At 43.9% G+C, this 72,089-nt stretch overlaps 3 protein-coding genes and 3 pseudogenes across 6 annotated transcripts in view; 3 read left to right on the forward strand and 3 right to left on the reverse strand.

The window, feature by feature from the left end:
* Positions 1-18,493: 18,493 nt before the first annotated feature.
* Positions 18,494-22,594, reverse strand: LOC307229946 (annotated as a pseudogene). The gene is made up of 5 exons: positions 22,390-22,594; positions 20,091-20,339; positions 19,570-19,860; positions 18,642-18,667; positions 18,494-18,511 (listed from the first exon to the last, which is right to left on the reverse strand). The product of its transcript is annotated as an uncharacterized misc_RNA (transcript).
* Positions 22,595-31,470: 8,876 nt separating this feature from the next.
* Positions 31,471-39,840, forward strand: LOC307232163 (major histocompatibility complex class I-related gene protein-like). The gene is made up of 8 exons (XM_080003065.1): positions 31,471-31,621; positions 32,566-32,832; positions 33,347-33,625; positions 36,145-36,447; positions 36,982-37,098; positions 37,991-38,008; positions 39,085-39,159; positions 39,306-39,840. The coding sequence occupies exons 1-7, from the start codon at positions 31,570-31,572 to the stop codon at positions 39,150-39,152; spliced, it is 1,104 nt and encodes a 367-aa protein (XP_079859191.1). The 5' UTR covers positions 31,471-31,569; the 3' UTR covers positions 39,153-39,159; positions 39,306-39,840.
* Positions 39,841-41,978: 2,138 nt separating this feature from the next.
* LOC307230028 (proteasome subunit beta type-8-like) lies at positions 41,979-45,993 on the reverse strand (the record flags this gene model as incomplete). Its single annotated transcript, XM_080000205.1, is given in 6 exon segments — positions 41,979-42,067; positions 43,012-43,213; positions 43,632-43,720; positions 43,723-43,739; positions 43,925-44,036; positions 45,933-45,993. Coding segments are annotated over 6 exon segments (570 nt in total).
* A 1,031-nt stretch (positions 45,994-47,024) lies between these two features.
* On the reverse strand, positions 47,025-54,262 carry LOC307230111 (proteasome subunit beta type-7-like; annotated as a pseudogene). The gene is made up of 8 exons: positions 54,201-54,262; positions 53,823-53,906; positions 51,885-51,982; positions 48,999-49,138; positions 48,549-48,677; positions 48,207-48,265; positions 47,915-48,066; positions 47,025-47,137 (listed from the first exon to the last, which is right to left on the reverse strand). The product of its transcript is annotated as a proteasome subunit beta type-7-like (transcript).
* Positions 54,263-54,785: 523 nt separating this feature from the next.
* On the forward strand, positions 54,786-60,598 carry LOC307230203 (antigen peptide transporter 2-like; annotated as a pseudogene). The gene is made up of 9 exons (XR_013844780.1): positions 54,786-54,887; positions 55,535-55,669; positions 56,903-57,086; positions 57,244-57,372; positions 57,827-58,016; positions 58,425-58,650; positions 59,048-59,203; positions 59,821-59,957; positions 60,180-60,598. The product of XR_013844780.1 is annotated as an antigen peptide transporter 2-like (transcript).
* A 10,815-nt stretch (positions 60,599-71,413) lies between these two features.
* Positions 71,414-72,089, forward strand: part of LOC307230288 (uncharacterized protein) — a gene marked incomplete at its 5' end in the record, with an annotated part of 7,452 nt that continues 6,776 nt past the window's right edge. The window contains one exon of the mRNA XM_080000560.1: positions 71,414-71,693. Within this exon, the coding sequence (XP_079856686.1) occupies positions 71,414-71,693 (280 nt within the window). The remainder of the gene's footprint in view (positions 71,694-72,089) is intronic.

A 72,089-nucleotide genomic window follows, 5' to 3' on the forward strand; every position in this document is an offset into this window, starting at 1 on the left:
GCACGGGGAGAACATGCAAACTCCACACAGAAAGGCTCCTATTTGGGAGATAACCCACTGGAGCACGGTGCCAACAGCGCCACCGTGCCAAATAGTCTTAAAAAGAGTCTTAAAGACCTGGTTGTAGGAACGGAACTCGTCGTTAAGTGAGGAGTAACTGTAGTTATAATGAACATTCCTAATATTAAGTAAGCATTTACATTTTCTTCTCATTCTAGAGCAAGGAGAAGCTCCCAGCAGCGCTCTTTGACCCGGAAGTGGATCACACCTCTCACTTTGCCGCCGCCTCCAAAACAGACACGTGACCAGAAGCTCCACGATGACAACAACAATGACAGAGCAGCCTCAACTCTTCACCTTTTCTGTACGAGAGCGAATATCTGCGGCGGTGGGAGAGCTTCTGTTCCTGTGCGACAAGGTGAAGGTGGGAGAAGAAGTGAGAGACGCGCTGAGCGACAAGGTGATAGCGGCAGGAGGAGACGTTTACAGAGAGTTTGAACGCTCTGTGGTGAACTGGGAGAGCAGACGGAGGCGCTCGGAGCAGGAGATCCGGAGGCTGTACAGAGTGCTGGCTTCCATCCTGAGACCCGGAGTCCAGCTGAGCAGAGCAGGTCTGGACCCTGATTATATATTTTAAAAGGCTTATATCATATCTATCATATGGCACTTAAAAATAAATATGGAGCCATACAAACAGTCTTTCCTCAATGGCCGCCATCTTAGTGCTATGTACACACCGCACTCTGAAAGCATCGTGGCTAGACTTGGGCCCCGCCCAAATATCCGATAGGCGATTTTATCGTCGTTCATCATTGTGTCCTCGTTGACGAAGGGGGCAGTTACTGAGACAGTGTCCCCATTATGCACAGTTTAATTATATAAGGAGACATACAGTAAAATAACCTGCATCTAAAAACACACTGATCGCAGGGGTGCACATCATTAGGGTGCGCATCGTATTTTTTATTTTATTTTTTACTAGAAATAAAATAGATACATAGGTGGTATTGGCACAGGCTGTATCCTCTACCTTTCCAATATGTAATAAACAGGAAGCTGTCTTGAATGTCACCTTCAAATTATGACAATTGTGAGTGTAACTCATTGTTAGTGTAAGTAATTATAATTTAAAATTTCATGCATCATATTATTGTAAACTGTGATTGGGTTGCAATCAGAATTTCTGAACATTTTGATTCAATTAGAGGATTAGGAAACTCAATTCAAAGTGGATATAGTCGAACGCACCAATCTTGAGGTTTCACCAAACCTGCCAACCTGCATGCATTTTGTGTACCAACCATGCAATTCTTAAAAAAAAAAAAAAAAATGAATGAAAGTATATATATTGTAATTTAATTACGGAAATCAATCAATAGAAAACAACACTGTACATTTATTGGGTATTTATACTCCATCCCCGGGGTTGGACAAGGTGAGACGACCTGTTGTTCTGTAACCCCCTCCCCCTTCTCTCACTCGCTCAACATCCACTGATGGGCAGCAGTACTTTATTATCCATCGACGTTGCATTGCTGAGGTAAAATGGGAAATGTGAATAATGTTTACATTTAAAACCTGGGTAATAGAGATGCACCAATCGATCATCAGTCACTCAGTAAAACGAGTCATTAGATTTGATTGAGTTGGTTTAATGCAACGTGAAGGAAGGACCTCCAGTGAACGAGAGTGAGAAGAGTCGGTCTATCATTATTTTTTTGTTGCAATGATTGCAATTCATTTTAGAATGCAAGTACCATATAAATATAATAGAAGGGTATATTTGCACTTAAAAGTGAGCGAGACTTTCATTTGATGTTTAAACTGGACATTTCCATGTTAGTCATATGTTGTGTCCAGTTACAGGTTGCATTATACTGAAACTTGGTGACCGTCCCATTTTATTGGAACTCGGTGCCCGTTCCATGTAGTAATTTATTTTATTAGAACTCAGTGACAGTTTCATGTTTTATTATTGTTCAGTGGTGAATAATAAACACAGTGTCCACATGGGCAATCTCACTATTGTGGTAACCGAAATATATATACTGATATACATAATGAGACCAAATTAAGAATAAAGAAAATTCATTTCTCCGATCACGGATTGAGGAAGAAGATTCTTTATCACACGGCACACACCACAACACATGCACTCATGTTGCGACCAACAGCAGTGAGCAGCATATAGCGACACGCCCGGGGACCAATTACAAGTGTCCATCGCTGGTCAGACGACAATGTTCTGCATGTTTTGGTGGGGGTCCTTACTGATGTTACAAAAAGGAAACCCCATGTGAGCATAAGGAGAACATGCCGACTCCACACAGAAAGGCCCCTAATCAGGAGATAACCCACCGGAGCACGGTGCCAACAGCGCCCAAGACATAAAATTGAACCCAGGACCTTCTTGCTGTGAGGCAGCAGTGCAATGCAATACCCGCTTGAACTCAAAATGATCAGAAGACAATGTAAATGTTTTCTAATTGGCTGTGTTTGTCGTGGAGAAAACCCCACTCTTAGGTTCTTACAATAAATAGGCAGCACTTGAGGTAAGTTGGATATACAGTAAGACTTATTATTAAGAAATAACCAGTCTGAGTGAGGTCTGCAGAATACACTCAAAAACTCTTTGGTTTACAATGTTATGTGTTCTTCTCAAAGCATTCACTCCTCCTTGCCTTCCTATTTTTCTGAGATTAACTCCATCTGGAGATAACTACTTAGCACCCCACTCTTCCCCTGAGAGAGGTCAGAGGTCACTCAAAGTTCGCCCCTCACTCTGCTTTACAGAGGCCTCTCTGTTGAGACATGCATTCACTCTTATTTATATTGTCTGAATACATTGTTCATATGTCTAAATAAGTCATATCTTACTCATATTATATCTTAACATGTTGTATCTTGTCTTCATACAAACATATATTTCATGAGGTTGATTTGATTCCCCAAACCTCTGCAACATAAAGACATGTTTACTTATTCATTAATTCCCTTAAAAATAAGCTTAAAATTATACTACATGTTTTATTATGAACAAACAATTGAATGAAAATCGCAATCGCCCAAAATCTGAAACAGCAGGTCAGAGCCACGGAGATTTGTGTTACGCTTTTGTGCTACTCCAGATATTTTCCCAAGGTTGGCAGGTCTGTTTCACTCATCTTTCTGTGTCTGTTTGTCAGTGTTGCCTCCAGAGCTCCAGCAGCTCTCTGTCTGAAAAGAGGAGCTTCTCCCTGAGCAGCAGGAGTGGAGCCCCAGTCTGGGCCAGGTGGAGCCAGGGCCCCCACACATTAAAAAGGAAGAGGAGGAGTTCCCTGTGAAGACTGAACATGATGTAGAGTGTGCACAGTGGTCCCAGCTTCATCAAAACCAAACTGAGGTGAAGAGAGAGGCAGAACCTGTTGCCTGCACCTCAACTGAACAGATGGAAACAGAAGCTGATGGAGAGGACTGTGGAGTGTCAGAAGCAGCCAGTAGCTCAGATCCAGCTGCTGCTTCAGAACCAGCTGGTGCTGAGCAGCTCTTCTCTGCACACTCTTCTGAATCTGACACTGACGACAGTGATGAAGATTGGAAGGAGACCAGTCAACCTCAGTCAGGTAATTTTTTTGTTTTCGTTTTGTTTTTTTCTACCAAGCTGTTAACTGTATGAATGTTAACAGGTAATAACTTCATCAATTGTTTATTTACCATTCAATAAAAATAACCAAAATAGTATGAACACTACAGATACTCACAATACTCACAATTCTGTCGATAGGGTGAGCAGCTTCAGATATCTGGGAGTCCACATCACAGAGGACTTAACATGGACTGTTCACACAGACACTCTGGTGAGAAAGGCGAGGCAGCGTCTCTACCACCTCAGGCAGCTGAGGAAATTCCGGGTCTCGGTGAGGATCCTCAAGTCCTTCTACTCTGGAGCAGTGGAGAGCATCCTGACAGGCAACATCACTGCCTGCTTTGGGAACTGTACTGCCCAGGACAGGCGGGCCCTGCAGAGGGTGGTGCGTTCAGCTGAACGTACCACTGGAACTACCCTCCCCCCCTTGCAGGAGTTATACACCAGGAGGTGTAGTAGCAGAGCTGCAGGATCATGAAGGATCCTCATCACCCCAACAACGGACTGTTTCAGCTGCTGCGGTCAGGCAAGCGCCTCCGCAGACACGCAGCGAGAACAGAGAGACTGAGACGGAGTTTCTTCCCTCAAGCCATCAGAACTGTCAACGCTGACCTCACCAGGGGTCCTAACTGAGCCATGCACTAGGCTCCACTACCTACTGTACTGTATGTAGCATACTGTATCGCATACTGTATCACTGTTCAGGGTTGTTCGTGATGCCGTATTGCTGCGCCGTACTGTTGTATACTGTGCTGTATTATCCCAAACACTACCTCACACTATTCACATTCACATGCCACTTTAATTCACATGCCACTTTAAATGCACATATCTGTATATACATAGGCATATTCCTTCTATCTATTCCATTTTATTTCAATTCATTTTTATTGTATTTTATTCTATATATTTTTTATCTTATTCTATAAGTATTCAACTTACTGTATTACGTTTTAGGAGTCAGTTAGTCGGTCTATTAGAAAGGAATTTTTTACTTTTATTTCTTTTTTCCTAGGACATATTGTGTGCTATCACCGGGTGCGTTGCATTACATTTCACTGCATATATGTATGGAAGTATGTATATGTATGTGACAAATAAAAATCTTGAATCTTGAATCTTGAATACTTTTTAAACATTATTGACATTAATAGTTTGTTCAAATCATTTAGTGTTTATTAAAGCCTTGTGGTGGTTCAGTCGCTGCCTCCTTGAGCAAGACACTTAACCCCGAAGTGTCTGTCCAGCTACAAACCCAGGTTACACTCCTCACACAGAGAAACATGAAGATTATGGGAGTGAGGCAACAACCCATTGTTCAGGCTGTTTTTTATCAGACAGGCACAGAAAATAATTTCAGACCCAACACATTGTCCTCCACTCTGAGTAGCAGCTCCTCCCTTCAGGCCGTTCTTTTGCATGGCTCAGTTGGCAAGACAAAGCGGGTTCACAGGTCCCACCACAGCACGGTGGTACAGCACGACAACAACAGTCGGCCATCTTTCTGCCATGACCTACCTTCTTTGTAATCTGCTCTTTTCTTTCTCTCCCTCTGTTCTTCCAGCAGTGAAGACTCATGGTTTTTCCTGTCCTAAGCACATTAGGAGGAGTCACAGCGAGCTTGGTGTCAGACAGCTGAGAAGTGGAGAGATCAGAGCAGAGAGTCTCCTCCCCTCTGCAGCCTCTCAGCCAATAGGAACCTCTGGAACCACTGGGAAACAGAAGGACACACCAAGGCATTGTTGTAACCAGTGTGACAAAAGTTTCCTTAACTTGGGTTGTCTCAAAAGACATGAACGTATTGACACAGGAGAGAAACCGTACGGCTGTGAACTGTGTGGGAAGAAGTTTATTACAAGTGGTTATCTCAAAAGACATCAACGTATTCACACAGATGATAAACCGTACCACTGTGACCAGTGTGGGAAGAAGTGGGGTACAAGACATAATCTCAAAGTACATCAACGTATTCACACAGGTGATAAATCGCTTCCTCATCTTAAATGAAGGGACATTGTTGTCTTCAAACTGTTAACTCTCAAGTGCTGAGGTCTCCACAGTAGATCAGGGCCTGTACTCAAACATCTAAGAACCTCTCCTAGGAATTGCATTAAACGATCAACTCGGAGTAACAATACTACTTCAATGTAGGGCCCAAGTTAGTTGAGAAGCTTCCTACTCATGTTCACAGGTGTAGGACTTGCAGTTGCAGCGTTACAACAGTCTGAGATGCAAAATGGAAACACTAGTCCATTTTAAATGCTTTTTGTAATATTTTTTTAATGTATTCTGATGTACTGCATTATATTTGTATGTATGTAACCTTATATGCTGCCAGCTATGACATCTACAACTCCAGGGAAATTGAATTGCATCCAGCGAATTGCCTTATTGTGTTTTATTTTTTGTATTACTTACCAGGTAGTTTAACACATAATGTTAAGTGAAAATATTTTTTTTTCTGAGTTTCTCACACCACCTAAAATGTGTTAATAACCACTCAGCCAGATTTGACAGATTTTTGCCAAGTACATAAAATTCGGTTTCATCCCTCCATTTTCCTCCGCTTATCCGGGGCCGGGTTCGCGGTGGCAGCAGGCTGAGCATGGATCTCCAGGCCCCCTTCTCCCCCGCAACCTTTTCCAGTTCCTCCTGGGGGACCCCGAGGCGTTTCCAGGCCAGCTGGGATATGTTATCCCTTCAAGGTTCAAGATTCAAGAGCTTTATTCGTCACATACATATACATACTTTCATACATATATGCGGTGAAATGTAATGCAACGCACCCGGTGATTACACACAATATGTCCTAGACAGAACACAGTAGCTACCTCAGAAAATTTCTTTCTACTAACTAACTGATTCCTAAAACGTAATACAGTAAGTGGAGTACTTATAGAATAAAATAAAAATATATATAGAATAAAATAAATTTAAAAGAGGTAACTGCCGATGCTTTTTTGGTGGACATTATGATAAAAAAACGGAAAAAAATACTAAAATGTGCAAATGTCGACCGGAGCACCGGAGCAGGCGACCGCAAGGGGCGGCGCCACTATCGCTCCAGCGTGTTCTGGGTCTACCCCGTGGTCTCCTACCAGTTGGACGTGCCCGGAAAACCTCCAAAGGAAGGCGCACAGGAGGCAACCTGATCAGATGCCCGAACCACCTCAACTAGCTCCTTTGGAAGCGAAGGAGCAGCGCCTCTACTCCAAGCTCCCTCCGGATGTCCACGCTCCTCTCCCTATCTCTAAGGCTGAGCCCAGCCACCCTACGGAGGCAACTCATGTCGGCCGCTTGTCTTTCCGATCTCGTTCTTTCGGTCTCTACCCAGAGCTCATAACCATAGGTCACGTGTCAAACTCAAGGACCGGCCTGCGATGGAATAATCTTTGGCCCGCATGATCATTTTTAACTATTTTACGGTTTTCCGATCAATTTCAGAACTCTACCGACCAACTCCAGAAAAATCCTTAAATATTTAAAGTTGATTAAAATCTGTTTTAAAAAATAGTGTTATTGAAACAATTTTACTTTAAAGATAAGTGCTGGAGGTACGTAAGTTCAGGTCAGTTTCATTTAGGAGGATTTAAATGTATATTTAATAGAACACAGTCAATTAATTCTATTATATAATTATATAACCCAGAATAGCAATTGTGGCGCCTCCCCTTGCGGCCCGCTGCGCGAGCACCTTGTGTCGATTACGTACATTTTTGTATTTTTTTGTATTTTTAGAGCTTATAGAGCTTATTGTGCGTAATCACTGGGTGTCATGACATTTCACTGCATATACAGTGGGGCAAAAAAGTATTTAGTCAGCCACCAATTGTGCAGGTTCTCCCACTTAAAAAGATGAGAGGCCTGTTATTTTCATCATAGCTACACCTCAACTATGAGAGACAAAGTAAGAAAAAAAAATCCAGAAAATCACATTATCTGATTTTTAAAGAATTTATTTGCAAATTGTGGTGGAAAATAAGTATTTGGTCAATAACAAAAGTTCATCTCAATACTTTGTTATTTACCCTTTGTTTGCAATGACAGAGGTCAAACGTTTTCTGCAAGTCTTCACAAGGTTTTCACACACTGTTGCTGGTATTTTGACTCATTCCTCCATGCAGATCTCTTCTAGAGCAGTGATGTTTTGGGGCTGTCGCTGGGCAACACGGACCTTCAACTCCCTCCAAAGATTTTCTATGGGGTTGAGATCTGGAGACTGGCTAGGCCACTCCAGGACCTTGAAATGCTTCTTACAAAGCCACTCCTTCGTTGCCCGGGCGGTGTGTTTGGGATCATTGTCATGCTGAAAGACCCAGCCACGTTTCATCTTCAATGCCCTTGCTGATGGAAGGAGGTTTTCACTCAAAATCTCACGATACATGGCCCCATTCATTCTTTCCTTTACACGGATCAGTCGTCCTGGTCCCTTTGCAGAAAAACAGCCCCAAAGCATGATGTTTCCACCCCCATGCTTCACAGTAGGTATGGTGTTCTTTGGATGCAACTCAGCTTTCCTTCTCCTCCAAACACGACAAGTTGAGTTTTTACCAAAAAGTTATATTTTGGTTTCATCTGACCATATGACATTCTCCCAATCCTCTTCTGGATCATCCAAATGCTCTCTAGCAAACTTCAGACGGGCCTGGACATGTACTGGCTTAAGCCGGGGGACACGTCTGGCACTGCAGGATTTGAGTCCCTGGCGGCGTAGTTTGTTACTGATGGTAGCCTTTGTTACTTTGGTCCCAGCTCTCTGCAGGTCATTCACTAGGTCCCCCCGTGTGGTTCTGGGATGTTTGCTCAGCGTTCTTGTGATCATTTTGACCCCACGGGGTGAGATCTTGCGTGGAGCCCCAGATGGAGGGAGATTATCAGTGGTCTTGTATGTCTTCCATTTTACTAATAATTGCTCCCACAGTTGATTTCTTCACACCAAGCTGCTGACCTATTGCAGATTCAGTCTTCCCAGCCTGGTGCAGGTCAACAATTTTGTTTCTGGTGTCCTTTGACAGCTCCTTGGTCTTGGCCATAGTGGAGTTTGGAGTGTGACTGTTTGAGGTTGTGGACAGGTGTCTTTTATACTGATAACGAGTTCAAACAGGTGCCATTAATACAGGTAACGAGTGGAGGACAGAGGAGCCTCTTAAAGGAAAAGTTACAGGTCTGTGAAGCCAGAAATCTTCCTTGTTTGTAGGTGACCAAATACTTATTTTACCAAGGAATTTACCAATTAATCCATTAAAAATCCTACAATGTGATTTACTGGATTCTTTCCCCCCATTCTGTCTCTCATAGTTGAGGTATACCTATGATGAAAATTACAGGCCTCTCTCATCTTTTTAAGTGGGAGAACTTGCACAATTGGTGGCTGACTAAATACTTTTTTTCCCCACTGTATGTATGTATGTAACCTAATATGCTGCCAACTATGACATCTATAACTCCAGGGAAATTGAATTCAGGGAATTGCCTTAATGTGTTTTATCTTTTGTATTACTTAACATTAAGTGTTAAAATACCTGTAAAGTGAAAATAATTTGTTCTGAGTTTGTCACAATACAGAAAATTGTGTTATTAACCACCCAGCCAGATTTGAATGATTCAAAATAATTAGCCAAATATATAAAATTTAGTTTCAGAATCGTGAAGAAAAGGCAGTACTCTGCTCTGGATGCTGGGGCGTGTCCGCTTGGAATGAGTTCACCGTCTCCCTGAAGACGCCTTTTACTCCAGGTGTTTATTCCTAAAACAGCGTTTGATCCCAAACTCTGTAAGCTGTTAACATATCTTATCACCACTTATGCTCCATTTCTGAGGGTCCGCCCTGGTGTTTATATCATGATAGGGGGAGGGGCCAGGCAGGGTATGACCCATCCAACCCCGTCATCGGGTCGTGATTTAGCACCGCCAAAAAAACATCAGCACCACAAAAATGGTGAGAAACAGTTTAACTGCCTCCACAACTCAGTCCTACATTGTTCAGTATTTTCACATGTTTTCAGCATTTACTTTCTAACATGCATCATGTGTTTAGAACCAAATCATTACATTCACTTGACAGGGACTTTACAGACTAATCTAAAAATTGTCTTTTAGTCTGTTTTTAGATTTTCATTACAAATTGGGTTAATCACTGTTTCTGACCTAAAATGCAGAATGGGATGTTGAATGTGTTCAGGGTTGATCTCACCTGTTTTCTCAGCGATATTATTGTGCCTTATCTTTTTGTTTCTATTCTTGCTTTAATATATAACATTGTTCTGAGTTCGTCTTCCATCACTGATCCTCTCAAAATCTACCCTGGGGGCTACTGAACAAGACCCATTGAAGAGAATTTTACATTTTCCAATCCCCACATGGGAAAACACTGATAACACCATTTATTTTATTTTCTAATTCAAACCCCAATTCCAATGAAGTTGGGACGTTGCGTAAAATGTAAATAAAAACAATACAATGATTTGGAAATCCTTTCAATCTATATTCAATTGAATAAACTACAAAGACAATAAATATATTTAATGTTCAAACTGATTTACTTTATTGAGTTGTTTTTTTTTTTTGCAAATATTCACTCATTTTGAAAATTGGGACAGGGCCAACAAAAGACTGGGGGAAGTTGAGGAATGTTCAAAAAAACAGCTGTTTGGAAAGTTCTACAGTTGAACGGGTTAATTGGAAACAGGCGAGTGTCATGATTGGGTATAAAAGGAGCCTCCCAGAAAGGCTCAGTCGTTCACAAGCAAGGATGGGGCGAGGTTCACCACTTTGTGAACAACTGTATGAGCAAATCGTCCAACAGTTTAAGAACAACGTTTCTCAACGTACAACTGCAGGTAATTTAGGGATTTCATCATCTACAGTCCTTCATCAAAAGATTGTAAGAATCTGGAGAAATCTCTGCACGTAACGGGAAGGCTGAAAACCAACATTGAATGCCTGTGACCTTCGATCCCTAAACACTGCATTAAAAACTGACATTCTGTAAAGGATATTACCACGTGGGCTCAGGAACACTTCGGAAAACCATTGTCAGTGAACACAGTTTATCTACAAGTGCAAGTTAAAACTCTACCAAGCGAAACGAAAGCCATATATCAACAACACCCAGAAACGCTACTGGCTTCTCTGGTCCCGAGCTCATCTGAGATGGACTGACGCAAAGTGGAAAGGTGTGCTGTGGTCTGACGAGTCCACATTTCAAACTGTTTTTGGAAATCATGGACGTGGTGTCCTCCGGGCCAAAGAGGAAAAGGACCGTCCAGATTGTTATCAGCGCAAAGTTCAAAAGCCAGCATCTGTGATGGTATGGGGGTGTGTTAGTGCCCATGGCATGGCTCACTTGCACTTCTGTGAAGGCACTGTTAATGCTGAAAGGTACATAGAGGTTTTGGAGCAACATATGCTGCCATCCAAGCAACTTCATTTCAGGGATATCAGTGCTTATTTCACCAAGACAATGCCAAGCCACATTCCGCATGTGTTACAACAGCGTGGCTTCAATGTTAAAAGACTGCGGGTACTAGACTGGCCTACTTGCAGTCCAGACCCATCTCCCATTGAAAATGTGTGGCGCATTATTAAGCGCAAAATACGACAACGGAGACCCCGGACTGTTGAGCAACTGAAGTCATCCATTAAGCAAGAATGGAAAAGAATTCCACCTACAAAGCTTCAACAATTAGTGTCCTCAGTTCCCAAACGCTTATTGAGTGTTGTTAAAAGGAAAGGTGATGTAGCTCAGTGGTAAACGTGCCCCTGTCCCAGCTTTTTGAACATTTAATATCTTGTCTTTGTAGTGTATTCAATTGAATATAGGTTGAAAAGGATTTGCAAATCATTGTATTCTGTTTTTATTTAGATTTTACACAACGTCCCAACTTCATTGGAACTGGGGTTTGTACTTCTGTAGATGCATAATCAAGTCTTTTGTACAGTACAAGAATAAAATAAAAACTTTCCTTTTGCTTGTATTGTGTATTAGTCACAGTCGTATTTATATATTTGTGTGTGTGTGTGTGTGTGTGTGTGTGTGTATATATGTGTGTATATATATATATTAATCTGGAGATGGCTTATAGATCCTTCTCATTGCAAAATGGTCAAAAAAGGCATTTGAAATAAAATCTTAACATTGAGGTGATTCCAACGGTCTCTCTGTTGTGACTATATTGGTCCATTGGAAAGGCCTGCATCGTGGGTCACTGTTTTGGGCTACGTTTTGAGAATAGCCCCTTGCTCAGCTCCTTGCTTCCTTCATGCAATGTGACAAATGAGTGGTCAAATCACATATACTCATTGACACCAATAATACGGTGCCAGGCACGTCCCTCTCTGACAAAGGGGCTTAAATAAGTCCAAACCACTTTTAACATTTGACCTTTGCGGGCCTTCACTGCGATGTTGGGTGACAAACAAGAGCTTAGATGACATGTTCTCATAGAAACAAGCTCGCGCTCAAAACACCTACACCTAACGGTTCAGGGTGGAGGTGCCTAAACCTGGTTTCATCAAGGCACTGAGGCCTTGAGGTTGTGGGGTCCATGCCGGTGGAGTCAGACATGAAATTACATTACTCGTCAAGACCAATCCAACTGTGCCAGGCACGTCCCTCTCCAACAAAGAGGCGCCGTTTACCTCGGACCTAACCCACACCTCTTCCTCTTCTCTCCTCTCTTCTCTCCTCCACACATCATTTCCTTGTCTCCTTTCCTCTTTCTCTTCCTCTCTCTATCTGTTCCTCCCTCTCCTCTCAGATCGTATGCTGTTGTCCATTCAGAGGGACATCCCGGTTGTTGAGGTCATTGTCTCCCCGCTGTGTACTCTAGATTGCAGGAACTGGTGTTTCAGGTGTTCAAAATAACCCAAATTTTCTCAGCTACCAGAGGAAGCCTCCACCCGAGCTTCCACCAGTGGAAACAGTGCCCTTTTTTAACCCACACAAAAAAAACATCTAAAAAGGGAAAGAGCTGTTGTGAGACTGACTATGCAAATAGATTAAACAAAAAAATCTGAGCTATCGTTTTACACAAAAATTAAAGAAAGAGATGCCAATGGATCGCTGCAATTTACTAACATGGAAATGTCCAGTTCAAACTTCAAATGAAAGTCTCTTTCACTTACAGTGCAAATATACCTTTCTATTATATTTATAGGGTACTTGCTTTCCAAAATAAATTGCAATTATTGCAATAAAAAAGTAAAAATAATATATGACAGACTCTTCTCACTCTCGTTCACTGGAACTCATGGTGGATTAAACCAAGTGAATCGAACTTGTTTTACTGAGTGACTCGTCTAGAACCCAGTCTCAAAAAAGAGTCAAACTTCTCATCACGATTGGAGCTCGTGCACCATGAGACGCTCCGCTGTAGTGACAGAGATTGGAATTGAATATCGATTCGAATATTGTCAGGCGATTAATAAATTATTGATCTAATGTTCTTCCTTTACCTTGATGTACCTCCAAACAGTGACATTCTTTCTCGCTCTCTTTTTGGATTGTCCACTATGTTACATTACGTTGGTATCGGGTTTGAGTATCGGAACATTTTTACCAGCACAGTAGATGAGAACTGTATCAGGCACAGAATCTGAAATATCTGATATCTGATCACTGATCGGCGGGTCACCGGTCATGGCCGATTCCGGTCACTGGCCGATCAATTGGTGCATCTAACGTTTTATATTCGAACATTACGGTCACATTTGTGTGCTTAATTATTACTCCTCCACTTCCCATTGGACCTGACAATGCAGCGTGACACCTCGGTGGATAATAAAGGGAGAAGGAGGGGTTACACGAACATAAATGCCCAACAAACGTACGCTATTGATTTGTATTGATTGTTGATTCTATTCTATAAATACACATATATACATATATTAATTTAATTTTAATTGTGATTATGATGATGATGATGATTATTATTATTATTATTATTATTATTATTATTATTATTATGATTATTTTGAGCAATAATTGCGTGGTTGGAACACACAACGCGTGCATGTTGTCAGGTCTGTTATTTACATTTACATTTACATTTAGTCATTTGGCAGACGCTTTTATCCAAAGCGACTTACAAGGGAGAATAACATTCAGCTACATTGCGACAGAGATGTTATTATAACGTCGTCCAGCTTTGACAACTACTGTGTTTCTACAAGTCAAGACGTTTTTGAGCAGCACCTCGTTTGTGGTTGTCCGTGTGTCATTTAAATTCCGAGGGCAGTGAACGCACCGTGAAAGAGGCCGCTGCTGATTGGCTGCCGCCTCCAGCCTCCTCCTTCCGTGTGTCAGTGTTGACGTTTCACCTCCGTCCTGCGTCGTCACAGTTTGAGCAGCGCACTCTGAGACGCACGTACCCGATTTATACACGACCCCTGTGAAAGGTGAACTTAAAAACATGTCTTTTCATATCAAAACACAGGCAAGACAACACGGCTCGGTTGGTGTGTGTTTATTTAGAGATCCGTTTGAAACGAGAGGGAGTTTGAAGGAGGCTGCACAGCGCCCTCTAGTGCAGCAGCTTGGTATGTAGCTGCTGACGTACTGATCCACCTTGAGAATCAGAATCAGAATCAGAATCATAAATACTTGAATAATTCCAGCTTCGTTACAGCTCCAGTCTACATACAACATATTAACATACTATATTATATATATCCATAAATATATAAACATATCTTGGTTTTAGAAGAACAACCACGGCACTAAAACACCAACTATATTTATATTCTTTATTTTATAAACACTTACACCAACTATACTTATTCATTAAGAATTATAAAGGGATCGTGCCGTGTATTTGTTGTTGACCTTTTTCTTCTTTGTATTGCTGTCCTTATATGTGAGGGACTATCTTTTGTAATATATCTAATAAAGAACAATAAATACAAATCAAACGCTTGTAGCACTTGACATATGATGTGGAAGGAGCAACTAAACTACACAACTAAATGTGTTTGACAACCAAAGTGTTGATCCATCAATGAAATGCAGGAAGGAAGCTCAAATGAGATGAACCTCTGTGATGAACGTCAACCTTGACAGGAGTCCTGCGGAGGCCTCCGTCATGGTTTTTGTTGTTGTCCTTCAGGTTTCGTCCACTAGATGGCGACGTTGTAGAGCTTGTCCTGACCTCTTGTCCATACAACCACTGTCCACGAGAGGGCGTGTTTCACTCGTTTCACTCACTTCACTTTCACAACCTTTTTGTTTGTGGAACTTTAAATAGTTTGTATGAAGGCAGCATATGTCTTAGAAAGAAATATTAAAATAATCATGTAGTTATGAGCGACAGAGGATCAATTAAATACATTTGGTTCACTTGCTATAAGTTACGATAAGAAAAAAATCATTTCCAGGATTTTCATTTATTTTCAATAATTTAGACGAAAAGATATGATTCCATTTGATTGATTAATACATTGTGAATTATGTGATAATTACACATGGAGCTGCCTCCTTCTCTCTGCAAGTTTCTTTTCAAGTACAAACATGTGTTGTCTCCCAGCACAGCAGCACCTTACAGTGCTCCGGACTCGCCCTCCTTCTAACACCTGAACATTTGTAGCCTGCAAGGCATTGCAACGACACAGGATCCTAAAAATACTCCGGCTGCTTGTCCACAACATTGGTCCAGCTGCTGTGTACGTCCTGAAGCCTCCTGTTGCGGCTTCGCTACATCCCATAATGACCTACAACAGGATGAAGGGGGGGGGGGGGGGGCTAATGTCACATTTGTATATTTGTTTTTCTTACAGTTTGTTTTGTATTTTTCAGCTTTTTGTTTACGTTTGGTAATTTTTCATTTAATTCTTTATTATTCTATTTGATTTCAATTCAGACTGATGAGCTTTATTGATGCTTCATCTTCATCATCATCATCATCATTTTCATCATCAGCTTCATCATCATCTTCTTCGTCATCATCTTCATCATCATCTTCATCTTCATCATCTTCGTCATCATCATCAGCTGTAGAATCCTGATCTTTCTACTGTTTGAACAACTGCTGCTGAATGAATTATTACATCTTTAATCTACTGACTTCACAGTGAAGTTTATATTTAATACAACACAGACAATTAATCCTATTATATAATTATAGAACCAGAATCGCGATTGTGGCGCCGCCCCTTGCGGCCGCCTGCGTGAGCACCGCGTGTCCATTACGCACATCTGAGTATTTTTCGAGCTTATAGAGCTTGTGCGTCATCACCGGGTGTCGTGACATTTCACTGCATATAAGTACGACCGTATGTGTATGTATGTGACAAATAATCTCTTGAACTTGAACTTCAACTTGAAGTTCACTCTTAACAAGAGACGTTGTGCTTTGTGAGAAAAAATAAATATATATATATACTTATAATATATACATATACTATAACTATTACATACTACGTATAACTATACTACTATAACTATAACATTACAGATTGAACTAATCCTCGATAGCAAAACTATATGTGTATACTACAGTATACATTACATTGATTTATTTATGTACAATACTATCATTCATATTGTGGATAATTATGAAATACAGTTTCCTTGATCAGTCAGAGCCAAAATTAAAACATGTATAAAGACACTGAAACCGGCACTGAAACGGTTCATCTGGCGCCCACACAGCGGGGAGTCTGAAACTAGATACTCGGGGGAGGGGAAATAACAAAGGAGGGACCGCCCCGCAAAGGAGGGTGTGTCGCTTGTACAAAGTAACGAGGAAACTGGAGGATGACAGGATAACCTGACCTCCTGTGGTGGAGTTGTTGGGAATAAAGCTGCTAAAAGGATTCACGCCGTCTGGTCAATATTAGATAAGCTACAGTATCTACAGAACCTGTGAAGCTTATTACAGAAACAACAATTCGGCTCCGAGGTGAAATGTCTCCTCGATGAGACGCAGCTCAGGACTCACTACGTCGACGTATTAAGTTTTTATTTCTCGTTATCTTCTCAAACCGTCCAATAAACTCTCCGTGAAAACGACGATGATGACCGGGCGGAAACGCCAACTTAATGTTGCAGACATGACTCTGTCTCTTCCACGTGGCAACTTTTATTCACCTCAGTTCTTGGTTGTAACAGTTTAACACAAAGAAGACTGTCGTGACCTTCAGTACCATGAATGTAAATACAAGGTGACTCCATTCTCTCCCTCGCTCTACTGCGCATATCGATGACGTCACTCGCTCACGTTAATACTGAACTCTGACCTCTACTAAGTTACATTAATCAGAATCATATTTGGCACATTAACAATATCAAAATACAATGAAAAGGAAGAATATCTTCTGCGTGAACAAATTAAATCTATTTCAGCTTATTTTAGTTTAAATAATCAATATGCAAATTCCCAAATAATTAGAGGTCGCAACACCTGTGCAGAGCTTTAATTTGTGTAATTAATCAAAACAGTGTATTTAGTATTTTGGGAGACATGATGCACATTGCACCATGTAATGCAATACAATCACCACTGAAGTATTTACAGATACATTATGTTATACTGTATATGTGCTGTATCATATTTAACGGGGATGGTAGCTCAGGAGGTAGAGCTGGTGGTCTAGTGATCTAAAGGTTGCTGGTTGGATCCCAGGCTCCTCCTGCTAGCATGCTGTAGTGTCCTTGAGCAAGACACTTAACCCCTAATTGCTCCTGATGGCTGCGTCCGTCTGTGTTTGAACAATTGTAAGTCGCTTTGGATAAAAGCGTCTGCTAAATGACTAAATGTAATGTAAAAATGTAATTTAATAAACACATTTTCACATCATAGCCTTGTAAAAAAAACAATTGAATATCAATGATTTATAAGTTTCACCAAACCAGTAAATATTTTTCTTGAAATACAAGTAACAATATAATTGTTATTCTGGCTGTAACATTTTCGAAAATAGAAAAGTTTCCCTCACAAAACAAATCTTTCAATAAAGTCAAGACATCATGGTTTTAGAAATGAAAGGCCCTCTAGTGTCTGCAGTGCACAGATCATCCACCAGAGGGCAGAAGACAAGTCTCTGATCTGGGTTTTTCAAGCACTGCAGCACAGAAGGGGATATTTTCAAGGTATTACAGTACTTACATCTCTGAGGACGACATGTACACACCCCAAGGAACATTATCAGACAGGCATTAAATTGAAGGCCTCTTCCCAATCATATTTACCCGACACATGACATGATTCATTCCCTTCTCTATGTTGAGGATTCATCTTTTTGAGTTTCTATCGAGAGTAAAATGTCAAATATAAATACTTTGCTCTTCATTGAATATGATAATTGTCAGACTTCTCTTGGAGGTTGACGTTGCCCTTGATCGCAGATATGATTTGATAATGACGGTGGAGATCTGAGATTGAAGGGACAAAGCTCCATTAAAATATTCAATGTATTCAACATATTTACACATTGTTTGCAGAGTCAAATGGAATTCTACCCAAATGTACAGGTGATGTCATCATTCAAATAAATACATATATATATAAATACATATATATATATATATATACACAACATATACAGTCATTGTGGTATTTAACATATGTATTAAAATAAACAGAGAGAGACATTTTCTTTACGGCTGGTTTCACAGCGTCTTGATAAAAGAATGAGATAAAATAACTCAGTTAATTGTTTAATTTGACCCAAAATACATGAACTCATGTCATTCATCCATGAGTGAGCACCTGCAGCCCTCTAGTGGCGGAGACATGTCACTGCACCAATATAATACACACAAAATAATATCATTTCAAATGTTTTCAGCTCCAGATGAAACAAACATGAAATCACCACGACGACAGGGGAAGAACAGAGGTTTCCACGGTGGAGGGCTCCCTCTGGTCATTCTCACTTCTCTTTCTGTAACTGGAAGATGTTGAGGGCAAGTTACAAGAGGAGTGAGAGCTCCTCGTCAACACAAACAAGACGCTACAAAAACACTGCACCACCACTGGATATTCACACCACAGGACCAGCACAGATACGATGAAATTACCTTCTGTTGTTTGACGCCGTCCGAGCCTGAATCAAAGCAAACACACACACAAAGTTAGATCCAGGACGGCTTGAGAAAGAAGCTTCTCATCCACTGCAGACAGCGCTCACCGCGACATCCCATCGGCTTCAAAACGCCTTTATTTGGTAACTGAGCTGGTGCACTTCCAAAAGGTAAGTTTGAGAAATGCACACAGCAGCAGCGCTACTGCAACCATCGCCATGGAGTCCTCCATAGAAGGTGCACTGAGCCCTGAAAGGGTTAAAAACACATTCAATCAATTATCTTTTCTTACCTGAACCAATGTCTTCGTTGTGGTACTGCCACCTAGTGGACATTTAATGTAACATCCTCTGATTCAGACCAGATGCTGCTCTAAAGTGAGATAACAAAGTTGTTTAAGCTTGCATGAGGTATTATTATGATAAACCACCACCTTTAAAACGTTATTGTTTAAATACATTTGACAAAGGGAATATATTATATAATATATTAGGTTATGTCATTATATTTACAGTGAGGCGGTGGAGGTTTAAAAACAATTCTATTTCCTTTTAGCTCATCTCAGTCTCACACGGTTTGTTCATTGTTGCCAAAAGCCAGAACTGAACGTTCCTTGTTGTGTCAAGTTATAATAATAATCTCAAGTTCATTGTGTCAAGTTCATGATCTGAATTTTACTCCTTGTCTTTTATTTCCTATTATTCAGAGCCTTGTTCATCAATAATCAAATGCAGGACATATTAGGATTAAACAATTATCAGCTTCAGGTCCCTTTCTGTAGCTGTGTTTTACATGGGGCTGCGTGTGTGTGTGTGTGTGTGTGTGTGTGTGTGTGTGTGTGTGTGTGTGTGTGTGTGTGTGTGTGTGTGTGTTGCCTACACACAAAACGCTCCGTCCCATTTTGCCCAACCACACCCTGAATCACGTGTCTTCCCCATGAGATTGAAGGTGACCCCAGCTCGCCTGCTGCCTCCAGGATGAGCAGCGATGCAGCTGAGCTCCCCTCCTCCTCCCAGGTTGGTTGGCTCCAGCTCCAGCCTGGTGCTCTGGCTGTAGGTGCCGGCGACCGGGCGCTCCCGTCGGCCCCTCGGAACTCCCGGCTCGGCTCCGGGGAGAGGGGGGGGGGCGAAGCCGGACGCCTCACACCGGACGGTGATGACCTGACCTGGGACGGTCAGCGGCAGAGGGGAGGGGTAGATGGAGAGAGATGGAGGCTCTGGAGAAGTGGAGAGATGAGGGAAAAAGCAAGCGTCTGATGTCTGAACCGTCTCAACACTTTCACATGTATCTTCTGCTGTATCCCACCAATGAGCAGTGAATATGATGGACATGTACTAGTGGCTGGAAGGACGGGGCTGAGTGTGCTCTGAAATGAGTAATATGTCACATGACCCGTGTGCCAAAGATCATTGTTTTTCTAAATTCCGGCGCGAGGAAAAGCGTCACCATTGGGCTCCTTCGTTCCCGTGGGAGCACGCGTGACACCGGATCAGGCCAGCTTCCTGTCGAGCCCTCGCACGGCGGAGGACAGCCAGGTAGCCCCCAGGTGGATGGGGCTGAGGGCGGAGTCTGTGAGCGAAGCCGCCCATCGGACGGTGGAGGGGTGAGGCTGGAAGGGGTTGATCTCACACTGCGGCTTCCTGAGGGAACCTCTGGGAGGGTGAAGAGAGGGGTGGCACAGGGAGCCGGAGAGGTCTGGAGGGGAAAAGCACAACGTGTGAAAATGAGAATGTTGTGAACGTTGATGATGGATTTCAATGACCACTTGAATATTTGAGCTGCAACACACTTTTAAGTACTCCAGAGCTAATAAAATGGAAATAAAAACACAAATACTACACGACACAATCTCTAAACCAGCTGTACATGTAGCAGAGAAATATAGTCTTAATTTTAGGAAAACCAACCTATGAAAAAAGGCTGAAATCTGCCTGAAGGAAGGTTGTTTTCAAAAGCAGCGATAACAAAATACACTTCTCTCACCTTTCATGACATGAAATCCCCTTTTTGAGTCGTCCCATGAGACGGGCGCCATTTGGCCTATTTTTCATTTTGACAATCCATCGTTTAATATACATGTTGAACTTAACAGAAAACACCTCGGACACAAAAGCATTATGTTTATCCTACATTACGCATGCGTCACTACTTTAAATGTCGCCACACAAAAAATATACTCTATTATAGTTAATAATTAGAACTAAATAACATTATTTTTCAAAAATATCACAAAGAATTTATTTTAAAACTCTTTCCTCTATTTTCAGTGACGGGGTGGAAAGGTTATGCTTGACAGACCTCATCAAATATTATAAAACATTAAATTATGGGTAATAAATAATATCTTAATTGGCTTCTCAGTTATTTTCTCTTACACCCCCCCTCGGAAGAAGTAAACATTTCGCGCCCCCCAACTCTCCACCGCGACTGTAAATAGTATCATTTGTCTATAAAATGGTTATAAGTCACCTCTGCATAACATTGTACCCTTATTAACATGAAAGAAAACAAAAAAGAAAAAAGAAAGAAATATGGATCAACTGACAACAAAAAATAACTTTATTAACATTGTTTTTTAGTCTGTAAAAAGTGCATCAATTTGCCTGAAATTTAAAAAAAAAATTCAATCCTTATTTAAACTGTAAACATTTTTTGACCATTTGATACTGAAAAATAAAATGAAATATAATCAATAAATAATTATTAATTCAAATTGATCAGCAACATTAGCTCAGGAGCACAATATATAAAACACTTTGACCTATAAAACAAAAATGAATAAAACAATTTGTGCAGATTTTTTTTTTTCAAAATGAGGAAGTCAGGATTAATGGCTCCAATGAGCACGTTTTGCAGTGCACAGCTTTTGGAAGCGGGTTTGAAGCATGATACTGCAACTCTCAGCTCCGGCTCAATGTTTGGCTGGGACCTGTACTTGGTCTTCAGTGCAGCAACAGCAGAGAAGCCAGTCTCACAAAGATAAGATGTTGCAAAAGGAAGAAGAATGCCCACGGCCCTCTGCCCTGAGAGTGGATACTGCCTCTCTACACTCAGTGTCTGTGACGTGAACCTCAGTCTCAATGTGGAGCCAGACGTCATGTCGATGAACTGGTCCTCCTCTGCAGAGCTGAAACCAGTTGGAGCTGATGCATTGAAAGGCTCTCTCACCCAGTCATATTGGGAACTGTTTTCAGGGAAGTACTTTTTAAAGAATCCCATCAGTGATGAAATATGCTCCTCAATATATGGAATCACTGAGGTGGCATCATAGTCAGTAGTGTCAACAAATTCAAGCAGGTTCTGGAATGAATCAGTATTTCCTTCATCAAGTCGCCTGCCCCACACTGCAAGCTTTCCAGTGAAAGAGCTGATCTTGTCTGTGACCTGAGGGAGGTGTTTATCTTTCCCTTGAAGCTGTAGATTTAGTTCATTTAGCTTTCCAGATATGTCACTCAGGTAGTGTCACTTTTGCCAGGAAGTTCTCGTCACTAGATTTTTCTGTGAGCTCTTACTTGTGCTCCTGCTCCAAAAACATTCTTATCTGCTCTCTGAGCTCAGAAACCCGGGACAAGACTTTTCCTGGTGACAGCCGCCTCGCTTCACTGTGAAACAGCACAGCTTGATGTTCAGCTCCATCTCCTCACAGATCGCAGAGAAGACTCTTGTTTTTAGTGGCCTGGTCTTTACAAAATTGACTACACCTACAATGTCAGTCATAACCTCACTTCATTCAGAGGAAAGGTGCCTTGATGCCAGTGCTTCTCCGTGTATAACTCAGCGTTAGGTGAGGCCTTCTTGATGAGCGCCCCGAGTGCTTTTCTCATCCCTGCCATGGTCTGTGCACCATCACTGCAAACACCGACGCAGTTCTCCCACTTCAGCCTGTTCTCTGTCAGGAAGCAGGTCCAGCATTTTGAACAGCTCTTCAGCTGTGGCTCCATCTCTGTCATCTCTGTTCTTTAAGATCGTTAGCCATGTCATTCATACGTCTGGCGACAGTGTCATTGGACGGAGGATGGTTTTTATTTTTGCAGCACTTGCGTGGTCCAGCATGACAGAGGCCATGTCTAATGCTGCAGGCGGTACCAGCTCCTCTGCTGTGCAGTGGGGTTTTTAGCACTGAGCAGTTTGTTTCGCCACCTTACATGATGCTAACAGTGCTCGCTGCTTCACTGAAGTAGCGTTCACAAGGCGGGAGGATTGTTGGCAATATTCGACACGTAAACGCTGAAAAAACTCGAGCGGCTTATCAGCGTGATTGGGGTGTAATGTCTTTAAGTGACGCCTTCATTTATTTGGCTTCATGTTGTCCGCTGCCAACTTTTTTAGACACAGTAAACATTCCGCTCTTTCCTCGTCTCCACCGTAGTCGCAGTGAAGCTAAGCGCTACGTAGGCTTCGTCATATTTCCTCGTCTTAGCTTTGGGGAGAATTACGTTTGTCTCGTTATCTCTGTCTCTCTCCGCCTTTCTTTTCATCCCTGTTAAATATCTTTCCATGGTGTTTCTTAAGGGTTTGTTTTCCGCACTTCATATCTCCTGCTCTGTGCTGTGTGCTCTTGTTCGGTGAATAAAAGCATGTTCCCCGGGGTCACAGCGCGCCCCCTGGCATCGCTCCGAGCCCCCCCAGGGCGGCGCGCCCCACTATTTGAGAAACACTGGAGCAGCTTCCTCAAACTGTTTAAGAGTTTGATTGTTTTGGAGGGAAAGTCAGTTGGTGTGACGGGGGAAGCAAAACTGAGGGACACAAATAAATGATGATATTTTAATTGTATTAATATGTGGTGTGAGGACCAGGAAACGTCTGTTTTACTTCTGAAAATAACAAAGTTTTGACGGTTACTACATAATACTTTTATTCTGTAATATTTGCGATGCAACTTCCACGACGATGTACGGACATGAAAATAAACAGTAGTAGTCCTTTAAAAAGTTATAAATAAATAAACATATTACTATCGACTTTAAATAAAGTTTTCTCATGTAGTATGTTCATAAGGAAGGTTTAATGAATAGTTTGGAGCTTGGCAGACATGATGGCAGATGACGGTGTTTTATAGAGCGTTAAATGTGGAGCAGCCAAACGGCCCTGGCGTCATGGAATGACTCTTTTCCCAGACTGAGCGCTGATGAGGTAAACGTTCTCTGGGTGTATGTCTGAGGAAGCTGCTCCAGTGGCTCTCTGTGCGGCCTGTGTGCGTCCGTCCTGACGTGCAGCAGGGATCTCTCCTGCTTCATGGCCGCGGCGAAGCCTCCGCCCGTATTCTCCGGGAGGAAGCAGGACTCCAGCACCGGGCAGCTGCTGCTGGAGGTGGGAGGAGGCAGGGGAGGGATGAGGTGTGGAAAAGTAACTGCAATACAGAGCAATGTGCAGTGTATAGTGTGTAGAGAGCAGTGCTGAATATATTACAAACAAAATCTAGTCTGACATCACAATCTATTCTATTGATATTGCTCTGATACAGACACAGGATAGGAATGAACCTAGACGGTCATATCTTATGTGACTTCAAATAATAACATTATCCAGGTGCACATTCAAAATAATGCACACGAGGGCGATATAGTATAATGTTGATATTGTGATATGACACTAGATTTCATCTGGGATTTGGGCTGCAGTGATAAATACACTGATCAACAACAACATTAAAACCAGTGACAGGTGAAGTGAATAACATGGATCATCTGGTTCCAATGGCACCTGTCAAGGGGGGAAGAGATGGAACGAGGATGCATTATGTTTATGTATATATATATGTGTGTGTGTGTGTGTGTGTGTGTGTGTGTGTGTGTGTGTGTGTGTGTGTGTGTGTGTGTGTGTGTGTGTGTGTGTGTGTGTGTGTGTGTGTGTGTGTGTGTGTGTGTGTGGTTTTTGGTATTTGTTGACTGCTGTACATAGATGTTTAATAGGATTCAAACCTTTTTATAGCTCCTTAGATTTGTATTTTTATTTTATTGTAATTATATTCATTCTCTGGAGTTTGCCAAAAAGCGTTTCCCTCCATGCAGTACAGCACAATATGTACGTGACAAATAAATGTTTAGAATCTTTGACAAATCCCTGATGACACAGAGTCTCAGAACAACACAAGGTATTACATCCACACAGCTACGTCATCAGAGTGCTGCGTCAGGGCTACGAGCTCTGACGCCAAAGAAAAGGAACTGAACGATCCTAAATTGTTATTGTGTCACATTAAAAACACATGATCCCTGCACACATTGTAAATAATGTGCAGTCTCCCCACTCTCAGGCTGTATCTCCCACTGAGTTCACCGGGGTCACGCATCTTTTGTATGTTTTCATACTTATATTCGGGCTGTTTGACGCCAGTGTTGTGCTAAAAAGTGATCATCATGTCGTGCGCCGGGTGTGTTATAATCTGTAAAATATAACCCTCATCAATGAAACAGTCGTTTTTTAGCCTTAGAAACATTTGGTTTCCCGCGTTTTCCCACTTGGACTCAAACAGCAGCAAATTTCCTTCGACGGCTGAGAGCCGCTGCGTGGAACACACTCCACGCAGTGTTTCCGTGCAGGTGCAGTCGCCCTTTGACGACGTTTCCTTCTCAGCAACAGTGGAATCACAAACGTTTCAATCTCAAAAAGGCTTCGCGCGCCAACACGACGGTTCGCGGCCCCCACCGCGCCACGCAAAAGCCAACACGGAGGAAAAAGCACCGGCCCGTGGATGGAGCAGGACGTTGCCGCCGGTTTGTAAACAGTTTGTAAACAGTTTGTGCTTCTTTCTTCTTTCTGCCCCAATGGACAATGGTGGATTTCCAACGCCCTCGGTGCCGCAAGTTTTTCACTTTGGCTTCACTCCGCAGCCTCTATGTACTCGGCCGCTAGATGGCGCCCTCTGAGCAGCACTGCACCATGGACGCACCGTGGCTGAAGCATCATGATCACCTGCTGTGCTCTTGTTCTTCCTCTTTTTATTCAATCTGTTTCATATGACAGCAGCGTCACCGTCCTTCTTCTAGTAATACTACAAATACTACCTTTTCAAAAAGGACACTGACTTGAAGGTGTAAAAGTCTATAAAAAGTTCCGCCGTGTAAAATAACCTGGTGGGAAAGAAGAGAAGGAACAGAAGGAAACGTGGACGTGAGTGTGTTGGTGGCACCAGAGGTTTTTATTTTATTTTATCATTTAACGTCGTTCTTTTCTTTGAGGACAAGACCATTATTTAGCTTCTTATTTGAAGGGGTAAGCTTGCTGCTTTCTCCACCCTCCCAACACCACGTTGGCCCTGGACTCCCTTCCTTGTGTCCATGCATGATAATAGAGATAATAGAGATAAAGTAGCACAGTAGTAACATGTTGTGTAGGTGCCAGTAAAAGATGTTCAGTTGTATGTGGAGCTTGGCAGCCAAGCCACACGTCCACATCTTCAGGGTCAAATCCACTTTCATTTGCAGCAACGTCAACACATATAACAGCAGCGTCTGTGTGTGACACCTGAGCCAGAAGGAGCTTTCATTTGTCAGCAGATTGAAACAAGGCTTTAAGCTGAGTCAACGCTGGACGTCTCCATCTCCAGGATCAATAAATCTCTTTTGATACAAGTTCATTTTGTCTTGTTGTGTTTTTTCTTCTTCTTCCACACTTTGCAAACTCTCGTCCTCGTAGGATTATTTAATTTGAATGGAAGCGTGTTGCTGGGAACTTCCACACGGAGTGATTTCCTTCCACAGAGACACCGTGAGGCAGGACTCTGTGCACTACAGGAAGTAGACAGGGCCCTGACAGGAAGTAGACAGGGGCCTGTCAGGAAGTAGACAGGGGCCTGTCAGGAAGTAGACAGGGGCCTGTCAGGAAGTAGACGACGACATGATGAGAAGTAGATGGGGGCCTCACGGGAACTAGACAGGGGCCTCACGGGAAGTAGACGGAGACCTGACGGGAAGTAGACGGGGCCCTGACGGGAAGTAGACGGGGGCCTAACGGGAAGTAGACAGGGGCCTGACAGGAAGTAGATGGGGGCCTGACGGGAAGTAGACAGGGGCCTGACGGGAAGTAGACGGGGGCCTGACGGGAAGTAGACAGGGGCCTGACGGGAAGTAGACGGGGCCCTGACGGGAAGTAGACGGGGGCCTAACAGGAAGTAGACAGGGGCCTGACGGGAAGTAGACGGGGGCCTGACGGGAAGTAGACAGGGGCCTGACGGGAAGTAGACGGGGGCCTGACGGGAAGTAGACGGGGCCCTGACGGGAAGTAGACGGGGCCCTGACGGGAAGTAGACAGGGGCCTGACAGGAAGTAGACAGGGCCCTGACAGGAAGTAGACAGACACCTTCTCATTTTTATAATAAAGTCACAACACGCAAAAAGTTTATCAGCTTGTTGTAGTAATTCATTGTGTTAATTATAGTATTAATAATTGTACATTTAATACCATAAAATAACTTTAGATACTTAAGTAAATTTAATATCAATTGTTTTTAATCAAAGTCTTTTTATTTTGTTTTTCACATTATATCACAGGTTCAAACACGAGCAACAGAAAAAGAAAAGTCAACAACTCCCCTTCCCCCTCCCTCCAGATACCAGACATAAACATATGAACATCATACATGACCAGACATCAAAGAAGGAAAAGAAATAACACAAAATAGAGTCAAATGACAGAAAATAAACTGGTTCCATTGTTGTGCTGTGAGCTTTATATTGTCAACAAAGGTTAAGAAAGGCTGACAAATAGTATAAAACCTCCCAGTCCACCCTCTGACAGCGGATCTGATCTTCTCCAGTTTAAGATGGGACATGACTTTCCTCATCCAGTGGCTGATATGTGGGTGGAGAAGGATCTTTCCACTTAAAACACCATCAGTGTCCTGGCCAGGAGAGTAGAAAAGGCCATCATGCTGACTTCCCTCCCACTGGGATGGATGTCCACCGGGGCCACACCAAAGAGTGCAACCATGGAGACGGCTCCACCGCTCTTCCCAGTGGCCCAGAGAAGGTGTCCATGGTGGTTTGCCAGAACGTGGAGTTTTGGGCGTGTCCAGAACGTGTGGAGTTTTGGGCGTGTCCAGAACATGTGGAGTTTTGGGCGTGTCCAGAACGTGTGCAGCAGAGTGGCTGGAGCCTGCCCGCAGCGACCACACGTGGGGTCTACGTCGGCATCGATGTTAGAAAGTCTGACTTTGGAGCAGTGCGTGCGCTGTACAAGTTTGAATTGGATAACTGTGTTCCTGACACGTGTGGAAGAGGAGAAGATTCCCCAAATTATTTTGTGCAGAGTTTTTACCTGAGATTGCTTCACCTCAGTCTGTTTCCCTTTTATTTTTAAGGAGGTCCAAGGTGCCCAACTGTATGTGTTGAGTGGTTCATAGATGATGCTTATCGCCCGTTTCGTGACGGATTCACAGTGAAAAATGAAGTGGAACAGAGAGGTGGGGGGGCGTGATGGAAAGCCATCTGAGTTCCAGGCTACAACGTTCCGGAGCTGCAAGTACCTGTAAGTGTGGGATCTGGGAACGTCGCGTTTCTGCACCAGCTGCTCAGAGGAGGCAAAGTTGCCGTGGATATATAGATTGGACGGTGAGGTCACACCCCTTCTAGACCGGGAAGCAAAGACCTTTTGTTGCAACTGACGCAGCTTGTGACGGATCCTTGAGGGAGAAGGACCTTCTTCACTGGCTCCATATTGTGATTGAGTGTATGATAACCGGGTTAGAAGTGGAGCTAGAAGCAGGCTGTGTGAATGGTAGTTTAGAACACAGTAAGGCTGCTAGAGAGGTGGACCCAGCGGACGCCCCCTCCAGCATCGTCCAGTCGGGGACGGTGACATCATCTCTCACCCGGTGTAGCAGTGCTCTTATGTCGGCCGCCCCATAATAATACAGGAGGTTTGGGAGCGCCATCCCTCCCACCGCCCGAGGTCTCTGAAGTATTAAGTCTTAAGTATAAGTCTCTTTTGATTCAGGGTGTTGTTTTTTTTTGTTCCAAATGAAGGTCGGTTTCTGATTATTTACTTTGGAGAGAGAAAAATAGACTAAAATAAATCTCAGCAACATGTTCATCTTTACTCTATTGATTCTTGGGCCCAGAGAAGGAGGCAGGGGCTCCCATCGCTCCATATCCTGCTTCAGATTAGATAACAGGGGCTGATAGTTGGCTGCATATAGATCTTTATAGTTATGTGGAACCCAAACCCCGAGGTGCTTGAATTTCTTAGGGCTGATTTTCAAGGGAAATGAGGCTAAAGGCATCCGACGAGCACCAACAGGCATCAGCTCACTTTTCTCAATGTGAACTTTGCAGCCAGATACTTTTAGCAGATTCCGTCAGTAAGACCATTCATTTGGGGAGACTGGAGAGGGGCTGTGATTTGTACGGTAACATATCGTCGGCGCGAAGCTGAACTTTGTGCTCCCATCCATCGCGCCGGGTTCCCTCCATGTCGGCGTTTTGCCTCAGAGCTGGAGCAAGTGGTTCCATGGCAACCGCAGATAGAAGTGGAGATAAAGGACGCCCCTGTCTTGTGGCGCGTTGGAGCTCAAAGTAGGTGGAAAGATTATTGTTAGTGCGCACGGCAGCCATCGGGATGTTTATTAAATCTTGATCCGTGATATGAGCTTGTGGCCAAATCCAAACGTCTCCAGTGTGCTGAAAAGATAGGCCCGCTCCACCCGCTCCACCCGCTCCAATGCCTTTTCCACATCCAGTGAAAGCACCACCTCTGGAGCACCTGTTGGAGAAGGGGCAGAATTGACAATGTTTTGTAATGAAAACACTTATTAACTTCAAATAAAACACAAGTTCAGCAGGAGCTCAAAGCAAACACGTCCTACTCCATCACCAGCTCAGCAGCTCTGTGTCAATCATTACTTTTAATTCTTAAATACATTTAATACCATATAATTACTTTTGATACTTAAGTCAATTTAATACCATATAATTACTTTTGATACTTAAGTATCAAAAGTAATTATATGGTATTAAATTTACTTAAGTACATTTAATACCATATAATTATTTTGATACTTAAGTACATTTAATACCATATAATTACTTTTGTTACTTAATCCATTTAATACCATATAATTACTTTTGATTCTTAAATACATTTTATACCATATAATTACTTTTTTATAATTAAGTACATTTTATACCATATAATTACTTTGTAAACCTAAATACAATTAATACCATAGAATAACTTTTGATACTTAAATACAATTAACACCATGAAATTACTTTTGATACTTAAGTACAACAGCTACTTGAAGTAGAATTGTATTATAGTATTGCACAGGTGAGGTCCCAGAAAGTCCCCACGCAGCTCCTCCACCTGGTGCTTTGCCAGAGGTGGTGCTGTAACAGCCTCCGCCTCCCTGTGTGACCTCTGAACTCTGTCCAGTCAGCTCTGCGTGGACACACGGAGCTCAGGCCTTTTACTCCACCTGCTCACACACACTTTACATTTGAGACTTTCACAAAACATTCTGTGATGTTTTGATTTCTGTTTCTGCGCAATAGAGGATTGAGGATACATACTGTATATATATATATATATATATATATATATATATATATTGTTTTTTTTTATTTTTATATTTTTATATAAACATTTACTATGTACTTATATGTGTGTATATATATATATATATATATATATATATATATATATATATATATATATATATATATATTGGGGTTTTTTATTTTTATATATATATTAATTGGAAATAAAGATGAAAATGAACTACAAAAGGGGTCAGGTTAAAGAAGTAAACATTTACTATGTACTTATATGTGTGTATTTATATATATATATATATATATATATATATATATATATATATATTGGGTTTTTTTATTTTTATATATATATTAATTGGAAATAAAGATGAAAATGAACTACAAAAGGGGTGAGGTTAAAGAAGTAAACATTTACTATGTACTTATATGTGTGTATTTGTATATATATATACATATATATATATATATGTATATATATATATATATATATATATATATATATATATATATATATATATATATTATATTGAATGTTGAATAAGGAACAGACAGTGTTTATCTGCCATTTCAGGACAGCGCAGGAAGACAAAATGGCAGTAAACTATCTGAAAAGGGGTGTGGCACAGTGTGTGGGTGTGTCCCATGAACACCATCAGCTGGTGGAGAAATCCAGCCCTACTTCCTGAGCACTGCGTACTACGCACTACGTATGAGTACTATCGTCCACCGTGCAAGAGTACACGATGGAGTACATCCTAAAAAACAGTCACCTGCTAACTCAGCGTACTAAATACTGTGTGTGTGTGTGTGTGTGTGTGTGTGTGTGTGTGTGTGTGTGTGTGTGTGTATCACAGTTCATCTCATTCATCTCAATACTTTTCATTATTTCCCGGAAGGAAGATGTGTTTGCAGAAGGGATTGATGAAGCCTCAACAACTGAACAACATCTTCAACCACGACGCACAAAGTCACTCATGGAGGAGCACAAGCCTCCAAAGTGTAGAAGGCAACGCAGTGTGGATTCATGACTTGTTGTTTCATTTGGATGCAGAGGAGACGACAGAAAAGTAGTTTGAGTGACTGTAGAGCTGCACTGAACGTACCAAGTCACATCAGAATACTGTACAAATGCACTGTTTCTATGGAGAGGATCCAGTCTTTCTTTCTTCATTTCTTTCTTTCTTTCTTTCTTTCTTTCTTTCTTTATTTCTCTCTTCATTTGTTTCTTTCTTTCTTTCTTTCTTTCTCTCTTTCCATTCCACCTAGGAACCAGTGACGTCACGGCTGTATTGAATTGCTATTGGCTGTAAGTAGAAGCTGTGAGCGCTTCCACACTGGTCAGACCGAGGAAGCCTCGGAGCAGCATCAGTTCAGTGTTTATCAAGACGTCACAGGTGCCACAGGAGCAGCTGTTGCTGGGAGGATTCAAAATGAAGCAGTTTATCTTCTCCTTGCTCGTCTTGTGTGATGTTGCATCTCCAGGTAAGATCCTGCTGAAAATCTCTCCTTCCTTCGTCTGGTTGTTCATGTGTCTCTGGCTGTGTTGAGCTGCCTGCGTATACACTGCACATCCAACACATCCAACTGGCTTTCAACCCTGATCACTACACCCTCTCAACACCAAAAGCCTTTACACTTGTTATTATATCGACGCTTTTATCCCGTTTATCAAATTTCAACTTGTTCGTGTGAAAGTCTCTTGGACAAAGTGCAAAGTCCTTTCACTTTCATTATGTGCGGAACTGGCGCGTCGCTGCGATACTAAGTGCAGCCGCAGGGGGCGCTGTGCTCACAGCTGTTGACAGCTGAAGCCAGTGAGATGGATGATTGAAGAGATCATTCAAGAAATGACGAGATGCTTCAAAGATGAAGGAAAACACTTGAAAGTGCTGAACTAGATGATCAAGCACCTGTCACTGTCATGACGCCTCAAATCAAGCCCCATCACAGCTTTTGCCGACTCCACTTGTTCTTGAGCTGAAACGATACAAATGGAACTTTGTTTTGGTGTAAGATGTCAGTTACCATGGTAACTCTTCATCCTATAATACTTTTCTATATTATCTTCTCGTCTCATTTTAAAAGAAAAAGCCCAAAATTTGAACAAAGACACTTTAATGCCACAGATGACTGAGCTGCATCAAAATAAGCTCAATGTGTTTATGTGACGTTTCCATCCCATCATCAAAGCAGGGAGGGTTTCAGGACAGGACAGCTTGTCCTCTCAACATGTTTCTCTACGACAACAACGTTTTATTTTCCTTTCAGAAATAATTCTGCCATTTTTATTTTTACAAACCTGTTGAATAATGTTGAATTGGCCACATAAATAAATCAACTTTAAAATACTCGGCTCCACAGGGAACGTTGACGTCAACAACAAAGTTGATATAAATGTGATGTCACCTTGTCTGTCCCTCCAACAGTGTTGCACTCACTCAAGTATTTCTACACGGCGTCCTCTGGAGTTCCAAACTTCCCAGAGTTTGTGGCTGTTGGGATGGTTGATGAATTGCAGATTGTTCACTATGACAGCAACACCCAGAGAACACAACCCAAACAGGACTGGATGGACAAGGTCACAACAGATGAGCCACAATACTGGGAGAGAGAGACTAGAAACTTTATGAATGACCAGCAGATCTTCAAAGTCGGCATTGAAACTTTGAAGAAGCGCTTTAACCAAACTGGAGGTATGTTTATTATTTATTTACCTCTACATTGTTTTGTCTGTTCTGACTCATACACACACACACACACACACGCACGCACGCACGCTCACACACACACACACACACACACACACACACACACACACACACACACACACACACACACACACACACACACACACACACATGTAAACACACATTTACACACATGAAGACACTCTTTATGTCATACACTCATGTTAACACTGTCTCTCACACACACACTCTTACACACACACGCACACACACACTCTCACACACACACACACACACACACACACACACACACACACTGCTTTGCTGTGAGTGTGTGTGACCATAGTTGTCAGTGGAAGCAGGAGATGATGTGAAGGAAAGTTTTTCACCATATTGTCGTGATTTTCCAAAACAACATTGGATGTAGCAATGAGAGGTGGTGTCAGGAAGACTCCGGGTGGGTGTGTCCCATCAACACCATCAGCTGCTGTTTACTACAGTGTTTGTTTCTCTCTCTCAGATCGACACATTTACCAGAGGATGTACGGCTGTGAGTGGGATGATGAGACTGGAGCCATTGATGGTTCTCATCAGTATGGTTATGATGGAGAAGACTTCATCGTGTTGGACCTGAAGATGATGTCATGGATCGCTCCATCACCACAGGCTTTCATCACCAAACAGAAATGGGACAAAGAGAAAGCTGATTTAGAATACAGGAAGTACTACTACACAGAGCTGTGTATTATGTGGCTGAAGAAGTATTTGAAGTACGGGAAGGAAACTCTGCAGAGAACAGGTAGAATCACATGACCTTTAATTTCTCTTCTCCACATATTTTATTTCTGTCTTGCTCCTTCATCGCTCTTCCCTCCTCCCTCTCCTGTCTGTCTCTCCCCCAATCTCTCTGCCCCCTCCTTCCCTCTCTCTCCCTCCCTTCATCTCTCTCGCTCTATCAATCCCCCTCCCTATCTATCCTTCCTCCCATCCGTCTTTCTCTCTTTCTCTCTCCCTCCCTCTCCTTTTTCTATACTCCCTCTCCCTCCTTCCCCCCTCCCTTCCCTCCCTCGCTATCTCTCCTTCTACTATCCTCCCTCTCCATCTCTCTATCTCCCTCTCTCTCTCCTTTTTCTATACTCCCTCTCTCTCCCTCCCTCGCTCCCTTCATCTCTCTTTCTCTATCAATCCTCCTCCCTCCCTCTCTTTTTCTCCCTCCTCTCCTTTTTCTATACTCCATCTCCCTCCCTCCTCCTTTCTCTATCACCCCCTCCCTTCCCTCCCTCGCTATCTCTCCTTCTACTATCCTCCCTCTCCATCTCTCTATCTCTCTCCTTTTTCTATGCCCCTCTCTCTCCCACTCTCCCTTTCTCTATCACCCCTCCCTCCCTCCCTCCCTCCCTTCATCTCTCTCACTCTATCAATCCACCTCCCTCCTTCCCTCCCTATCTCTCCTTTTTATACGCCCTCTCTCTCCCTCCTCTCTCCCGCTCTCCCTTTCTCTATCACCCCCCCTTTATCTCTCTCTGTCTTGCTCTATCAATCCCCCTCCCTCCCTCGTCTCCTCTCTGTTTTTCTGTCCTCCCTCCCATCCCTCTTTCTCTCTTTCTCTCTCCCTCCCTCCCCTCCTTCTCTCCCTTCATCTCTCTCTCGTTCTATCAATCCCTCCTCCCTCTCTCTCCCTCTCTCTCTCCTTTTTATACGCCCTCTCTCTCCCTCCTCCCACTCTCGCTTTCTCCATCCCCCCTCCCTCCCTCCATCTCTTTTTCTCTTGCTCTATCAATCCCCCTCAATCACTGTCTCCCTTTTCTATCCTCCCTCCCTCTCTTTCTCTTTCCCTCCCTCTCCCTTTTCTATACTCGCCCTCCTCCCTCCCGCTCTCCCTTTCTCTATCACCCCCTCCCTCCCCCCTTCCTCTCTCTCTCTCTTTCTCTCTCTCTCCCTCTCCTTTTTCTATACTTTCTCTCCCTCTATCAATCCTCCTCCCTCTCCTGTCTGTCTCTCCCCCAATCTCTCTGCCCCCCTCCATCCCTCTCCCTCCCTCCCTCCCTCTCTCATTTTTTATATGCCCTCTCTCTCCCTCCCTTCATCTCTCCCTTTCTCTATCACCCCCTCCCTCTCCCCCTTCATCTCTCTCTCTCTTTTGCTCTATCAATCCCCCTCCCTCCATTGCTATCTCTCCTTTTTCTATCCTCCCTCCCCATCGCTCTATCAATCCCTCCTCCCTCTCTCTCCCTCCCTCTGGCTCTCCCTTTTCTATACCCCCCTCCCTCCTGCTCTGTTTCTCTATCACCCACCCCTCTCCCTCCCTTCATCTCTCTTTCTCTCACTCTATCACCCCCTCCCTTCCCTCCATTGCTATCTCTCCTTTTTCTATCTCCCTCCCTCTCTCCTTCTTCTATACTCCCTCTCTCTCCAACTCTCCCTTTCTCTATCACCCTCCCTCCCTTCCTTCATATCTCGCTCTATCAATCCCCCTCTCGCTATCTCTCCTTTTTCTGTCCTCCCTCCCCATCCCTCTATCTCCCTCTTCCTCCCACTCTCTCCTGTTCTCTTTCAACCCCTCCCTCCCTCCCTCCCTCCCTTTATCTCTCTTTCTCTCGCTCTATCAATCCTCCTCGATCACTGTGTCTCCCTTTTCTATCCTCCCTCCCTTTCTTTCTCTCTCCCTCCCTCTCTCATTTTTCTATACCCCCCCTCTACCTCCCTCCTGCTCTCCCTTTCTCTATCACCCCCTTCATCTCTCTCTCTCTCTCTCTCTCTCTCTCTCGCTCTATTAATCCCCCTCCCTTGCTATCTCTTCTTTTTCCATCCTCCCTCCCCATCCCTCTTCTCCCTCTCTACCTCACTCACTTCATCTCTTTCTCTCGCTCTATCAATCCCTCCTCCCTCCCTCTCTCTCTGCCCCTCTCATCCCTCTATCTCCCAACCTCTCACTCCCTTCCTCCCTCTCTCCCTTCATCTCTCTTCTCTCGTTCTATCAATCCCCTCCCTGCCTCCCTCCCCTTCCCTCGCTCTCCTTTCTCTATCTCCCTCCCTCTTTCTCTCTCCCTCCCTCTCTTCCTTCATCTTCATCTCTCTCTCTCTCACTCTATCAATCCCCCATCCTCTCTCTCTCTCTTTCTGCCCCTCCCCATCCCTCTATCTCTCTCCCTCCCTCTCCCTCCCTCCCTCTCTCCCTTCATCTTTCTTTCTCTCACTCTATCAATCTCTCCTCCCTCTCTCTCTCCTCCGCCGTCCCCCTCCCTCTCTTCTTCTACCTCCCCCCCCTCTGTCCGCCACCCCCCCTCCCTCCCTCCCTCTCTTTTTCCTCCCCCCCAGTCCCTCCATCAGTGTCCCTCCTCCAGAAGAGCCCCTCCTCTCCAGTCACCTGCCACGCTACAGGTTTCTACCCTGACAGAGTGATGGTGTTCTGGACCAGAGATGGAGAGGAGCTCCATGAGGAGGTGGAGCACGGAGAGCTGCTCCCCAACCCCGACGGAACCTTCCAGATCAGTGCCGAGCTGAGCCTGGCGTCGGTGCGGCCCGAGGACTGGGGGAGGTACGCCTGCAAGCTTCAGCTCCACGGCCTCCGGGATGACATCATCACCCCGCTGGAGCCGGGCCGGATCAGGAGCAACCGGGGTGAGATGCGGGAGGGAAGTGACGGAGGAGGAGAGACACGCCCCACATGTGACTCTGAGTAGTGACATCAGGCGTCACTGGGGAAGTAGCCTGAGCCTCCATCTGAGCCCTGAGCTCCTCTTCAGCTCAGCCTCCCTAAAGTCATCCAGACACTCCTGCGGGAAGACAAATGGTCGAGTAACGACTTCATTTTGGAGAAGCGACAGAGCGAGAGTGCGGCTACGCCCACGATCTGTCGGAGGCCGAAATGAGTTTTCGATCGCATTTACGTTGTCGTGACGACCGCGGTCAGATCGCGTGACCCTGAGCGTGAAACGACACATGATGACGCAAAACATGAAATTGTTAAATGACTCAGATGAAAACCAGGCTTGTCCCTAAACATTAAGGTTGAAAAACAACACATTAATAAATGAAGGAGAAGAAGGATGTGAAACACACTTTAAATACCAAATATAAAGTCACTTTTCTTTCTGCTAATGTAGGACTTTGTGTCAGAGTGTTCTAACCTCCTTCCCTGATGTTTTGTTGAAGCTAAAGCCTCCAGTGTGGGCGTGGCCGTCGGCATCGTGGCGGCTGTTGTTGTTGTCGTCATGGTCCTTGTTGCCGCTGGAGTCGCACTGTACAAGAAGAAGAAGAAGAATGAGAGAGGTGAGCATCAAACGCTGGAAACAGACCTCCAGCACCTGGCGCCCCGCGGGCCACTTCCTCCCACAAGTTAGAGAGCGACAAGTGACTCTGGGCCCCCAGACGCCACCGAGCCAAACACCTTGTGTGTGTCTTCACTGAAATCTACTGTTCATGTGTTTGAACAGGTTCTAAGTAAAGGACATGTGAACAACATGGCTCCCCACTCTGTTTGAAACCGTCTGAGTGGAACAGCCACCAAAGGTCGGGCTCTTTTTCCAGAGCGGCTTCTCGACGAGTCGCTGGCTAAAAAGATCCCTTTCCGTTTTCCCACGCCGGCTTCGTGGGGTGGGGTGGGCGTGACGCGCGGCGAGCGAGGGAGGACTTCCTGAAGGATGAAGGAGAGGAGGAAGAGTCGGTTCCACTCTGAGCCCTGAACGGGATTCTCACAGGAATCACTGAATTGTCATTATTTTGGTGGAATGCAGGGTGTAAATCACTCACCTTCATTTCATCCTCAGTGATTATTTTCACTTTGTGAGTTGTAGATTCTCTCACTTTCTCTCTCTCTCTATCTCTCGCTCGCCCACTCACTGCATGGACAGTTGAGGAGCTTGTTGGGCTCGTTGCTGGGCTGCTTGAGGCACAGTGCGTGACCCGCGCAGTGGAAACCAACGAACGACTATTTTGCCGGAGTGACTCCAGGCTCCTGAGACGTTTCAAAGATTTGTTGGTTACGACCGAATCGTACGGGAATCGTTCGCCAACTCAAGTTAAAGCACCGCAACACGACTTGCGTCAGAGACAGGATGGGGGCTCGTGATGAAGTGGAGAGGATGTGGAACACTGCACTGAAAAAAGATGGTTTTCTCATCTTTATTTCATATTAATCAATGTTTTTTACCCTTTCTTTCAGGAAAACGTCTCCCACCTGGTAAGTGGAATGTGATATTCATTTAACTTCCTGTTGCACCAAGTCTTGTGGGAGAAATTAAGGCTCAGATGATTCAACAGAAAAGCAGTGAATGCAAAGACTTTAATATTGTGACGTTTAGCGGGGTAGCTTGACAGACGAGGCGTGGAGACAAGATCCAAGTTGCTACTCAAACACTGAGCCCAGATTTATTTCTCTGTCAGTCACGTACTGACGTACAGCTAACCCGAGGTTGAGGGCACTGGATTAAAACAAATAACAGGGTGGCTAGCCCAAGGTAACTGATAGATGCGGGGCAGTGTCTCTCAGCTACTTCGTTCCCCGCGCGCACCACCAACAAACACAACCACCACCTTCGCTTCCCTCCTTTTTCTTCCTCCCGGGACAGAGCCTGCAGCCAATCCCCAACCAGTGACACCTCCCTCAATTAAAGCAACAGAATACACCTATACACAGTACCCCAGCGTTACAATATTAAATGATGCTCCTTCCCACTAGACCGTACACCTGACAAGTTGCGGTATAATATAACCTGCCTCAAATACAGAGCGGAGGAAAAAACGATCTGAGCTGCGGAGTTCGGAACAGCTCTGCAGCTCCTTAAGAGTGATCTTTTCTCCCAGCAAAGAAAATAAAACATTGTTTTTATTGTAGATGTATTTAATTTACTCCGTTTCGTACTGCTGCGTAGCAGATCGCAGATCGCTTCTTGCCCCGCTCTGAGCGCTCTCGCTCTCCAACGCTCCAAAGCAGGAAGTGCTGCGTTCACGGGAAACTCGGAAAAAACTAATTCCCCCGGGTCTGCTGCCACCACAAGTGAGACTTTGAGAGTAGCTAGGAGCTTCTTTTTTTCACCATTCATGTGTTTGCATGGAATGGCACCCAGACGGAGGTTTGGTTTAAAATGCATCCTAAAATATGATCAAATATAGGGAATTAGATATAACAGCCTGCCTCTAATATAAGCCTGCTTCCAATGAAGGGTGGTAGCCTCTGCAGTTGAGGTAAATAAAGGCCCCGCTCACTATTTGAGGAAATAAGGTGTATATACTAACACACTGTTGCTGCTCCCTCAGGTTCAGACAACAGCTCTGAGCTTTCTGAGAAACTCAATCCACCGCCTGATGTTTCTGCAGAGAACTGAGCTCAAAGTAAGTCTCCTCCACGTGGCTTCACAACATCACAGCTACAGCGTCCTGTTCTACAATATATGTAGTAAACAATACAATACAAACTGTACAATATATGTATTCAAAGTGTGTTTCCTCCTGTGTTGTGGTGGCTCCTTCCTCTTTAGGTTGAAAGATGTTTCACTTGAAGACCAGAGCGCTGTCATTATTGTTTTCTTTTTAATTATTGGTTTTGTTGCTTTCTTAATTATTCTTAAGTCATTACAGTTCTCCTTTCATTCAGTTATCACAACACATCACAGGCAAGTATAAAAAATGTCAAATATATATCATATTCAAAACTTTCTTGAAATCCTGCACAAGCAGGTGGATGATCTCAAACTGTCATACACCATCAGAATGTATCCAGTTCACTTTTCACTTTCCTGACGTGTGAGAATCTATCATTTGTGGAATGATTTTAGATGAGATTCTATTTTAGTCAAATCTTAATGCGTTTAGTGAGTTTCTTTTTGGGATTATTTTTCTTCGATGTCATGAAATATTATCTATTTGATCTTTAATATCATTCTGTCATATTGTGTATTCATTGATATTGGGTTGATAGGTCGGTGTTTCCTTTTCTTTGTCAAACATTTATTACGTCACAGTTGTTGTTGCACTTGGATTCTGCCGTTGAATAAAGTTTCCCAAATTCCAAAAGTTTGTCTCTTTCACTGATGCTTACCTTTCAACACAGACGTTCAGTTGATCATTTGTTGTCATTTGCTTTTCTGTTCACAGAGAAATGAGCAATAACTAATTCCCTAAAATGCTACTCAGGTAACTCCATTTGCCTGGTTTGTCAAACCTACTGAGCGACCGGCATCAGACGCCACGGATCAGAGGTTCTCAACCTTGGGGTCGGGACCCCACCTGGGGTCACTTGATATGCGCATGGGTTTGAGGGGCACAAATTGATATTTTCCTGATGTATTTTAAATGACAGAAATAGTTTTCTAAGTAGGTTTGAGAGATGTCCTCACTGCTCTGTAATCCACGCGGCGCTCCCTCCGTGCTCTATGATGTGATGAAAGTCACGGAGGAGATCTCCAAATTCAAACACAACACGAACATTTCAAAACAATAAAGAACTGTTTTGTTAGTACAGCGAGAAAGATTCTTATTAATCCTCCATCCGTTGCTTAGAGGCCTGAACTACAATGTTAGTGACGCCGCCTCCAAAATAATAATGTGGCAGTTTCTCCGACCGCGCTCCACCCAAGTGGTGTTTCAGGGACCTCCAGCACAGAGACACTGAAGTCGGGGGGTTGTAAACAGCAGTTTCTTGTAGAGAGTGGGCAGGTTGGAATTAGCCAGGAGCAGACAGCATGTGTCATGACACAGCCTCCTCTCCTGAGTGTGTGTGGGGATGGGGGTTTTACCTGCTGCTCCTTAGACCCACCAACCAGCAACAAGTATGCAGCCACACTGATCCCAGTCACCTAGATCCAGGTCAGGTGTGGCTGCTCAAACCATCCCCACACCACAAATAATATTAATGACAACAAGGAAAAAAGAACATTTTGGGAGCTAAAAACAGGGTCCTGGGAGGCAATGGTTGAGAACCCCTGAGAGATAGTAGAGAGGTTTCCTCTTTAAAAAACAACACATCCCTCGCAGGGAATGTTTAAAGTAAATAAGTAAAATTCCCTTTGCCCAAATCTCGTTCCCTCTTGGAATGTGAAACATTTTCCCCTTCACAGCCAAACACTGAAATACTGTGTTCTCTGTGTTGGATTCTAAGTGTGTGTGCTTTTAAAAACACCACATCAAGTACAGTCCATGTTATCCTGATTCCATTTGATTAGCTTGGCTGGATAATGACCTTATGAGCATAAAATCCAACAAGTGGGACTGTTTTGAACGCTCACTATCACTTGAAGGCTGGAGGTTGCCGAACCAGAAGCCATCACACCGAACCAGTGTGGGAGGGCTGTCAGCACACAGCAGCCAGGGCGTGGCAGCAGGTTGATGCATCATGTTTGGCACTTCCTGTTGGTCTATCTAGTATCGCAGCAACTCACTGATCCTTTTTCACTTCAACGGCCTCAAGTCCTGACATAGAACATTCTCTTCATTCAATTATTTGTTTTCGTTAATTCAGCTTGTGGTGGATATCAGCCAGAGGAAATCTACTTCCTGTGGATTTAGCGGAATTGAGTCTTTAATTATATGCTTTGATATTTCTACTTGACATGATAGTTTCTCTGTCAGGCCTCGATGCTTCAACTTGTTTGGTTCCTGTGACATTTTACAAACGTTGACACAGAACCAGACCCTGTAGTCATGACAACAACGTATCTTCTTCCAACACTGACATGTTCTGCTTGACAAATTTGTTCTGTTTGGGGAAATTCTGTGTCTATGCAGCATCTCAGTTTGGGTCCCACTCCCCGCACGTATTGGTCACACACCATGAAAGCTTCAGGCAGCAGTCTTTATTTCTAAATATGAGCTGAAGCATATAAATGAAGAGTAACCGTAACGGTACAGACAACACAATTATCCACAACGCACATTATGCCAGAATGACACTTTTGGTCAAATGACTCAAATAACTCCACTTTTTGAGATTTACTCAAATCTATTCAACTGGACGCAGTGCATGACCTGTTATTCTAAAAATATAATCATTTATTATTTCTGTCTATGAATCAAATCAACGTATTATCAATCAATCAATTAAATTAAGATGAAGTTTATTGATTCCACTTCAATCCTTAGGTCTTCTCATCTTTTTTCTTGAAACTGTAATAAATGTCAGTAAATGGACGACAGATGTTCTTCTGGGCTCACATTCAGAACATGCCCTTCCTGTAGCGATGGATCAGCTCTGAGACGTCCTCCTTACACACCTTGACCCAGCCGTCCTCCTGCATGTGATACACTGCACACACACACACAAACAAACACACACACACACGTAAAATGTCTTTATTTACATTTTCTTACTCAAACACTCAAAATGGCGTCATACAGACACTTCACGTCAACATTTAACTGACCTTGGTAGAATCACTATAAACACATGTTAGAATAATCCAGAATGACTTTAAAGCATCAACAAATGAGAGGAGTCATGCATTATGTTGTCAGAACCACCTCCCCTGTGTCTCAATAATAATAATAATAATAATAATAATAATAATAATAATTACAATCCCCCAACAAACCCTGTTCAAACAGAGCCCTGCTACTGTACCGGGTGCATTGCACCATGGGAGACTGACCTTGTCTGAGTGTTTGTTTGTTTGTTTGACAGGGTCTTGAAGCCAAAATTAAACCTTAAAACAGGCTTTAATTTAAGAATATATTTCTGGGAAATTTAAATAATTCATTAAGACAATGAAAATCTATCAAAGAAAATGCATAAATTCTAATCATTTCTTATCAGGTCATAGAGTCTCTGGTCTTTTTTGGCCGTTTTGCTCTACATTCATTTTTGCCTTTAGCACCTAAATAATCTAAACTCTAATGCAAGGAACCATTTTTTCAGCACAAACTGAGCAATAAATCACAATTATCATTTCGTCAATTCAAGAATTTCTATCGCTGCCAGCAGCCAAAACCATGAGAAAGAATAGAGATTAGTAGTAAATCTATCAACAACCTTGGACTCTGCACCGTCAACAGCTTTGTCTATTCCTTGTTATTTGTTGTTGTCAAATGATAAAACCTCTGGGACCATTCCACTCACAGACGTGGGATTGTTTGAGGAATTGAGAATCCGCACTTTGTGCAGCTTTTCTCTGCTTGTTTCAAAACGCCACGAGCGAGACGCTCCAGACAAAAAAGCAGCAACACCTTGTGTAGCATTGGGAGCCTACTCCCTGTTGACCACTCCTCCGGAGCAGGCGTCCCGGTGAGTGGCGTGCGCCATGGCCCTGCGGCCGAGCTCGTACGCCTCCACCGTCAAGTCCTCCCGGTACCCGCTGTCCACCGCACCGTAGGCGTAGCTGTTCCCGCAGCCGGTGGAAAACATGCGACCGGACAGGCGCGTCCCCTTGTCGTCCACGTAATAAAGACCGGGGCCCTGGGAAGGAAGCGCAGTTCAGTGCAGTTGGTTGCAAGCTTTTACTTTGATTTGGTGCTAGAGATCTGGCTTGGGTGACGCTGAAAACGCTGCCTCTGTTCTTGGTGGGACCCTGGAGGCGGAGGTTCAACCGTCGGCCGCCGCCGCCATCCCATACTAAACACTGTGGCAGATCAGAGAGAGACGCTGTTTCAACTGCACTTTGGTCTTTTCGACCCACGAGGAAACAGAACGTTTCATTGAAAAAGAGCAAGAAACAGACAAAAAGGCACAGGGCATATTCTACGAGGTGTTTTTTAAGCTTGTTGCTTGCTTGGGTATCTCTCCAAATGATTTGTATTTGACCGTCACTGAATGTGCCTCAGCCCACGCTGCACACCTGCACGTGCACTCTGCATACAAACACAACAAGGAGCACCTGCTGGTCCCAGCCGCAGATCATGCTGCCGATGGAGAGGCCCATTCCCCTGTAGCGCTGCATCATGTTGGTGCTGAGATGCTTCGCTTGTTCCTGAGTTTGTACAGTCTGACACATGTCACACACTTTACACATTTTAAACGGACACGCCTCCCGAGGTGGAAAACAGGCAAAGCCAGGATGGAGACGGGACAGACGGACGGACGGACAGAAACGCAGACAGACAGACAGACAGGCGGACAGGCAGACAGACAGACAGAAATGCAGACAGACAGGCAGACAGACAGGCTGACCTGCACTCTTTGGCCAGCAGCCTCTCCCAGTATTGACAGTCGGCGGCGCTGCCAGACATGGCTCCCAGCAGGTAAGGGTTCATCTCTATCACTTTATTCACCTCCTGTGAAGCTGCAGAGACACCGGGTTATTACACCTTACAGCAGTTTATCTGCGAACTATTGGAAGTGTCTAAGTGTCTATTTTTAATTTGGGGGCTCGCTGTTCAACCTACTGAAGACAAAGGGGCCCAAAGTCCAAGTAATTGCATTGAAACACAGATAATAAGTCATAAATAAACAACATTAATGGGACTTCTGTCCACAGGGTGAGCAGCTTCAAATACCTGGGAGTCCACATCACAGAGGACTTAACATGGACTTTACAAACAGACACTCTGGTGAGAAAGGCGAGGCAGCGTCTTTACCACCTCAGGCAGCTGAGGAAATTCCGGGTCTCGGTGAGGATCCTCAAGTCCTTCTACTGTGGAGCGGTGGAGAGCATCCTGACAGGCAACATCACTGCCTGCTTTGGGAACTGTACTGCTCAGGACAGGCGGGCCCTGCAGAGGGTGGTGCCTTCAGCTGAACGTACCACTGGAACTACCCTCCCCTCCCTGCAGGACTTATACACCAGGAGGTGTAGTAGCAGAGACCGCAGGATCATAAAGGATCCTCACCACCCCAACAACTGACTGTTCCAGCTGCTGCGGTCAGGCAAGTGCCTCCACAGTCATACAGCGAGAACAGAGAGACTGAGATGGAGTTTCTTCCCCAAAGCCATTAGAACTGTCAATGCTGACCTCACCAGGGGTCCTCACTGAGCCACACACATAGGCTCCACTACCTTACTGTACTGTACGTAGCATACTGTACTGCATACTGCATCACTGTTCTGGGTTACTGCATACTGCGCTGTATGGCTGTTGTGTTCAGTGTTACTGTATTGCTGTGTCGTACTGTTGTATACTGTACTGTATATCTCCATACTCACTTTATTCACATGCACTTTACTGCACATATCTGAATATACAAATAGCCTATCCCATATACATAACTCTATTCCCTTTACTTCTATTTTGTACCCCCACTTTGTATTATCTTTTTGAGTCTTATTTAATTTGAATTTTATTTTATTTATATTATTCTATTCACTTACTGCATGACGTTTTAGGAATCAATTCGTTTCAGTTAGTTGCTAGGTAGGAATTAGGTTAGCTATTATGTTCAGTTTAGTAACTATTGTGCATAATCTCCGGGTGCGTTGCAAAGACATTTCACTGCATATATGTATGAACGTATGTATATGTATGTGTGGTGGACCAAGGGGGCGGGGACAAGCCACTGCTGCAGACAGGCGGTGCAGTCTCCCATCCCGGGGCCACTCAGCGGCTGGGGATCCCCAAAACAGGAAGGTATAAATGTGTGTGTGTGTGTCTGCAGTAGGATGGGCGTGCATGCGAGTCAGCCTGAGAGACACGATCCGACAAGGACAACTGGTGATCCAGGAAGCGGGGATCCACGGATAACCCCAAACTATTTATATATATATATATGGGCCTGCGAGCCCTGAGTTTCTTTTTCGGCCAACGAGCCAGCTTTTGTTTGAGAGACTTGTTAGAAAACACGCCAACTGGCGCTGTTTGGCCTCCGCCTGCCTTCTCTTCCTCATTCCCTAGCACTGAGCCAGAACGATTTGGTAGTGGTACTGTACATTTTAAACAATACCCAGCCCTAACTATAACTATTAAAAAATATATAAAATTATAAATATATAAATAATTATACAAATATTTTCCCCTTCTCTCCATTAATCCTCGCGGGCCGGATTCGAGCCCCCTGCTGGCACCCAAAGAGGCCCGCGGGCCCTAGCTTTGACACCCCTGCTTTGAACCAACAGACGCGTAAAAACGACTGAACGGACGCGTCTGGAGCTGGACGCTCTGACGCTCCAAACGACTCAGCTTCTTATGACAAAAACAAACCAAACAAAAAGGAAAACCTTGTGAAATGAGACTCACGTCCACACCCAAAGGAACAGCAAACTCCGGGCTTTTGGTGCCGAAGCTGTAGTGACTGGGTCGGTCCATCATCCGCCCACCGAGCTTGGAATAAAGGTTATAACCGCTTAATTGAAAAGGGCCATGGTTACAACAATGAAATACAAAGATATGACAGAAAACACTGCCTGGCAACCAAACGTCCCAAATTTCACCCAAGAAATCGAAAGTGAAAGTAATCTGATCACGGATTTATATTGACAATTTACTTAGAATTAGATGGCATAAGACACTTTTATTATTATTATTATTATTATTATTAGTTGTTTTTTTATTTTCATATATTAAAACCCGAAAACATCGCCAATAAAATAAACATATTCACCATTGAGGTTTAAATTGATGATCCAAAACTGAAAATCAATATAATATATACTTATTTTCACCAAATGAATTCAGCTTGTGTGCTTTTTATAATAATATTCATGTTTTATTACTGTGTGGTTGCCTGGTGTTAGTGACGTGTTGCGTATGAAAGGTGCGGCTTTAACAGTATTAACCAATAGGAGGTTTAAAGCACTGTGTCGTCATCAGTGTCTAGGTAGACGTTTCCTTTACTCCTTTACTTTTTTGCCATTTTTTATTTTGTGTGTATTAAAAAAAAAGTAAGTTATTTATTCAGTGTTTAATTCAATTGGTGTTGTATTGTTTGGATATGGTTGTCACCATCAGTGCGTGATGTTTACTGTTTACATGACGTTGTAAAAACACTAATAATTCAGTCATATTGTTTCGTTCATTATATTTATTATATCAAGCGACTATTCTTGTTTTCCAATGAAGGCGTGCAGGATGTTTTAAACACAGTGTTGGACGCAAAAAATATTTGAAACAATACTTGAACAGTTTATTTATATGAAGTCACATGTTCAACACTGAATGTCCACATTCAACATCTAATAGAAATGTGATTTACATCGTAAAAACATCTTTGCAATGTCTTCAAAAAATGAATGAGGAAAATAATAATAACAGTGATAATAATAAAAAAGCTCATATGGACGCTTCCTCTTCTCCTTTTCTCAGCTAAATGTGTTGCTTTCCCCGCAGTGCCGTGCGGCTCAGAGCGTATCCATCCGCTGCACCGTCTCCTCCACAACCTCAAGCTTCAGGGGGGACGACTTCCTCCTCCAAAACGCCTGTTGTGCCCGGGTGGTGCTTGTATTTCCTCCGCCTGCCAGAGAGTTGGGGAGAAATAACAGATACTCTGACCACAAACAATTTGCAGAAAGGCTTTTAAAGCATCTTGAGGAGAATTCCCCACAAGTTGCTCCACAGGACGCACAACGACGTTTCATCTGAGTTTGTTAAGAGGTGGTCAAGAGGAGGAACCCAACTGCAAGACACAGGGTTTAGGGAGTATTGACGGGGTTTATTGAGAAGACACAGGGAATCAGGACCGGCAGGGACTCGTGACTGGAAAGACAGGGACTCACGACCAGGCAGGGAAACCAGAATCAGGGACCAGGAGCAGAGGAGCCGGCAGAGAAACAGGAACTCAGAGTTCAGGGCGCACACACAGGGAAACAGGCAGGGACGTGGAAAGGACGTGCTGCCACACGTGCTGCCACACGTGCTGCGACAAGAGGATGAACAAGGTGGAGACAGGTGGTGAGATTACTGCCTGGTGACAGGTGTGCAGTGACAGGTGGCGACAGTTCAAACTGAACTTTATTTGCTATGGTTCAAAGGTCAAGTGATGGAGGACGAAGGCTCAAGCCAAAGGAGTGTGATTGATACATTTTGGTGTGATCAAAAAAAATCTGAAATAGATTTATTGTTTGACTTGGCCAGGACCAGGGTTGATTTTAGGTGTTTTTGTTACGGCTTTAAACGGCAGAATCTGCCATGGGTCACATGGTAAGTAGATGTGAACAGGCGGCAAAAAATGTTTGCACTTGCTGGAGCCAGTGGCCTCTCTTGGAGTGTGGTTAAAGCCAAGGAGCGTCACCTCTGGTCGCTGTACTCGGACTCCTGGTACGGGCGGATGTACTCCACCCCCTGCGCCGTGATCACACACATGTCAATGTTGTTTCCCGAACCCAAGTCACTCATGATGCCTGCATGGACGGAGTCACGCACCAAGAACTGGGCCTCCACCAGCTGGGAAAACCAAAGAGGAGGGGGGGAGGCGGGTGGATAGATAGACAGACAGACAGACAGACAGACAGACAGGTATTATAAATGATGTTAATTTATAATTATAATGACAGCCTCCAATGGACGTGTGCACCACTCTGTACCTCCATGTTAGCTTTGAATCTGTCCTCCACAATCCCCAGAGCCGCCGAGTCACCAGAACCTGCACAACACCGTGTTCAGCGTGAAAACACAAACATGATCTGTCTGTCTGTCTGTCTGTCTGTCTGTCTGTCTGTCTGTCTGTCTGTCTGTCTATCTATCTATCTATCTATCTATCTATCTATCTATCTATCTATCTATCTATCCATCTATCTATATCTATGTTTTACGAATGTTTCGAAAAAAAAAAAAGACTTATTTCATCAATGCGAGCTGAAAAATAACTTGCAATAGTCTGTGACGGGGAAACCCATTCCTTTTACCCTAAAATGTGCTAAATGGACTGACGATGCAAAATGAGTGAGCCATTGTGAGGTAGGGCACCTTGCTCATACTGCCGCACTGTGTACAGGTGGTGTCCAGTGCAGTCCACCCCTCCCAGGATGAGGTGAGCCCCTATCTGGCCTCTGTACCTGACGGTGCACTACATGACATGATGTTATTCACACCAACAAGCAGCATCAGGAGCCACACTTCAAATGCTTCCATATACTATGGTGCTTCAATCCAAGTGAGTGGCAAGAATATTTGTTTTGAACAAGTTTTAACCATTAAAAAAAACTTTCATAATTACTACGTTTCCTACAAATAGTACAGGTTCAAACCCACTGGCACCCACCCATATTTACCAAGAATCTGGTATCATCTATGCACACACACACACACACACACACACACACACACACACACACACACACACACACACACACACACACACACACACACACACACACCTGTAGAGCATGTCCTGTAGAATGTTGACGGCCATGAGCACGCGGGGCTTCCTGCCGCTGTTCAGGGAGAAGATGGAGAGATTGAAGGAGAGAAGGTCTGTGGTCTTCTGGAGCGTGCTGCAGTACCTGCTCCACAGCAGATAGAGACAGACAGACAGACAGACAGACAGACAGAGGCAGACAGACAGACAGACAGAGGCAGACAGACAGACAGACAGACAGGCAGAGGCAGACAGACAGAGGCAGACAGACAGACAGACAGACTGACAGACAGACAGACAGACAGACAGACAGAGGGGAAGGCAAAGACAACATCTCAGTTCTGCAACCCACAGAGAGAAGTCAGACATGCTCCACAGACAACGTCTCTGATTGGTTCATTTCACATTGACGTTTGAATCAGTGTTTGTTCTGTTCAGTTTGATTGGATGGTCTGGAGTTGCTCCTTTTGACTTGAAGCCTTTTACAGATTGTATGGACTCCTTGACTCTTTGGGGCCAATAACGTCTGTGGAATTAAGATGGAAAGGGAGGAGGGCGCACAAAAGAAAAGAGTAAAGCTCTGGTGGAAGGAAAGAACGAGAAAGGTGTGGGCCTGGAGGAAGAGGAGGAAGAGGAGGAAGAGGAGGAAGGGGAGGAAGAGGAGGAAGGGGTGGAAGGGGAGGAAGGGGAGGAAGAGGAGTGAGAGGAGTGAGAGGAGGAAGAAAAGGAAGAAGAGGAAGGGGAGGAAGAAGAGGAAGATGAGTAAGTGGAGGAAGATGAGGAAGAGGAGGGAGGGGAGGAAGAGGAGGAAGAGGAGGGTGGGGAGGGAATGGAGGAAGAGGAGGAAGAGGAGGAAGGGGAGGAAGAGGAGGAAGAGGATGGAGGGGAGGAAGAGGAGGATGGGTACTGTAGGAAGTGGAGAATGGTGAGGAAGATAAGAAAGAGGAGGAAGGGGAGGAAGGGGAGGAAGAAGAGGAGTAAGTGGAGGAAGATGAGGAAGAGGAGGGAGGGGAGGAAGAGGAGGGAGGGGAGGGAATGGAGGAAGAGGAGGAAGATGAGGAAGAGGAGGAAGGGGAGGAAGAGGAGGAAGAGGAGGAAGAGGAGGAGGGGGAGGAGGGGGAGGAAGAGGAGGAAGAGGAGGAAGAGGAGGAGGAAGAGGAGGAGGAAGAGGAGGAAGAGGAGGAGGAGGAGGAGGAAGAGGAGGAAGAGGAGGAAGGGGAGGAAGAGGAGGAAGGGGAGGAAGAAGAGAAAGGGGAGGAAGGGGAGGAAGAGGAGGAAGGGGGAGGAAGAGGAGGAAGAGGAGGAGGAGGAGAAAGGGGAGGAAGGGGAGGAAGAGGGGGAATAGGAGGAAAAAGAGGAAGGGGAGGAAGAGGAGGAAGAGGGGGAATAGGAGGAAGGGGAGGAAGGGGAGGAAGAGGAGGAAGGGGGAGGGAGAGGAGGAAGGGGGGGAGGGAGGGGAGGAAGAGGAATAAGGGGAGGAAGAAGAGGAAGAGGATTAAGTGGAGGAAGATGAGGAAGAGGAGGGAGGGGAGGAAGAGGAGGAAGAGGAGGAGGAGGAGGAGGAAGGGGAGGAAGGGGAGGAAGAGGAGGAAGGGGAGGAAGAAGAGGAAGGGGAGGAAGAGGAGGAAGAACATGAAGATGAGGAAGGAGGAGCGAGAGGAGGAAGGGGGGAGGGAGGGGAGGAAGAAGAGGAAGAGGATTAAGTGGAGGAAGATGAGGAAGAGGAGGGAGGGGAGGAAGAGGAGGAAGAGGAGGGAGGGGAAGGAATGGAGGAAGAGGAGGAAGAGGAGGAGGGGGAGGAAGAGGAGGAAGAGGAGGAAGAGGAGGAAGGGGAGGAAGGGGAGGAAGAGGAGGAAGGGGAGGAAGAAGAGGAAGGGGAGGAAGAGGAGTGAGAGGAGGAAGAAGAGGAAGAAGAGGAAGGGGAGGAAGGGGGGGAGAGGAGGAAGAGGAGGAAGAGGAGGAAGGGGAGGAAGGGGAGGAAAAAGAGGAAGGGGAGGAAGAGGAGGAAGTGGAGGAAGAGGGGGTAAGGATGAGGAGGAAGAACATGAAGATGAGGAGGGGGAGGGAGTGGAGAAAGGGGGGGGAGGAAGAAGAGGAAGAGGATTAAGTGGAGGAAGATGAGGAAGAGGAGGGAGGGGAGGAAGAGGAGGAAGAGGAGGGAGGGGAAGGAATGGAGGAAGAGGAGGAAGAGGAGGAGGAGGAGGAAGAGGAGGAAGAGGAGGAAGAGGAGGAAGGGGAGGAAGGGGAGGAAGAGGAGGAAGGGGAGGAAGAAGAGGAAGGGGAGGAAGAGGAGTGAGAGGAGGAAGAAGAGGAAGAAGAGGAAGGGGAGGAAGGGGGGGAGAGGAGGAAGAGGAGGAAGAGGAGGAAGGGGAGGAAGGGGAGGAAAAAGAGGAAGGGGAGGAAGAGGAGGAAGTGGAGGAAGAGGGGGTAAGGAAGAGGAGGAAGAACATGAAGATGAGGAAGGGGGAGGGAGTGGAGAAAGGGGGGGGGAGGAAGAGGAGTAAGAGGAGTAAGTGGAGGAAGATGAGGAAGAGGAGGGAGGGGAGGAAGAGGAGGAAGAGGAGGGAGGGGAGGAAGAGGAGGAAGAGGATGGAGTGGAGTAAGAGGAGGAAGAGGAGGATGGGTACTGTAGGAAGTGGAGAATGGTGAGGAAGATGAGAAAGAGGAGGAAGGGGAGGAAGAGGAGTAAGAGGAGGAAGAGGAGGAAGAGGAGGAGGAGGAAGGGGAGGAAGAGGAGGAAGAGGATGGAGGGGAGGAAGAGGAGGATGGGTACTGTAGGAAGTGGAGAATGGTGAGGAAGATGAGAAAGAGGAGGAGGAGGAGGAGGAGGAGGAGGAGGAGGAAGAGGAGGAAGAGGAGGAAGATGAGGAGGAGGAGGAGGAGGAAGGTTTCTCTCTGCACTCACTATATATTGGGGGTGATGTGGTGGATGTTGGTGCAGGTCTTGTTGGCGACCACCTCACTGGATGTGGCTCTGGTGTCCGCTCCCAGCACCACGCCGCTCTGGAGCAACACACACCACGGAGCCTCAGCACCAGAGCTCCAACGCAGCTGAGGTGGAAACAAACATCTGCTCCACCCAAACCCCGCAGCACTTCCTGTCCATGAAATGAATCTCCCGAAACAAACAGTGCGATGGCTTTTCACCCTTTTGTGCCGTGTCCTCCCCGTCTGTCTCAGCAGTGTTCAAATCCTTCCTTTACGGACGTATTCATTAGAAACGGAGCAAACTCCTGCTCTGTGTTCCTGAAAGCAGCAGCATCATCATCCTCAAGATGCTGCATGTTTCAAAACAACAACCAGAACAGTGTTCAGTCCAGTCCCCACCGCTCTTGGGAATCGAACCTTTCGCCGTTTCATGCTCCGTACATGCTTCTATGACTTTTCTTGGGCGGGGATGGATCTGCATCCGTGTCTTCTCACGCACGTCAGAGAAAACATGATTTGGGCGAAGAACAAACCGAAGCCAAAATATATAATTTGTCCGTTGACGTCACGACGTGGCACAAAACAGGGACGTGACCTCATGCACAGCATCTAGATTGTGAACGGCTGTGACTCCTTTAACGCCACCTCCTAAACTGATGACCCACAACTGAAATTGAGGAAAATATTTTCTTTGCCTTCTATGAATGTAGAGCACTTTGGGAGGAAGTTATTATTATTATTATTATTATTATTATTATTATTATTATTATTATTATTATTATTTCTATTATTATTATTATTATTATTATTATTTATATTATTATTATTATTATTATTATTATTATTGCTATTATAATTATTGTTGTTGTTGTTATTATTATTATTATTGATACTATTATTATTTTTTTATTATTATTATTATTATTATTATTGTGATTCATATTATTATTATTATTATTAGTAGTAGTAGTAGTAGTAGTAGTAGTAGTATTATTAGTAGTAGTATTATTATTATTATCAGGGGTCCAGCCCATTCCTATTGTTATTGTTGGGAATTTTCTTCTTACTTTGTGTTTTTCGGGCTAAAAGTATCTGGAACACAACAATCGCAGTACGCACGCACAAGGTTGAGGTGTCGCTGGTGAAATTAGTGGAAAACATTGGTTATTTTACCGGAAGTAGAAGAGTGTTGAGAGGACTTGATTAGTAGGGGGCGGGCGCTTTGTGACGTCATCATCCTAAGTTGTAGAAGTCCGAGCGTCGTCTCTCGGACTCGTTCCCATGCAGCCACTTGCGACACGTAGACAGACGACTTGAGCCGATGCTGCATTTAATGGAAACTTGGAAAAACTGTAACTCGTGCTGCGTTTTACAAAACACCCGAAAATTCGCTGGGAATTAATTTTTTTTTTTAATCTTCTCTGTGTTTTGAAAAAAGTGTCTAGAACACGACAATCACTGATCCCACGTTAGAACCGGGGTGTTTCAGACATCTTGTGCTGCAGGTTTTATCCACATCAATCTACATTTGTAGCAGGAATTAGTGAAAAACCGTTGCAAATTGACCAGAAGTTGAAGAATTCTGGCATAGTTTGATTACTTAGTGAAGCGAGGCGCTTTGTGACGTCATGAACCATGTTATATAAGTCTGGTTTCCCTCTCTGGGTGCTCATGCACATTGGGAGGGTTGCTCTGTGTGGACATCATAGTGGTTGCTCCACGAGACGAGCAACTAGGAGACGACAGACCGGGGGGGCGATGCAGCGTTGACGGGAACTCGGAAAATCCTGCTGCGTTTCAGAGAACCCGGAAAACTGTAATACCTACCTGACACGACGAAACCCCACCCTGTGTATCGCTGCCTGCGGCTGTATTTATTATTATTATCACTAGTACTAATACTACTAATACTTACCTTGAACACCACTCCTGCTGGGTGGTGCCTGTCTTTAAAGGTCTGGGTGTCCCCCCCTCAAGCAAATCCTCCAAAACAGCATTTCTGCAGCAAAAGGTGGTTGGGTGGGGGTGGGGGTGGGGGTGGATAGAGGATGGAAACATGGAAAGTAAGAAGTGCATGGCAACAACTGACCCTATGACCACAAATAACAAACATTTCAGCTTCTCTTTGCTCAGCTTTGTACGTGGTTCAGTCTCTTTCCAAAACAAGGATCTGCTTTCACTTTCCATCTCCATTGAGTTGCTGTGTTACTGGACTTCCTGCTTCAACTTTTTGCTTTATTCATTTGTCTTTTACACAAAGTCAGAACCGGAAAGAAACACCGAGAAATCAAACCTGCATCTGTTGTCGAAATTAAATCCCGGCCTCGGGGTCTCCAGGACGTTGTACTGAGCCATTGTCACCTGAAGCCACCCTGAGCGCTCTCTCTCTCTCTCTCTCTCCCTCTCTCCCCCCCCCTCTCTCTGTTCAGGTATAATCATTTGGGTGCATGTACATGGGTATAAATGCTCCACTGTAAATCTGCATGCATGTCCAGCTGACACACACACACACTCATGTGCACGCAGACACACACTTGCATGCTCATTCATATGTAACAGTAATTATGTTGCAGTGCGGTACATTGACATTTTCAAGTGGCGGTCGCTGTAATCCAAGGCGACTCACAACAACTACACTTGTCAGTGGAGGTGGAGCTGACATTGCAGTCATCAGCCTTTAACAGGAAGAAGTAACAGCAGCAGAGTTTGTTTCGCTCACACGTGCATTATGTTTTCTTACCGTCTTTCTACGTCTCTTCTCCTCTCATTTACGTACATGTTGTTCCTCCCCCTCCACTCTCCCTCTTTCTGGGCCCATCTCACCTTCCCTCTCATCTTCCCTTTATCTTCCCTTCTTGCCCAAACCCGTAGCGTCCAGATGGAGAGCCCTCCGCCGGTGATGGAGCTGTGCTACGGAAACAAGGAGGAGCTCCAGGCCGGCTTCATCACAGCTGGCTGGGACGGGAAGAAAGGAGCACGGGTGAGGGGCCCCGCCCCCCGCGGCCCAAACCCCTCCCCTTCGGCCCCGAGCCTTGTTTTAAGCCGGGCTCGGACCGCAGCGCTTTCGCCGTGATTTGGCTCCTTGGCTGAACCCTTCTTCAATGTGAGCGGGTCAGAGGCGTGATGTGAGCCTTCCCAGAGCTTCCCAAATATTCAAGCCTGTGGTTTGAGATATGTGAGGTGAGGTATTTACCCTTTTAACTTGCTCGTTGCGGGGACACTCGGGGAGGCTGAGGATGAAACTGAAAGTAAAAGGCCTTCATACGAAGAGGAGAAGAACCCGGCGACCGCATCATCCGTCCCTTCGGAGAAATGTCCACATCCACAACATCATTCATGTGTAAAACAGCTGCTTCGGCCGCGGCGCTCTGCGTGGACGTGTCCCTGTGCCGCGCGGCGTGGCGCTCCTCTGGCTCGGTGCGTGTCTCCGGTGCGCGTCGCTGCTCTCCGTCGCTCGGCTGGCGTGGGATCGTCCCCGGCCGGCGCTGCTGCGCTTCCCGGCGGCTCACGCCCTCCTCGTCCCGGTGCATGAGACCGGGCACCGGCTGCTGCGCGGCGGCGGTGACGAGCCGGGAAACGGGCGCTCGGTGTGCGGGGGCCGGCGCGCTTGGCTGACCGGCGGCGCAGCGTCTGGGCCGAGAGGACGGAGCCACCGGGGAGGAGAGGAACCAGAAGGCGATGGTGCTGTTTGTCAGGGTCCTCCGCTTGTACAAGCCCGACTTTTTGTACCTACTCGGGGCCTTCGTCTTCCTCTCGCTCTCCGTGCCGTGTAAGTATGTGGACGCGCTTTGTTCAAGTGGTAATTCCGCGATATTATTTAGTTAAAAAATATATGTTTGATGCTTTATTTTGCTGGAACTTTATAGGGAACAGTCATTCAGTGCGTTTGCATTGTGTATGTGCTTCTCTACACGCTTTATTCATAGTTGGGGGTGGGGTCCACCTTCCCTGTCGGTACAGATACTCCTCACTTAACGACCTACCTTGTTAACGTCCGTTCGACTTACGACCAGCTCCCTGACCACTCGGTATTGCACCATAATACAATACCAAGCATCTCATCTCATCACCCTTCATATACTATATACACTATATACACTGTATACACTATATGCGCTATATATGCTATATATACTATATATACTATATACTATATACACTATATACACTGTATACACTATATGCGCTATATATGCTATATATACTATATATACTATATATACTATATACTATATACACTATATATACTATATATACTGTATACACTGTATACACTATAGGCGCCATATATGCTATATATACTATATATACTATATACTATACACACTATATATACTATATATACTGTATACACTGTATACACTATATTCACTATACACACTATATATACTATATATACTATATACACTGTATACACTAAATACACTATATATACTATATATACTATATAGATATCCTCTCATCGCCGTTCTCAGTCTCATTCCCGCAGTTAGTATTCACTACACAAGCGTTCGCAATCGCCACGCCCCCTTACCGTGAAATATAACTATATATAATATATACACTATACATACTATATACACTATATACATTATATATACCAGCAATGCCCCCTTACCGTGAAATATAACTATATATAATATACACACTATACATACTATATACACTATATACATTATATATACCAGCAATGCCCCCTTACCGGGAAATAACACTTTATATACTATATACACTATACATACTATATACACTATATACACTATATATACCAGCCACGCCCCCTTAACATGAAATAACACTATATATAATATATACACTATACATACTATATACACTATATACACTATATATACCAGCCTTGCCCCCTTACTGTGAAATAACAGTACATATACTATATTCACGAGGGATTTAGGGATTTTTTAACTAAATGAATTCATAAGTTACTACTATAAAAAAAAAGATAAACTTAAGTATCAATCACGCAACTACTTCCAGAGACCGTCCACGGCCGTGCATGACTCCAAGGCGCGGGCCAACGACGCCGCCAATGAGACGGTGTCTGGCATCAGGGTGGTACGGAGCTTTCGAAGCCCGTTGCTATGGCAACCGGCTGACGGACACGCACAGCCTGAAGGCCGAGCGCGACACCGTCAGAGCCGTCTACCTGCTCGCACGGAGGGTGAGAACTTTGCTGCTGTTTAGTTTTGTTTTTCCATGATGAGGAGATTGTATTACTGTCTTTACTGTGACCGAGATGAGTTGTTGTTTGTTTTTCTTAATCTGTGTGTGTGTGTGTGTGTGTGTGTGTGTGTGTGTGTGTGTGTGTGTGTGTGTAGCTGTCTGAGCTGTGTATGCAGGTGGCTGTGCTGCACTATGGCCGGTTGTTCATCCAAAGGGGTCAGATGACGACTGGAAGCTTGTTGTCCTTCATACTCTACCAGACCAACCTGGGGGACAAAATCTGGGTTAGCTAGCTGCTATATATATGGAACACATACAGTATATACTGTATATATATATACAGTATATACTGTATATATATATATATATATATATATATATATATATATATATATATATATATATATATATATATATATATATATATATGTTAAACCAGTGATTCTCAACAGGTGTCCTTCAAGAGCTCCCAGGGGATCTCCAGCAGAATGATTAATAGTTCAACATCACCAGACTAGAGTGGAGACATTAAATCATATATAAAATCTTCTCAGCTTGAGGCCCCAGAGACTAAATCTTATCAAATGGGGTCCGTGGCCTAATAGGTGTCATATTGAGTGTCCTTCAAATGAAAAAGGTTGGGAATCACTGGTTTGAACATTGTTGAAGGTTCTTATCATTATTATTATCACTATTGATGTTCACAGTTGATCAAGCGGCCTCTGGCTTCCTCTCCAGACACTGATCTACATCTTTGGTGACATGCTGAACTCGGTGGGCGCTGCAGGGAAGGTGTTTGAGTACCTGGACCGAGAGCCCCGGCTGGGCGCCCGGGGCACCCTGTCCCCCGACCGCCTGGCGGGACGTGTGCTGTTTCCGGGGCCTCACCTTCTCCTAGCCCTCGCACCCCGACAGAGCGGTGCTGCAGGTGGGTCTCCGGCGGAGCATCCGTGTACGTGTCAGCTCTGACTTGTGTAGGAACACAGAACAAAGGAGAGTGTAAGGTTTAGAGACTGGGGAGCCATGACTCGGGACGGGGAAAAGAGTCTTCAGGGCGGCGGGAGCAAAGCCGCGCCTTGGGATCTCCTGGTGGTTCCTAAGGGAAGGGAACAAAGGAGAGAGGGAGGGAGAGGTGGAGACTGGGGAGGTGGCGGGTGCCGAAAGCTAAGACGCCCGAATGACGGCGGGACCTGACGGGTATATGTATGTAAAGTTGGGAGCAGGTGGGGTTTCAACCCCGTTAAAGTCAAACAGCCGCCTTTGCTTTGTTCCTTAGAATCAGAAACCTAAGATCATTCAGGCTCTCGCATTCAAAATGAACGTTTCCTTGTGTCAGGACTTGAGTTTGGAGCTGAGGCCAGGGAAGATGACGGCCCTGGTGGGACCGTCCGGAGAGGGTAAGAGCACCTGCGCCCGCCTGCTGGAGAGGTTCTACGAGCCGCAGCGCGGGGAGATCCTGCTGGACGGACAGCCGCTGAACTCCTACGAGCACCGCTTCCTCCACAGGAAGGTTGGGACCCGAGCCAAAGAAGGAGGTTTCTGCCGCGGGCGTCAAACCCAATGTGGGTTCAAGCGCAGGATGAACAAATGTAAAAGACAATGTTTTAGTATCGCAGCAACGCTTTGGTCACCTTTGGTCACACTGGATTCCAGATGAAGGTGGTGTTCTATGTGACTGAAAGGTTGATGTAGTCATTCACGACTGGAAGCGGAGTTTTAAGTTTGAAATGATTTTTTTTCCTGGCAGACTGAATTACCAGTTGAAGTCAAATGAAGTGAATTTGGTGCAAAATCTTATGGGTTCAACCCTCGCATTAGTGTTGACATTTTAGCGCCGCTCTCATCAAAAGTTTGAATGAAGCGTCGACGGTGGAAGATGTGTAACGGCACGGTGGAACAGAGTGGAACTAACTTCCCCGACACTGATTGATTGATGCTGCTTGCTGCTTTGACAGATAGCCCTGGTGAGCCAGGAGCCCGTCCTGTTCTCTGGCTCTGTCAGAGACAACATAGCCTACGGCCTCGCTGGATGCTCTTTGGAGGATATCCAGGAAGCGGCACGCCGAGCCAACGCCCACGACTTCATCAGCCAATTGGAGAGCGGCTACAACACAGGTAGACAATATGACTGCACCTTTAAACACACTGTATGTGTTTAAACCACTTAATTGTCCTTTGTCTTACTGATTGGACATCATCACCTTTAGCGCAATTAATAGAGGTGAACACATCAAGGATGGATTGTGTGTGTACGTTGTTAAATAGTACTTTAAACTTCTGTTACCTGGGTCATTTAGTATCAAGTACTTTAAATACTTTTACTTGAGCAAAATGTTTAACAGGGATTTTTGCCAGAGTATTGTTTCCGTTGAGTTTTTATACTTATATTTGAGTGTAAGATATTAATACTTTTTTCACCACTGAAAATTGGGGGCACATATGCAAATAAAAATTAACATTTCCAAAATTTTCGGGGTGGGGGGGTTCATTTAACTTACTCAAGCTTTTAGAGATGGAGAAGGTCAAACCACTACTTACCTCTGGAATGATTTGGTCTGATATTGAAAATGAAACTATATTGTAATTGCTCTTTAACACTGGATTTTGAATACATGATGAAGTATAAGCAGTATTATATACTATTATTTATACTTTAAGATGAATATTGTCCAGGCCTAGAGTGCCGCCACCCTCTGTGTGTGACTTATGGTTCTGTATCATCCATCCTTTAGAGGTGGGGGAGGGTGGAGGTCAGCTGGCCAACAGTGAGAAGCAGCGGATAGCCATAGCCAGAGCCCTGGTCAGAAAACCTAAAGTCTTCATTCTGGACGAGATCACCAGCTCACTGGACACCGACAGCGAGAACAAGGTACAAACATTGGTTCACTGTAGTCCATGGTGGTCCAGGGTTGACCATGGTGGTCCAGGGTTGACCATGGTGGTCCAGGGTTGACCATGGTAGTCCACGGTTGACCATGGTGGTCCAGAGTTGACCATGGTGGTCCAGGGTTGACCATGGTGGTCCAGGGTGGTCCGGGGTAGTTGCTAGGCTTGTGCGATCATGGTAAATAATATTCTCTCCTTGGTGTAGGTCCAGCAGGCCCTGACCACCGATCCCGACCAGACCCTGCTGGTCATCGCTCATAGGCTGAAGACCGTGGAGAGGGCGGATCACATGGTTGTGATTGGAGGGGGGAAGGTTCAGGAACAAGGGACTGACGCCGAGCTGATGGAACTGAAAAGGACTTACTACAAACTGAGGGAGAAGCTCTTTGCCGAGTGAAGCGCACAGCGATGATCTGTCATCGTGGTGGAGTCATGCCGTGCATTCCACACCGACTCTGCGACTGCAGTGTCCTGTAAATACTGAACATTGTTTGCTCAGTCTTATAGTTTGTAAAACTTGTTTTTCTTTTTTTGACACAACAAGGAAATATTATGATAAGCACCTGCTACAGGATCCAAAATCATGAATAGCAAGTTTCAGCTGATGGATTTTCTAATGTAAATATAGACTAAAAAAGTTTCAGAACCTGATGTTGTTATGGAAACATGTATTTTTTATGTTATATATGTTATGTGTACCTTGTGCACATTATATATATATATATATATATATATATATATATATATATATATATATCAATCATATATAATAGTTATATTATTAAATCGTTTTTTGTATTAATAAATAATTATTTCCTTAAAGATGCATACGTTTGGAGTGCACAAATGAAGGACTAAAGGGTAGACAGACATACAGACAGACAGACAGACAGACAGACAATATATTTAAGGCGAAAAGTAAATACTAGATTTACAGTTGAGTGATATGCTATCGTATAAATTCTTAATTGTTATCAAATAAAGTCAATAAAGCCTCCATTCCCCTTCCTTCTGAAAATCAGGAGCAAAGTCCATCTCGTGCATCTTTGCGAGATTAGGAGATTGTGTTGTTCATGAACAGAATCTGTTGCTCCCCACACACTAGCAACAAAACTGTTAAATGTGTAGTGATATGTCATCAGTCTGGGGTCTCTCACATCTCACATCTCACATCTGTTAAGATTTGAAGTCTTGTCGTGTGGGCCTGGCTCTACTCAATTAGAAAAATGTTTTTTTATTGTTCTACATGTACTGTAGACCCATAGCACAGAAAAAAACCACAAAATAAAAGGTTAATATATTTTCTGTTGCCGATTCCGACTCCTTACTCTGCAGATATCTCATGAATGCATCCTTTGTTTTGTTGTCACTTTTACATTCTCAGGACTTTTTCTGGAAACCCCGTTCCATAAACATGGCAGCCGGGGCTTGCTTGGGCCATTCACCCTACGGTTCCTAGTGCACAAGGTCCACGCGGCACCTAAACCCTAAAATGCCCCACAAGGAATCGGTAACATTGCTGCATAAAAAACATCCGGCGAAGGCAGTGCAGTAGGTGTACATTTTCACATTGATCTCCTTTATGAAGGAGTTCCGTATATGCCATACGGCAATGTTACTGCTTCCATTCCCACACACCTCCATTCACAGCTGTACCGGCAATTTACCATAAATTATCCGAGGTCGAGAGTGACAATAAAACAATAATAACAATTACAATAAAAGAGTAAGAAAGGGGAAAAACATAGAATGCAGAGGGTGTTCAAGGGAGCACGTGAGGCAGAAAGTTTGGATTCTTTTCATTTTTGGAAGTTATATTCATGGTAATAACTGGTTACATCATAAAGTAACACAAGTAATATTTGACAGTTTTTAAAATTATTTTTATTCTACATTTCTTTATATATTAAAAAAGGTTTGTGAAGGAGTACGTTTATGTACATTGAATCCGCTGTAGTACTATTCATATTGAATGTGTACACACAAACTCTACAGGAATTCTAATTTCTGTGCGTTGTACAAGTCACTTGAATACATTCTGCCGCTCGTACTCCATGGGGGTTGGCTTTTTGTTGTTGTCCCATGAACGATAACCCGCCCTGGAAAGTCCCAGGTGTGTTGTTTGGGCGATGCCTCCTGGAACCCTGCCCGGATCATACCAAAGGCACTATCACGCTATCTGAAGCAACACTGTCAAAACACCAACACCCCCTGTCGACCTTGAGAGGCAGTCGAGGAGACATTGGCCGCCATGTTGTGATGTCTACCAATCTACCTAATGGGGGATTCATCAAAACATGTCTTGGTGCTTTGTTCCCCGTTTAAGCGACATTATAAGTCATTTGCGTCATAGGACAGAGTCTTTCTCCGCACCCTTTGGGAACGTGTTTGGAAAGGCACGATGTCGTCTGAGCAGCTGAGCCGAGTGTTGTTACTGTGTCAGCCTGCATCCTGGAGGAGGCACAAGAGAAAGAGGAAACGCAGATGCTGGTGCCGCCGCCCACTTTACGCTGAGAGCTTCACGGTGCAGCACAAGATGGCGGACGGTGGATTCGGACATGCTGCGACGGCAGAAAAGCACGGCCATCAGGTGTCGAGTGACGAGTGTGTTAGGGTCCGGTCGCTATGGTTACAGCCAATACTTTCGTTCTCCTTCCCAAGATTCACCTCTTCACCTCCCCTACAGCAGTGTGTGTGTGTGTGTGTGTGTGTGTGTGTGTGTGTGTGTGTGTGTGTGTGTGTGGTGTGTGTGTGTGTGTGTGTGTGTGTGTGTGTGTGTGTGTGTGTGTGTGTGCAGTGTTATTGAATAACTCGCTGCCACTCGATGCTGCCAAGCTGGAAAGCAGCCAGGCACCTTCTTGCACTTTCCTTTGGGGCGTTTGGTAACAACTGCTCATGTGACGTGCTGACCGCTGTTGGGCTTTTGGGGAGATGGCTCTGCACACAGTTCATGTGAAAGGCCTTCAAACATGAGCAGAACACAAGAGGTGAAATAGACGTGGTTCTAGTGAAATAGACGTGGTTCTAGTGAAATAGACGAGGTTCTTTAGACGTGGTTCTATAGACGTTGTTCTAGTGAAAGATAGGTGGTGGTGGTGGAGGGTGGAGAAGCAGCGCCACCTGAGGCCGCGGGTAGTTCCGTTGTTTTGCCAGAAACCACGTGACTTATTGGAAACGGTTCTTGTGTTAGTGTTGACAGGTTTTGGTGCGTCCTGGCCGCCTTGGCAAACTTATCTGAATGTTGTGGTCTTCACTGCCATTTAGTGCAGTATACCGAGAATTATTATGATTATTATTATTATTATTATTATTATGATTATTATTATGATTGTTATTATTATTATTATTATTATTATTATTATGATTATTATTATTATTATTATTTTATTAATATTTGTATGACTTTATTATTTTATTATTGTTATAATGTTTTTCTTTTTCTTTATATCTTTATTTGTTATTATTATTATACTGTTGTATTATTAATTCTACTATTATAATACTACTAATTAGAACTGTTGCGAAAATGCTTATAATCGTTATTAAAATATTAAAATAATAATAAGAAAAAATAATAATAATAATAGCATGCACAGACATGGTTGAAGTCTCGTTAGAACCGATATATTTCAAACATCTTGTGGTTCGGATTTGATAAGTATCGATCTACATTTGGAGCAGAAATTAGTAAGAAATTGTGAGTTAATTAACTGTAATTTCATTTGTTTCAGGAGCGGGCCGCGTGTGACATCATCATCTTCTGAATTTATTACATTACATTTATCAGACGCTTTTATCCAAAGCGACTTACAATTGTTCAATCACCGACGGACGCAGCCATCAGGAGCAATGAGGGGTTAAGTGTCTTGCTCAAGGACACTACAGCATGCTAGCAGGAGGAGCCTGGGATCCAACCAGCAACCTTTAGATCACTAGACCACCAGCTCTACCTCCTGAGCTACCATCCCCATCATTTTTTACTTGGAAAAAATGGACTTACAATTTATGTAAGTCAGAGCTTTGTCTTTGGTAACTCATTCCCCTCCAGCCCCTCACGAGTACGAAATCTAGACAGACAGCTTGAGCCGTGCCTGCGTTTAAAGGAAACTTGGAAAACTGTAACTCGTGCTACGTTTTACAAAACCCGTTTTACGAAACCATAATCTTTAAAAATAAGACATTTTCCCACTGCAGGAAGATCTTAGAAACATTGGAGGGACCAACTTTTTATTTTGTGTCCGCACTGGTCATCCAGGAAAGATCGTAATTCTTTATTCTTAATTCTTATCGTTCTTCAAGTTTATTTAAACTGAACGACAGAAGAGTGTAGTGCATGTTGATTGGACCCTGTGTATTGATGCCTGCGGCAAAATCTCCACCGTCGTTCTTGTCCCTAAGATCGCCTCTCCTGCCGCCTGAGTGACTACCGTCCGGTGGCCCTCACCTCGGTGGTCATGAATGTTTCGAGGCTGATTAAGGATTATACCTGGGCCTCCCTCCCCCGCTCCCTGTACACACATGACTGTGTGGCCAGGTCCAGCTCCAACACCATCATCAAGTTTGATGACGACACCGTTGTCGTGGGCCTGATCACTGACGGCGATGAGAAGGCCTACCGCGAGGAGGTGGCTGACCTGTCACTCTGGTGCCAGGACAACAGCCTCCACCTGAACGTCAGCAAAACTAAGGAGCTGATTGTGGACTTTAGGAGAGGATTACAATCGAGGACGCGCGGTGGAGAGCATCCTGACAGGCAACATCACTGCCTGCTTTGGGAACTGTACTGCTCAGGACAGGCGGGCCCTGCAGAGGGTGGTGCCTTCAGCTGAACGTACCACTGGAACTACCCTCCCCTCCCTGCAGCACTTATACACCAGGAGGTGTAGTAGCAGAGCCTGCAGGATCATGAAGGATCCTCATCACCCCAACAACTGACTGTTCCAGCTGCTGCGGTCAGGCAAGCGCCTCCACAGTCACACAGAGAGAACAGAGAGACTGAGACGGAGTTTCTTCCCCAAAGCCATAAGAACTGTCAATGCTGACCTCACCAGGGGTCCCACTGCCTTACTGTACTGTATGTAGCATACTGTACCACATACTGCATCACTGTTCTGGGCTGTTCGGTGTCATCGTAATGCTGCGCCATACTGTTGTATACTGTGCTGTATATCTCACACACACTACCTCACTTTATTCACATACCACTTTAATGCACATATCTGTATATACAAAAATAGCCTATCCCGTATACCTAAGTCTATCCCATATACATAAACCTGTTCCCTTTATTCTATTTTGTAACCCTACTCTGCATTACCTTTGAGTTCTTATTTTATTTTATTCTATATATTTTATTTTTATTCTATAGTATTCGACTTACTGCATTACGTTTTAGAAATCAGTTAGTAAAGTAGAATTATTTAGGTAGCTATTGTGTTCAGTCGAGAACATATTGTGCGTAATGACCGATGAAAAAATCGAATTATTGAATCTTGAATCTCGATTATGAATCTAAAACATGAACTGCGATGTGTGTGACCTCACCCGCTGGTTTGTGAAGAGATGATTTTCAGCCTTGGGTTGGGTTTTTTATCGAAGGCCATGAGCGCAAATGACGTGTTGGAAATAGCGTGTTAACACGTCAAAAAACACTGTTAACACGTCACTTTTGACGTGGTAAGACGCCTTTTTTTGCGTGTGACGTCGTCAACGACTTTACCATCACTTTATCATGATGATGCTGTTGATCACATTCAGTATTTTTAGTATTTTTAGCTCATTGTGCGTAATCACCAGGTGTCATGACATTTCACTGCATATATGTTTGACCGTATGTATGTTTGTCACAAATAACCTCGTGAACTTGAACTTGATTATCAAAAACAATAATTTCCATATCTGTGTCTGCTTGTAATGTTCGCAGTCCTACCACAGGGGATCCTCACTGAGACACTCACGTAAGCCTTACTGTGCTCTACCACTTTGCTGGATTGCTGTTGTGTTGGGTCTGTATAGCTGCGTCATACTGTTGCACTACCTCACGTTATTCACATGCACCTTAATGCACATATCTGTAAATACATAATAGTCTATCCCATATACATTCCCTTTATTTCTATTTTGTACCCCCACCCTGTATTACTTTTGAGTTCTTTTATTCTATATTATTCTCTTAACTTACTCATTACCTTTTAGGAATCAGTTTGTACAAATAAGGCAGCAATTGTGTTCAGTCTCCAACATATTGTGCATTATCCCGGGTGCGTTGCGTTGACATTTCACTGCATATATGTATGAAGTATGTATATGTATGTGAGGAATAAACTTCTTGAGTCTTGAATACACACACATACAAACAATAATAATAATAACAATTATGATTATGATTATTTTGAGCAATAATTGCGTGGTTGGAACACACAACGCGTGCATGTTGTCAGGTCTGTTATTATAACGTCGTCCAGCTTCGACAACTACTGTGTTTCTACAAGTCAAGACGTTTTTGAGCAGCACCTGGTTTGTGGTTGTCCGTGTGTCATTTAAATTCCGAGGGCAGTGAACGCACCGTGAAAGAGGCCGCTGCTGATTGGCTGCCGCCTCCAGCCTCCTCCTTCCGTGTGTCAGTGTTGACGTTTCACCTCCGTCCTGCGTCGTCACAGTTTGAGCAGCGCACTCTGAGACGCACGTACCCGATTTATACACGACCCCTGTGAAAGGTGAACTTAAAAACATGTCTTTTCATATCAAAACACAGGCAAGACAACACGGCTCGGTTGGTGTGTGTTTATTTAGAGATCCGTTTGAAACGAGAGGGAGTTTGAAGGAGGCTGCACAGCGCCCTCTAGTGCAGCAGCTTGGTATGTAGCTGCTGACGTACTGATCCACCTTGAGAATCAGAATCAGAATCAGAATCATAAATACTTGAATAATTCCAGCTTCGTTACAGCTCCAGTCTACATACAACATATTAACATACTATATTATATATATCCATAAATATATAAACATATCTTGGTTTTAGAGGAACAACCACGGCACTAAAACACCAACTATATTTATATTCTTTATTTTATAAACACTTACACCAACTATACTTATTCATTAAGAATTATAAAGGGATCGTGCCGTTTATTTGTTGTTGACCTTTTTCTTCTTTGTATTGCTGTCCTTATATGTGAGGGACTATCTTTTGTAATATATCTAATAAAGAACAATAAATACAAATCAAACGCTTGTAGCACTTGACATATGATGCGGAAGGATCAACTAAACTACACAACTAAATGTGTTTGACAACCAAAGTGTTGATCCATCAATGAAATGCAGGAAGGAAGCTCAAATGAGATGAACCTCTGTGATGAACGTCAACCTTGACAGGAGTCCTGCGGAGGCCTCCATCATGGTTTTTGTTGTTGTCCTTCAGGTTTCGTCCACTAGATGGCGACGTTGTAGAGCTTGTCCTGACCTCTTGTCCATACAACCACTGTCCACGAGAGGGCGTGTTTCACTCGTTTCACTCACTTCACTTTCACAACCTTTTTGTTTGTGGAACTTTAAATAGTTTGTATGAAGGCAGCATATGTCTTAGAAAGAAATATTAAAATAATCATGTAGTTATGAGCGACAGAGGATCAATTAAATACATTTGGTTCACTTGCTATAAGTTACGATAAGAAAAAAATCATATTTCCAGGATTTTCATTTATTTTCAATAATTTAGACGAAAAGATATGATTCCATTTGATTGATTAATACATTATGAATTATGTGATAATTACACATGGAGCTGCCTCCTTCTCTCTGCAAGTTTCTTTTCAAGTACAAACATGTGTTGTCTCCCAGCACAGCAGCACCTTACAGTGCTCCGGACTCGCCCTCCTTCTAACACCTGAACATTTGTAGCCTGCAAGGCATTGCAACGACACAGGATCCTAAAAATACTCCGGCTGCTTGTCCACAACATTGGTCCAGCTGCTGTGTACGTCCTGAAGCCTCCTGTTGTGGCTTTGCTACATCCCATAATGACCTACAACAGGATGAAGGGGGGGGGGCTAATGTCACATTTGTATATTTGTTTTTCTTACACAGTTTGTTTTGTATTTTTCAGATTTTTGTTTACGTTTGGTAATTTTTCATTTAATTCTTTATTATTCTATTTGATTTCAATTCAGACTGATGAGCTTTATTGATGCTTCATCATCTTCATCATCATCATCATCATCTTCATCTTCATCATCATCATCATCATCATCATCATCTTCATCATCAGCTGTAGAATCCTGATCTTTCTACTGTTTGAACAACTGCTGCTGTATGAATTATTACATCTTTAATCTACTGATTTCACAGTGAAGTTCACTCTTAACAAGAGACGTTGTGCTTGAAATATGAACAAAGACGTCAGAGGTAGATGACGTAACTTCTGCCGCTAGGGGTCTATCGATCAAAACAATAACAGACAAGACGGCGTCTGATGACGTCAGGAGTAGCGTGGGCTCTTGGGAGTTGTACATTTACATTTACATTTAGTCATTTATCAGACGCTTTTATCCAGGGCGACTTACAAGGGAGAATAACATTCAGCTACATTGCGACAGAGATTAGTGTAACAACAACATTCGTGTAACAATAAATACTGCAAGGTGGTGCTAAGTACTTGAGGTTAGGGCAGGAGGTGCTCACTGAAGAGCTGGGTCTTCAGGTGCTTCTTAAAGACAGAGGGAGCTCCCTGCTCCGGTCGTTTTTGGCAGCTCGTTCCACCAACGTGGAACTACAGATGAGAGCCGCCTGCGTGGCCGTGGCCGTGGCCGTGGCCGTGGCCGTGGCCGTGGCCGTGGCCGTGGCCGGCAGAGCCAAGCGACGCCCATTTGACGAGCGCAGCACCCGGGGGGCAACACGTGCCTTACAGGAGCTTTTAAGTAGGTGGAGGAGCGTCCCCAGCCCCTGTAGTCACTGGGAGTTGTAGTCTTACTGTGTTGCGTGTGTGCTTTCCACGACAGAACGCGCAGCAAACGGTAATAATTAATCCTGCTCCATCAAACCATAATTATTACATTAATATTAGAGCAGAACAAACCGTAATGGAGTCGAACATTTTTTTTAAATAAGTGTAACGTCATAATAAACAATAAACTCAGTTAAATTAAATGTTATCAGAAGTTTTAATTTATTTCATTTATTTTATTTTGTATTATTTTATTTTATTTTATATTATTTTATATTATTTTATTTAATTTTATATTATTTCATTTTATTTTATATTATTTTATTTAATTTTATTTTATTTTATTTTATTTAATTTTATTTTATTTTATTTTATTTTATTTTATATTATTTTATTTTATTTCATTTTATTGTATTTGATTGTATTTGATTGTATTTCCTGCATCATCTCCTGTTCACTCCAGTTCAGTTGGTGGTGGTAATGCTCCTCTAAGCTGCTTTGACAACCAACAATAAACACTAAAGAAGAAGAAGAAGAAGCAGCATCAGCTCCTCCAACGCTGCTCAGACTAAATCAAGCTTCTCAAGCCTCCTCATGTCATTTATATTTGATATATATATATTTTAATTGTTTCCAACGTTCAGACGCTTACACACGTTTACAAAAGCTTCATTCACTTGTTGATCGTTTGGCTTTTTCATTTTATTTCCACACAACAAGCGGCGCTATATTGCTTCCGTTAGCATTAGCTGCATGCTAGCAGGCCGCCCCGGAGCCCCGACCTGTCCTGCAGAGGGAGACCGAGCAGGGCCACCGGAGAGCAGGGAGTCCCGCAGCCAGACAGCGGCGCTTGGAGCTCAGCTCAGCTCAGGTCAGTCTTGATCACTGATTTTATTTCATTTTTATCGCTCTAACACGGATTTTACGTCTCTTCTTGCAGTGGAGTGCGCTTTACTCCTTTACGTCTTTACGTTACATTCTCACCTTCGATCAACACTTTTTTATAAAGTCTCAGTTTGATCAGACACACACACACACACACACACACACAGATATGAGAAGGGACAGTCACTCATGGAATGATCCTATAATAGTTTTACACATTGTCCATATTATTATTGAAGCACATAGTATGTAGTGTTTTGGACTTGGACTAGTTTATTACATTATGTCATTATATTTACAGTAAGGCGGTGGCAGTTTACAAACTATTCTGTCATTTATCTCAATTCTATTTCCTTTTAGTTCATCTCAGTCTCACATGGTTTGGTCATTGTTGCCAAAAGCCAGAACTGAACGTTCCTTGTTGTGTCAAATAATAATAATCTCAAGTGCATTGCGTCCAGTTCATAATAGGGGATGGTAGCTCAGGAGGTAGAGCTGGTGGTCTAGTGATCTAAAGGTTGCTGGTTGGATCCCAGGCTCCTCCTGCTAGCATGCTGTAGTGTCCTTGAGCAAGACAATTAACCCCTAATTGCTCCTGATGGCTGCGTCCGTCGGTGTTTGAACAATTGTAAGTCGCTTTGGATAAAAGCGTCTGCTAAATGACTAAAATGTAATGTAATGATAATCTGAATTTTTTCCTCATCTATTATTTTGTATTATTCAGAGCCTTTTTCATCGATAATCAAATGTACGACATATTAGGACCAAAATATATTTTTTCATCTTCAATTGGAAATGAAGATGGAAAAAAATACAAGACAAAGGGGTCAGATTAAAGAAATAAACGTTCACCAATCCGAATGGATGACCTCATTAATTTGGCACAATGTATGATTAACATCAATTTGGGTTGCCATGGTTATCGTTGTTGCAAGGTGTTCGGGCGTACACTGTTACATTACTTGCCCACAGTCGTTTTTCCTTTTATTTTTAAATAGATATAAAACTTAAAAACAGTTAATTTTCACGTTTAAGAGCCGAAAAATTCTAATTTGTAAAATTCAAAGCGTGTTATCAATACTTTGTCCAACGCTACGAAGTGAAAGTGTGCTTGTGCGGCACAGCAGAGTCAGCACAGTCTGCAGAGTCTGCTTATGACGGGAGGAGAGAAGGCTGCACAGGTTCTCCTCACTTAACAACCTTCCTGTTTAACGAGCGTTCTGACTTACGAGCAGCTCTCCCACCAGTGCACATCTCATCTCATCACTCTTCTCAGTCTCAGTCTCGTTCCTGCAGTCTGTCACTATTCACTACACTAGCGTTCACAATCACCACGCCTCCTTACCGTGAAATAAGACGGGTCCTCGCTTATCCACCACCTGGCTTAAGGACCTGGTTGTAGCAACGGAACTCGGTCATTAAGTGAGGAGTAACTGTAGTTATAATAAACATTCCTAATATTAAATAAGCATTTACATTTTCTTCTCATTCTAGAGCAAGGAGAAGCTCCCAGCAGCGCTCTTTGACCCGGAAGTAGATCACACCTCTCACTTTGCCACTGCCTCCAACACAGACACGTGACCAGAAGCTCCACGACGACAACAACAACAATGGCAGAGCGGCTTCAACTCTTCATCTTCTCTGTACGAGAGCGAATATCTGCGGCGGTGGGAGAGCTTCTGTTCCTGTGCGACAAGGTGAAGGTGGGAGAAGAAGTGAGAGACGCGCTGAGCGACAAGGTGATAGCGGCAGGAGGAGACGTTTACAGAGAGTTTGAACGCTCTGTGGTGAACTGGGAGAGCAGACGGAGGCGCTCGGAGCAGGAGATCCGGAGGCTGTACAGAGTGCTGGGTTCCATCCTGAGACCTGGAGTCCAGCTGAGCAGAGCAGGTCTGGACCCTTCTAATATATTTTAAAAGGCTTATATCATATCTATCACATGGCAATTAAAAATAAATATGGAGCCATACAAACAATGTCTTTCCTCAATGGCCACCATCTTGGTGCTATGTACACACCGCGCTCTGAAAGCATCGTGGCTAGACTTGGGCCCCGCCCAAATGTCCCGATACGCGAATTTATCGTCGTTCATCATTGTATCCTCGTTGACGGGGGGGGGCAGTTACTGAGAAAGTGTCCCCATTACGCACGGTTTCATAAGGAGACGTACAATATAATAACCTGCATCTAAAAACACACTGTTTTGGTGCACTGATCGTGGGGGTGCACATCATCAGGATGCGCATCGTATTTTTTATTTTTATTTTTTTTACTAGAAATAAAATG

The sequence above is a fragment of the Zeus faber genome (assembly GCF_960531495.2).
Source record: "Zeus faber genome assembly, chromosome: 1".
NCBI classification, from domain to species: domain Eukaryota; kingdom Metazoa; phylum Chordata; class Actinopteri; order Zeiformes; family Zeidae; genus Zeus; species Zeus faber.

Bases quoted from the DNA above. Each gene is read 5' to 3' on its own strand.
- LOC307232163 (XM_080003065.1), top strand. From the start codon at position 31,570: ATGAAGCAGTTTATCTTCTCCTTGCTCGTCTTGTGTGATGTTGCATCT. The intron at 31,622-32,565 runs GTAAGATCCTGC...TCCCTCCAACAG, and splicing joins GTGTGATGTTGCATCTCCAG to TGTTGCACTCACTCAAGTAT. The intron at 36,448-36,981 runs GTGAGATGCGGG...GTTTTGTTGAAG, and splicing joins CCGGATCAGGAGCAACCGGG to CTAAAGCCTCCAGTGTGGGC.